This window comes from Bos grunniens, chromosome 13 (assembly GCF_055505025.1).
Source record: "Bos grunniens cultivar Pamir isolate PY7600 chromosome 13, Bosgru_T2T1.0, whole genome shotgun sequence".
NCBI classification, from domain to species: Eukaryota; Metazoa; Chordata; class Mammalia; order Artiodactyla; family Bovidae; genus Bos; species Bos grunniens.
Window position 1 is genome coordinate 27,423,768 of NC_141177.1, and position 72,089 is coordinate 27,495,856.

At 44.8% G+C, this 72,089-nt stretch overlaps 1 long non-coding RNA gene across 2 annotated transcripts; it reads left to right on the forward strand.

The window, feature by feature from the left end:
* Positions 1 to 46,061: 46,061 nt before the first annotated feature.
* On the forward strand, positions 46,062 to 56,233 carry LOC147360555 (uncharacterized). 2 transcript variants are annotated; one of them, XR_015138678.1, is made up of 4 exons: positions 46,062 to 46,253; positions 48,962 to 49,156; positions 54,014 to 54,093; positions 56,060 to 56,233. It is a non-coding gene; the product is annotated as an uncharacterized LOC147360555 (long non-coding RNA). The 2 variants fall into 2 exon arrangements; XR_015138677.1 differs by lacking the exons at positions 54,014 to 54,093; positions 56,060 to 56,233 and adding an exon at positions 51,579 to 53,485.
* The last annotated feature ends 15,856 nt before the right edge of the window (positions 56,234 to 72,089 follow it).

Sequence of the window (72,089 nt, forward strand, 5' to 3'; positions counted from 1 at the left end):
TACAGAAGAGAGTCATGGGGAAATGCGGCATGAATGGGGATTCAGAACTGCAGAAATCCACCACACAGCCTCTTGACATCCTCCATCTCACCCCCACATCTTCCATGCATGGCTTGACCCAGAAAACACATCTGAGAAAACAAATCAAACAAGTCCAGTTTGCAGGTGTTGCCCAAATATGGTCATTTGATTCTTTTTCCTTTGAAATCTAAGCAGCTTGGGGAGACAGCAGCACATTTGATTGACTAATTTCTACATTGTGCTGTGCTGAGTTGCTCAGCTGTGTCCGACTCTGTGCTACCCCGTGGACTGCAGTCCACCAGGCTCTATGGGATTCTGCAGGCAAGAATACTAGAGTGAGTTGCCATGCCCTTCTCCAGGGGATCTTCCCAACCCAGGGATCGAACCCAAGTCTCCCACATTGCAGGCAGATTCTTTACCATCTGAGCCACCAAGGAAGCCCAAGGATATTAGAGTGGGTAGCCTATTCCTTCTCCAGGGGATCTTCCTGACCCAGGAATCGAACGGGGGTCTCCCATATTGCAGGTGGATTCTTTACCAGCTGGCCTACCAAGGAAGCCCAATTTCTACATTAGGCATTCCCCAGTGGATTTTTTTTTAACCATTAATTTTTTTTAATACATGTATAATTGACATGTAAAAAGCTGTCATATTAAGTGTGCATGCGTACTCAGTCGCTCAGTCCTGTCCAGGAAGCAGCCTCGTGTTTCCAACCCCTCTCTAGGTGATGTCCCTGTCATTTCCCCCTACTGAAGTGGGGATGGAAACAAGAGGCTGCTTCCTGGACTCCAACTGGGAGGTTGGGATGGGATTGGATCAGAGGACTGGACAACAACAGGATGAAGCCTCTGAATGCAGGGTGGTGAGTTTGGCCTCTGTCTTTCAGTCCAGGAAACGAGGCCAGGCAAGGAAGGGTCAGAGAGCCTGGGTACAGGACAGCGAGAGAAGAGGAGAGGAAGATCGAAGAGGCCAGGCAGGTTGGGCAGCAGGGAAAGAGTGAACCACGACTCAAAAGTCACTAATTGCACACAAGAGCTGAGGAAAGAGTATTTCTCATATTTTGTTTGTCCTAAAAACAGACACACACAAGAGCCCTGTGCCTGTCACAAAATAGAGTATCGGTAAGGAAATGCATGTTGACTGAAGAAGGGATTTGGGGAGAACACCCTTAAGACAGTTGTGTGTGTTTAGAATCTTACAACACTGAACTGGAGTGAAGCACAAAATTCAGGCGAAGTGAAATTATGCAAGATTTCACTTTCCGTTAGTTTTTTTTTTTTTTTTAATTCATTTGATCTTAGAAGTGAGTAAAACTTCAAATATTTTGAAATGCTAAGTAATTGTTTTCCTTCAGTTTTCTTCCGTTAGTCCCTTCTAAAAAGCCTAGTTTGTATTTCAGCCTCAAAAAACAGGCTTATATTTTTAGTAGAATAAGAAGAATTGGCATCAGAAGTTTCTGCAGCTAAATGGCAGTAATGTCATATCTGGGAAAAAAAAAAAAAAAAAAGAAGCTGATGTATTGCAGGCTGCTCCAAGCACCCAGCAATTTTGATGCAAAATCCCTCTTTCTGTACTGATGAGCCCTCTTGACTAACAGTATAGTAACTGTGCATGTGTTTTCAGAGAACATCTTGCACCAGCTCCTTAAAATCGTTAGGAAAAATGGGAGAAAAATGTTCATTAAAGGTGATGAGGAAATTTAGATAAGACCTGAAACAGCCGGAATGAGAAAACAGCAAATCAAAGAGATCAAAGTTATGGCTGGCTGCTCTCGGCAGTGATGCTAGTGGAGGTGCCTGCTCAGGTAAGGGCTTAATTAGCGCTGTCAGTCACTCTAATTGCCTGCGATTAAAGGCCTGAGTCAGCAGGGCTATGAGCTTGCCCAGTGATGGGCGTCACCCATGAATTTGGAAGGGGAATCGGGGATCACGCCTCCTCAAGGGGCAAACGGCACAGTCGTCTATTTGAAGACATTTTCCATCAGCACCTATGTGGCCCATCTGCTGGTCTGCTTTCTCCGACAACAAGCACTTTGTTAAATCAGTATCAATTCACAAGCTGGAGGAAACGTCCAAGTAGCCTTTATTTGATTTCTGTGCTTCTGAGTCGGGGCCAAGGGTGTCAATTATCAATGAACAAAGCTCTAGGCATTGACTGCAAGTGTTGCGCCTTGTAATGGTACCAGGTCCTCGTGTCTCCCTTGGACATCTTCAGCATCCTGTCTTCACAGGCCAGGTCAACTTGTGCTTCTCAGATGGTTTCTGGGGAGGACTTCTATCTGGGTCCCCCCTCATTCGTTCTACATTTCCGGCCATGGTTGTTCCTTGGCCAAGAAACCCTGCCCCACCACCACTCCTCTTATCCCTACCCATCTCCTCTTTTCCAAGTCTAACCTTCTGATCCAAAGAGCTGACTCATTGTAAAAGACCCTGATGCTGGGAAAGATTGAGGGCAGGAGGAGAAGCGGATGACAGAGGACGAGATGGTTGGATGGCATCATTGACTCAACAGACATAAGTTTGAGCAAACTCCAGGAGAAAGAGAAGGACAGGGAGGTCTGGTGTGCTACATACTGCTGCTGCTGCTGCTAAGTCGCTTCAGTCGTGTCTGACTCTGTGCGACCCCAGAGATGGCAGCCCACCAGGCTCCCCCGTCCCTGGGATTCTCCAGGCAAGAACACTGGAGTAGGTTGTCATTTCCTTCTCCAATGCATGAAAGTGAAAAGTGAAAGTGAAGTCGTTCAGTCGTTCCTGACTCTTAGCGACCCCATGGACTGCAGCCTACCAGGCTCCTCTGTCCATGGATTTTCCAGGCAAGAGTACTGGAGTGGGGTGCCATTGCCTTCTTTGTGCTACATACTATGGGGTCACAAAGAGTCAAACACAACTGAGCGACTGAACAACAACAACAAAACCAAACTTGGTGGTGGGGGAGGGGTGTCTATCTCAAATCCTTTCAGGTAACGACCCCTCCTTCTCCCCACCCCAAGGAGACCCTCCCCTTCTCTGGCTTCCTGGGCACTGTCTCCAGCCCTCTACCCAGGGACAGTCTGCATCCTCCCCCAAAGACAACTATTGCTGCTTGTATCCTCTCTGGGGTTGCCATGCTATTTTTAAAACACTGTGATTTCAAAAATAGATTAAAATACAGAGTAGATGCTCAGTAAATGTTTATCTGGTCAAAGGAAGTAAGTGCTGCTGGATAGAAACAAAGGATCCAGGGAGGGAGGCTGCAGAGGAGCCCACTGCAGGGCAGCAGGGCAGTTTTCATCTGGATAGCTTGGCTAGGATACCAAATAAAGCAATAAAAATGCTAATCTTCCCAGCCCCGCCTTCTGCTTCAGGAGAGCCTGGGAGGCAGTGACAGCAATAAAGTAGGTGGAGAAGTTAAAGGGGAAAACATAAATTAGGTCATGAGAGGATAAAGAGACGGATTTTCAATAGGCTTCAACCTTCAGAGTTGGGAGGGCCTAAATTAAGTGGATCATACGAAATTCAATAAACAAGGATTGTAGAAGGCAGATGATTTATCCCATTATAATTTGAATTAAATTCAAGCATCAATAACACCCCTGACCCAAAGGTTATTAAGAGATGGCTAATAACATGAACCAAACCAGCACATCTGTGTATTATTGCTGGAAATTCAGGGTCGGGGAATTGATTGCCTGAGAGATGAATTTCATCCCTGGTGCTGTGGAGCAGGGCTCAGGAGGACAGGGCACAGTGGTGTCCCCCAGCCACCAGCCTGCAGCCCAGGACCCCTCATCTGTGACCAAGACAACCTGGATGATACCCTCAGCATGGAGAAAATCTAGACACGTTTCTTCCTAGCTGGAGGTTTCTCACCTCCCTTTGCTGACAGTGTTTACTTTAGAAAATTTGCAAGTATAAATTCTTTCTCTGACCCTTTGCAAATTTCCCCCTGGTGCCTTTCCTGTGTGACAACCCAGAGCCTATCTTTCTTGAGGAGGTGGGAGCCACCTCCTTGAAGTGCAGACAAAGGAGAGAGCACTGTGTCCCCAGACTCCACAGGAGAGATGTAGCCTGACTTCCACATCACAGAGAGAAACACTTGATGTACCACACACCCCGCTGGGTACCACCTGGATGGTGGCCCCCTGCACTTTTCACTGGCCCACCCAGGGCTTAAAACCCTCCCACTTTTGGTGTCAGTAGAGTTGAGCTCAGCCCTGACTGCACTAGTCTTGAGTAACACCTAGCTTCTCTGTTTAATTTTGGTGCCATTTGGACTTTGACATGTGTCTGTGGGCATCAGGGAAACCGTTTGCTCCAAGCCCAGACTGCTGCTCTCAGAAGCTCTCTTCTGCCTTGTGTATAAACTCGTGAGTGCTGGCCAGTTAATCCAGGCCTGTTGCTTCTATTTGTGTTAGATGATTCAGACTGTGTTCAGACATGGAAAACACACCAAATCAATCACAGAACCGGGCCCAGCAAATCTCTGAGAACTGCTTGACAGATACTGGTGTCCCTGTACACTCCCTTCCCCACTCTGGTCTAATTGTGAGCTCCCTGACAATGGCTGGGTATCTGTCACTTTCCTCATGGGGTTAGATTCAGGTACATCACACCAGTGTGCACTTGAGCGCCTTCATGCCCTTCATCCTTTCATCTTATAGGACTCCCAGGAAACACTGCTGTCCCTTCTTCACTGGTAAGGAGGCCAGACTCATACAGACTGAGGGCTTTGCCCAAGGTCACAGGCATGGACAGTGTCAGACCTGAGATGTGAACCCAGGCAGCCTGGCTCCCCAGACTGCAGGATTTCACAATGAAATATTCTTGCTGTTGTTGTTGTTCAATTGTTCAGTCACCTCTGACTCTTTGAGACCCCATGGACTACAGCATGCCAAGCTTCCTTGTCCTTCACCATCTCCTGGAGCTTGCTCAAACTCATTTCCATTGATTCAGTGATGCCATCCAACCATCACCTCTTCTGGCATCCTCTTCTTCTTTTGCCTCCCATCTTTCCCAGTGTCAGGGTCTTTTCCAACAAGTTGGCTCTTCACATCAGGTGGCCAAAGTATTGGAGATTCAGCTTCAGCATCAGTCCTTCCAATGAATATTCAGGGTTGATTTCCTATAGGATTGACTGGTTTGATCCCCCTGCAGTTCAAGGGACTCTCAAGAGTCTTCTCCAACACCACAGTTCAAAAGCATCAATTTTCTGGCATTCAGCCTTCTTTCTGGCCCAACTCTCACATCCATACATGACTACTGGAAAAACCAGACCTTTGACCAGACAGACCTTTGTCAGCAAAGAGACATCTCTGCTTTTTTTTTATATGCTATGTTTATCATAGCTTTTCTACCAAGAAATAAGTGTCTTTTAATTTCAGGGCTGCAGTCACCATCTTCCGTGATTTTGGAGCCCAAGAAAATAAAGTCTGTCATTATTTCTATTGTTTCCCCATTTGCCAAGAAGTGATGGGACCAAATGCCATGATGTTAGTTTTTTGAATGTTGAGTTTTAAGCCAGATTTTTCACTCTTCTCTTTCACTCTCATCAAGAGGCTCTTTAGTTCCTCTTCACTTTCTGCCATAAGGGTGTTGGAATCTGCATATCTGAGGTTATTGATATTTCTCTTGGAAATCTGAATTCCAGCTTGTGCTTCATCCAGCCGGGCATTTTGAATGGGCTTCCCTCTGGCTCAGACAAGGATTTCATTGTGTGGAGTAGGAATCCTGGAGGGAACGTAAACCCAGGGTGTCTTGTTGAATTCTGCAGGACTTCGGGACCCTGCTCTACTGTGCAACCCCAGGGGGACGGGGCCACTCCCTTCCAATGGAAGAGCATCAGTGAACCTTGGAACATCAAGGGCTCAGAGCTTCAGCAGCTAGGAGAGAACCAGGGCTGCACAAATATGGTGGCACCATTGGTCAATAGATACGAGGATGAAGCAGCAGCGACACCTGTAGAAGGAGTCTTGTTCGTGAGCACAGGTGAGTGCCCACCACCTGTGGACATCCAGGTATTCTTGCAGAGGAATGTTCTGGGACTAAAAGAGTAGAGGGGCCACTGAGTATGGCTTTCCTGTTGTCCTGGTCTCTCCTCCACCCAGTAGCCATTAAGGGCTACAATGCAACTCTACTGTCTCTTTATCAGCAATTTCACCTCTACCTGCTGAGAGTGGGATGCAGCCAAGGGAATTCTGGCTGTGCCTCCCACAGGTCAAATCAAAACCGCCACCTCCCTGGTGCTGCCTTTATAGGTACTGGGCGTGTGGGGTCTGCCGATAGAAGTCGAAATCTGTTGGGAGAATTGCACATCAGTCAGTGAAACTATTACCTGTTCATTTGATAAGAGAAAATTAAATTATTCAGCTCCCAATAAAACAGGCATCATCCCACCATAATAGTGGAGTAATTGTTTTACAATTAAGGCGTGCCCAGAATGTACATTACTGAGTCATTTTAATAATGTGTGCATTGAGTTGCTTATTTTTTTTCCCAAAGAGAGGCAATTCAAATAAGTAATTTAGTGGTAGAAGTAAACTATGAATTTAATTTATATGTTCATTAATTGTACAATTAAACAGAATACTAATTGACTGTAGAATTATAGCTAAATGGAACACTGCACCCAGACAATTAGTTCTCGTCCTGTTTTTCATCGTGAACATAATTTTTGGTGGTCTCATCCTACCCAATTAGGTTTTGTTTGGCTTTATTGGAGCATAAATCATTCTGCTAGCACAAGATTTAATCCCCCCAATACAGCTGGTGTGTTACTCCCAAAGGTTATCTCTTAAAAGAAAGGACATCAGGTTTCAGTGATCAGGATGGGCAGGAGATAAGCTGGGCTTTGATTTCCAGTGTGTTCTCCACAGAAGGACTGATGGAGGCAAAGCCATGGGTCAGAGGTGATAGCATCTTGGTTATGTCACCTGTATGTGGGAGGGGCTGGGAGTCTGGACAACCTGCTCACCATGTCTAAGGTTTTTACCTGGAATGGACATTTTTAAGCCACGGTCCCTTGGAGCACACATAGGCTACTGGCTCCAACAGGAGAGAGCCTGACAGGTAGGAAAAATTTGTACGCAGGAAACGTGGTGTCTTTTCATGGACATGAAGTGTCTGTGATAAACTCAGGGCCACTTCCCTTTCTGGGCTGCGCCATTGGGAGTTCTCACCTAGACTGATGTCATGAGCCAGAGGGTCTGGTTGTGATCCTTGGTTTATCCTGAGATTCATGCAGGCCGGCTGTGCTTTCCCCAGCTTCTCAGAAAGAAAAAAGGAAAAGGGAAGATGTGAAGTGGTGGCTCCCTAAAAACACAGGAATGTACCTTCTCCATGTGGATGGGAGGCCAGGGCAGAGCCCTGTGCATGCACCTCTGGAGGCACCAGGATCTCTCAGTTGTTTGGGGCAGCAGAGGGGCCCTCCCAGAGCTGTTTAAACTTCAGGGGCTTCTCTCTGGCACAGTCCCTGAACGTGGCAGAAAGTCAGACATGAAGCAGGCTATTATCAACATGTCTCCTTTACATAGAACATCTGTGGGACCAAGTTTGCTCAAGTCATTCCACAAACATCAGGTGCAGCTTAGACACTGTGATAGGTAATTCAGTTCAGTTCAGTTCAGTCACTCAGTCATGTCCGACTCTTTGCAACCCCATGAATCGCAGCACGCCAGGCCTCCCTGTCCATCACCAACTCCCGGAGTTCACTCAAACTCACGTCCATCGAGTCTGTGATGCCATCCAGCCATCTCATCCTCTGTCGTCCCCTTCTCCTCCTGCCCCAAATCCCTCCCAGCATCAGAGTCTTTTCCAATGAGTTAACTCTTCGCATGAGGTAATCGGGTACAGCATTAGACAAGGCAGACCCAAATACTGCCCATTGGCCCCATGGCTGAGACAACGGCCATAGGGAATGTGACCCAGGGTCATCTGGTGAGTATCCTTGGCCATCCTGACTCAGCTTCAGGGGAGTCCAAACAGTGGTCCTCGTATTGGCCTCCTGTGGCTACTGTAATGAACTACCACCAACTTAGCAGCTAAGACAGCACGAGCTAATCATCTGACAGCTCTGGGAGTTAGACGTGGTCTGGTCTAAGGTGGGTCTCCTGGGATAGGACAAGACCAAGGTGTAGGCAGCACTGGTTCCCTCTGGAGGCCCCTGGGGAGGCTTCCTTGGCTTCTCCTGCTTGAGAGGTGCCTATGTTTCTTGGCTCGTGGCCTCCTCCTCCATATTCAGAGTCAGCAGTGGTGTCATTCCCACCTCTTCTCTGTCCTCACAACTCCCATTCTGACCCTCCAGCCTCCCTTATTCACCTAAAGACCCTTGTGAGGGATATGGGTGCATCCAGGACACACTTTCAGCTCCAGATCTTTAATTGAATCGAGTCTGCGAAGTCCCTGTGGCTGTGTTGTGTAGCCTGGTTCCAGGGATTAGGGTGAGGACATTTCAGGTGGAGCTCTGCTCTTCCCACCACTCTTCCTATGGGGAGAAGGAGTGCAGTGGTGCCAGGTCTCAGTTTCTGGGGGAAATAGGTGTTCCTTCTAAGAGGGTTTAGAAATACCTGGTGTTAACTGTTCATCTCACCCTCCAGTATGCTCCCAGTGACACCGAAGTGAGATATGTGACATCCCCAGAAGTGACTGGAACGCTCAAAGGCAGAAATCCTTCCTGCCAGTTGAGAGGACTCAGGTGGAACCCGATTTTGTTTTATGTTTTTATTGCATCATTTAAACCATTGAAATGCAAATCCCCACAGAAACAAATTGGTACAGGTATGGAAGGTAGAAGGGTGGTCAACCAGCTGATTCCATTGTCCAGAGAAAGAGAAATGGCTCGGAACTTTATGCACTTTGGGGCTTCCCCAATGCCACAGTGGGTAAAGAATCTGCTTGCAATGCAGGAGACACAGGATATGTGGGTTTGATCCCTGAGTCAGGAAGATCCCCTGGAGAAGGGAATGGCAAGCTCTCACCAGTATTCTTACCAGGAGAATTCCATGGACAGAGGAGCCTGGCAGGCTACAGTCCATTGGGTCACAAAGGGTCAGACACGACTGAGCAACTAAGCATGGCGTGGCATGGCCTTATGCACTTTACCTTGAAAGTGTTTAGGTAATAGGACCTTAAACTAGAAAACCTCCATTGTTATTAGTTTACATGGAATAAATGATTGTACATGAGACATACATAATCAGAGAGCTGTCGGTGTTGGTTCCTAAGCATCGGAAACTGAACATTTAATACAAAAGAAAGCAAGCTTACATCTTAGGAGTCTTTGTCATATACACACACTCCCCAAACCTTACTTTCTCCCCCTCTTTGTTTTATTCCTAAATACTTCGCACCTTCTGATACTCGCCATAATTTACTTACTTGTTTGGTTTATCGTCTGTCTCCCCCATTAGATCAGGGACTTTGTGTTTTGTTCTCCCTTCCAAGAACTAGAAAAGTGACTGCTCTGTCAAAGGCAACCAATAAATATTTATAGAATGAATAAGTGATTTATACCATATGATCAGCATGCTGTATTTTGGTTAAGGGAAATGATCTCTCTATCATAGAATTAAGCCTGAGTTTTAACTGCTGTTTGGGAGATAAGATTTTTCTTAAGCGTTAGGTCAAGCCAAGATGCCTCAGGACTTTTCCAGGTTCCCAAGTCAGGCCGTGTTGCGGGGATGGGTCAGCGTCCTCACCTGACCCAGGCTTTCTCAGGTCCCCACTAAGAGATTCATGAAGGCACAGAGAAAAATGGAGAATTTGAGACACTCTTGCACAACGCTAATGAAGAATTTGAAGAGATAAGATGAGATGGTTAATTATAGATAAGAAAACCAGTGCAAGGAATCATAGCTATTTCTAAGGAAAATACCAGAATGACTGAAACAGAGTCAATTATCCATGACACAATCACAGAAAAATTGCTGGAAACGTGATAAATATCTCAGAGTACAGGAGGCAAATGTCCTCCATTTTCCAAGGGAAAATCAGTCAAAATGGACCAAAGTTAGACACATTTCAGCAAACATTTAAAATGATAAAATAAAGATAAACCCAAAGACTGGTCTTAGAAGGAAAATATATGCCTGCATGAAAACAAGCACAAACGTGTGTGGTCTGAGATCAATGCCACACTCCTGCCAGAAGGAAGTACAGCTGAGCTGTCATTTATTTTTAAAAAAGTGGAAAATCTAAGAACTTTACACCCAGGCATGGACTTTCCAGGCATGGGGTTGACACCTAGACAGTCTCTACATCCACCTGCTCATGAAATACAAACCCAGATACATTTTCTTGAAAGTGTGACAGAAACTGTCTACTTCAGTGACTGTAAGAGATGATTTAACAATGGAAGATCCTCTGAGAGCCTTTTTGAAGAAATGTATGATATAAGCACCTCCCAGTGACTCAGATGTGCCATGGAATCCAGTTGGATGGTTCTCATGCTAAGGTCTTGGGCACCTTCTCCACCCCGAAAGATTCAGGCTCTGTTCTGCTGTCTGGCCAGAGAACCACTCTTAACAGCCAATGAACCCTAATTTAAATTAAATAACTTTATCATAAATTACTACCTCTCATCTGGAGAGTTGAGCAAAATGCACCCAAATATGAAACTGATTGCCTCTGCCTACAGAAAGCTGGAAAAAAAAAAAAGCTTTCCAGGCTCTGTTCTCTTGCATTTTCTAGGTTTTTAAAAGAAAATGTCTTCCCAGTGAAAACAACCAAAAAAAAGCTTCACATAAAGAGAAGAGCCAAGTTTTATGGGTCACAGTGACCTGATACTACTAAATTCTAACATTCAGTTCTAATTGGAACAGAAAATCCTGTATTTTTATCTGGCTTTTACAAACCTCTTCAAATGTGAACTTCCAGATCTTCTCTGAAATTTCCCTTCTGTGTCACATTCGGTCAAATACATCTTTAATAAAAAGACTGAAAATGAGTTTTTAATCCAAGAGACTCCTGGAAACTTTGGAAGTTAATTTGTAGTTGAGAAAACAAACAAACAGATCAGGTTTGGGCTTGTCTGACTCTGCTGCCAGCTGACCTTGAAATTCAGTGTGGGTTGCTTACCTGCTCCGAGCCCTCCTTTCCTCATCTTTGAAATGGAGATGATTGTATCTGCTTCAAAACAGCTAAGACAGAAATAGCACAATGTGAGGAAAGGTCAGAGACCCTCCCTCTTGCTTGTAGGCTCTGGTGATGGTGGAAGAATTGTGGCGGATCTTCACGTGGGCATCTGTGAAACAGGTAACTCTTCATGCTCTGTTAACCTCACATTTCAGCAAAACCAGTAAGCCAGCAGTCTTTTGCGGGTCAGGAGACCCCGCCCTCAGGTTCAGGGATCCACTGGAAGCAGTGGATATGCACAGGAAAGCAGTCAGGAAAGCAGTGATATGCACAGTTATGGTTTATCACAACGTAGGGATGCAGGTAAAGATGAGTGGATGGAAGACAGTCACAGGGAAGCCTAGGAGAGGCCAGGTGTCAGTGGCCAGGTGTCAGCACCCAGGTGTGTTCCCCTAATAGAGTCACTGCGAGCATTTACTTTTCCCAGCAATGATGTCTGATAGAACTTCCCTAGTGGCTCAGCTGGTAAAGAACCTGCCTGCCAGTGTAAGATGGAGAAGACAATGGCACCCCACTCCAGTACTCTTGCCTGGAAAATCCCATGGATGGAGGAACCTGGTAGGCTGCAGTCCATGGGGTCACTAAAAGTCGGACACGACTGAGAGACTTCACTTTCATTTTTCACTTTCATGCATTGGAGAAGGAAATAGCCACCCACTCCAGTGTTCTTGCCTGAAGAATCCCAGGGATGGGAGAGCCTGGTGGGCTGCCGTCTATGGGGTTGCACAGAGTCAGACACGACTGACGTGACTTAGCAGCAGCAGCAGCCAGTGTAAGAGACGCAGATTCAATCCCTGGGTTGGGAAGAACCTTTGGTGAAGGAAATGGTAACCGACTCCAGTATTCTTGCCTGGGCAATCCTATGGATAGAGGAACCTGGAGGGCTACAGTCCATAGGGCTGCAAAGTGTTGGACACGACTGAGTGACTAATACTTTAAAATAAAATTACTTCATTGAGCTATAAATATTTGTGGCTTTGCAGGTCTCATGGTCTCAACTCAGGAAGAACAATAGCAGCTTTTGACAATGTGGAAACAAATGAAGGAGGCTGGGGTCCCGTACAACTTTCTTTATTTGCAGACACTGCAATGTGAATTGCAGAGCATTTTCACATGTCATGAAATATTACGATCCTTTTGGTTTCTTGACTGTGTTGATGCACAGGGTATATTAGGGAGTTTATGATACTATTCTGTATGAAACTATAATGGTGGATACAGGCCATTATGTATTATATTTGTCAAAACATATAGAACTATACAACTCAAAGACTGAACCTTAATGTAAATGGTGGACTTGGGTTAATGACAGTGCATCAGTCAGTGCTCACAGCTGTAGAAAATGAAGCACTAGTATGAGCTGTTAACAGGGAGAAGAAGTGTGTCCCTGGGCTTAGTGAGGAGGGAACAGGCATATAGAACTCTATATACTAGCTTCTCAGTGATTCTGGAAATCTAAAGTGAAAGTGTTAGTCACTCAGTCCTGTCTGACTCTTTGTAACCCCATGGACTGTAGCCCACCAGACTCCTCTGGCCATGGAATTCTACAGGCAAGCATAATGGAGTGGGTTTCCATTTCCTTCTCCAGGGGATCGTTCCAACCTGGGAATCTAACCTGGGTCTCCTGCATTGTGGGCAGATTCTTTACCATCTGAGCCACCAGGGAAGCCTCAGAACTATATGAAAAAATAAGGTCAAAAATGTTAAAAGCATTTGTAGTTCATTGGTCGTAGGATACCAGAGGGAGGTGGGGTTTGGCCCATGACATGTCATCGCCAACCCACAGGCAAGCAGGGGGATAAAGGTCACACATAATACCAGGACGTGGGCATGTAAACAACCTGAGACTCATACAGTGCACACTGTATGAAGCTGATGATTTTAGCTTCCGCTGAGCTGGGAGCAGCCACCATACATACTTGTTGTCGGCTTAAATAGCTGTATTATTTGTAGTGGAAACTTGGGAAAGTGGGCCTAAAGGGAAATAGAGATTTCTTCAGATATTGTGCTGCCTGTAATAAGCTGCTCACCCTCCTTTTTTCTTAAAGATGGAACAATCAATGCAGCATCCCTTTAAACATAATAATTAGCACAATTCATTTGGTAAACGAGTATTGAGCACCCACTGTGTGCTCGCTACCTGCCCAGGCTGCTGGAGCTGGTGGCAATTATGGCATGATGTCGAAAATGGCTGGACGGCATGTCCAAGTAAGAAAAAGAGCAAGTGGGGTCAGATTGATTTCATGAAACATTTGCTAATAAATGCATCCTGACGCTCCCCGGCATGGCTGCCCCGTGCCCACTGGACTTCCATCTGTGGCTGTTCCATCTTTTGTTGTTGCTGTTCAGTCAGTAAGTCATGTCTGACTGTTTGTGACCCCATGGACTGCAGCATACCAGGCTTCTCTGTCCTCCACTGTCTCCCAGAGTTTGTTCAAATTCATCTCCATTGAGTCAGTGATGCTGTCTAACCATTTTGTCTTCTGCTGCCCCCTTCTCCTCCTGCCCTCAGTCTTTCCCAGCCTCAGGGTCTTTTCCAATGAGTCAGCTCTTTGCATCAGGTGGTCAAAGTATTGGAGCTTCAGCATCAGTCTTTCCAATGAATATTCAGGACTGATTTCCTTTAGGATTGACTGGTTTGATCTCCTTGCAGTGCAAGTCTTCTCCAGCACCACAATTTGAAGGCATCAGTTCTTTGGTGCTCAGCTTTCTTTATGGTCCAACTTTCACATCCATACATGACTACTGGAAAAACCAAAGCTTTTACTGTATGGACCTTGGTCAGCAAAGTAATCTCTCTGCTTTATCTGTCTGCCTACATCAAATAATGAGAATGCATTTATCATCCTCCACTCGACAGGATATTCATTTACTGCCTCTAATATTCCTGTTACATCCTCCGAGGGCATGACCTAGTTCCTGCCTTAAAGGCAGCAATGAAGCAAGTTGCCCACAGGAGAGATAAGGACTGAGGCTCCCAACTCCCCACTTGGAGACAGTCAGCAGAAAGCCAGTTCCATCCTGAAATCTTGATTCCGGCATTCACATGATCCTCTCACTGGGATTCAGAGGAATCAGAGACCTAATTACAATTTCTACTCCCGTGTTGAGCATTTACTCCAATTACATGGTCAATAACTCATTGTATATGGATGTAAATGCTACTTGGGGACTCTCCATTTTTCCCCATTTCCGAGGCAGTGAGAACGGTGGTTTTGTCCACAGAGGCCCCTTCACTAGAGGCTTCTAACTGCTGGCTTAGTCCTCCTGTGGAAGCCAGGCCTTCAAGGGAAGAACAAGACAGCTTTAGCAGACGGCTAAGAGCAGAGGATCCCTGGTGGCTCAGATGGTAAAGAATCTGCCTGCAACGTAGGAGACCCAGATTCTATCCCTGAGTTGGGAAGATCCCCTGGAGAAGGGAATGGCAACCCACTCCAGTATTCTTGCCTGGAGAATTCCACAGACAGAGGAGCCTGGCAGGCTACGGTCTATGGGGTTGCTAGGAATTGGACACAACTGAGCAACTAACACTCTGAAAGCAGGGCATCCAGGTGAGACTGTGGGTTCCACCAGCATCCCCAGCTCCATGAACACACTTCCCATGCCTCGGTCTACCCCTCTGCAAAATGGGAATGACATCTGAAAAGTCCTTAGGGTGATGTTCAACATGAAATGTGCAATAAAGGAACAATCCATAAAGAGATCACAGCAGTGAAAGCTGTGTATCTCTAGAGCATGTTTGGGGAAAAGCATGTCTGAGAAAAGATGAGAGGCAGCTGCTCTCAGTGCCAACAGCAAGAATCTCAGAGCTGAAAGCAAAGCCAGGACTCTGGTCCTGTGTTTAATCACCACAGGTGCAGGAATGATCCTGCCTTCTGTTTACCCATCTCCTCAGGCCACGGTAATTTCAGTGTAGAGACTCACTGCCTCCTGGAAGATGAAGAAAATCCCCACCAAAGGGGTGTTGACTTAAAAAAATAATCACAACATAAAAGTTGAAAGTTATGTTTTATTTGGTGGGAATTTTTAGGACTCCAAGCCCGGAAGATAGCATCTCAAGTGACCTTGAAATAACTGCTCCAAGGAAGTTAGGGGGAGGAGCCAGGTTGAATAGAAGCTGTGCAACAAAGGGCAGGTAGTTTGAACATCAAAAGATTATTGTTAAAGAAAACCAGATATCCCAAGTTAAGGAATTTAGCGCGTTTCTACTTATGGGAAGATGCAAGAGTCTAGACTCACTGAAATCATTCCTTTCATGTGCATCTCAGCTCTCTTGGGCCATTGTCCTGCGTTGTTTTCACATCCTGAAATCCCTTGGGCTCACCATAGGGAGTGGCTGCAGTCTGATGGCTGTTAGATAACAGAATTCTTCTCCTTCCTGAGTGCCCTTAGAGCTCAGAAATTCATATTTGGAGGGCTAGAATCACTGATGACTGTGATATTCTTGTTTACTGATATAGCAGGAAATATTTCCTTTCTCAGGGGTGGGGGGGTGGGGGGGTCTGCTTCGTATGTACTCAGAAACACACATTCATTAAGAACCAGGCCACATGGCTGTGACAGCAGATTGGGGCACGTGGGCAGGTGGGCGCTCTATGTCTTGGGGAGGGTGTTTTTCCTCTGGGTGACCTGGAGCTCCAGGCCTGCAGCCTCCTTCCACCCCACTGAGTGGACATCACACCAGGATACTGCAGCCATGAACACAGCCTCTCTGAGACCCACTCTGGCTCCAGCACTGCTCAGCAGCCTCTCACCTGCTATGAGAAGTGAGACGTGAGATGTGTTCACATCTTAGGAGAGTGTGGCAGACAGCCCACAACTCTGCCTCGGGATGAGCTGGGAGGAACCTCTCCCACTTCCTCTTTACTTTCATCTACTTCAGAGTGAAGAGACTCCAAGGAGCATCACACATTGCCCTCAGAGGCTCCTCTGGATGCCTGGAATGGTTGGTGGGGTTCTCATTGGGTGTAGGGAAGATGAGCCTGCAACAGGTCTCCAAGCAGATGGATGCAGTGGACCATCAGTGGGTGCAGAGTGAGTCCCTGCTCTTTGAAGATTGTAACCGATTCAGCCAACATGTTGCTATCCAAGTCCACATTCTAAATGAGGGTGGGCTCAGGCTGCCCTTCAGGGTTGCAGAGAAGCTCACGAGGTCCCTGGGAAAGCGAGCATGCACAGAGGTCAGGGAACCCTCTCTGTTTCTCATCTTTGCTCCCACCGGCTATCACAGCCTTATCCGCCACTGAGCAGAAGGCAAAAAAAAAAAAAAAAAAAAAGATGGGGTTTGTTCCTACCTTTGAAAACATCACAGAGAGTCAAAGGAAATGTTTCCAGGCTGAACTACACATCACTGAGTAACACAAGCAATAGGAAAACACATCAAGACCGTCAGCCACGGCGTTTGAAGAGCAAATGTGGTCCATGTAGTGGATGAGTGTCAGCAAGTCCCCATCATTGAAAACAGGTGCCCCTTTTAACTGGAGGTCTAGCGAGGGTCAGGCGTGTGGAGATCTTGGAGAAGGGATACCCTCAGGGAAAAAAGGCAGAGAAATAATGATTTGAATTCTGACACCAATTCAGTGTCTGCAGACCAGTTAGCAGCCAGTGGGAGCGATAGCTTCATCCATCCTCAGTCGGCAGTGGGAACTCTAGTTCAGACACACATGTTGACCTTTACAATGGTTCAATGAGGTTTGAGAAAGCAGTTGTGACAGGGAACCAAGAGAGGACAGCAGAGATCAATGACGTCCTATTGAGGAATGGCATGGAACCGGTCAATTTCTCTTCCTCCCACCCTCCAGGCAATGACCACCAGTGGGAAGGATGAAACAGAGCTGGTACTTCCATGTCACTCCCAACAGGACTCAATCCTTGCTGTCCTATCTAGGCAGTCTTTGTGTTTTGAGGGTTTGCATTGCTAAGTCAGTCTAAACTGAGGAGGAGAGACGTGCTGCAAAAGGACAATAATACTAATGAAAGGGAGAGTCAAGTAGGCAGCCATAATAATAATGTGAGGGCAGTGGGGGGTGGGTCTCAGTTTTCTTATTTCTGCGGTCTCCTATGCATGAATGGAAGGCTCTCTTGGGTGTGACTGGATGTTGACAGAGCCCCGGATCCTTCTGCAAGGACTCGGGTGCCCCATACTTTGCCATCAACACAGCGATCCATGGAGCATCAGTTCAGAGCTGTCCCCAGATAGTGCTGCAGAAATTAGGTCCTAGTAGGTGCTTTGTGAGGAAGTCTCAGTGAACAAATGAACGATAAGCTTCTCCAGAAATATATTGTCAGGCATTGGCTACAAATCTGCTCTTTTCTTTTACAAACAATAAATCAAATGTCCTCTCCTCCCATAAGCTGCTTCAGTAAAGTCTGATTCTTTACAATCCTACGGACTGTAGCCCATCAGGCTCCTCTGTCCATGGGATTCTCCAGGCAAGAATACTGCGGTGGGTTACCATGCCCTTCTCCAGGAGATCTTCCCCACCCAGGGATTGAACTCCCATCTCTTATCTCTCCTGCAGGCAGGCAGGTTCTTTACCACTAGCGCCACCTGTGTGTGTGCTTAGTCATGTCGGACTCTTTGTGACCACATGGACTGCAGCCTGCCAGGCTCCTCTGTCCATGAAGATTCTCCAGGCAAGAATACTGGAGTGGGTTGACGTGTCTTTCTCCAGGGGGTCTTCCCAACCCAGGGATCGATCCCAGGTCTCCTGAATTGCAGGTGGATTCTTTACCATCTGAGCCTCCAGGGAAGCCCATGAATACTAGAGTGGGTAGCCTATCCCTTCTCCAGGGGATCTTCCCAATCCAGGACTAGAACTGGGGTCTCCTGTATTGCAGGTGTATTCTTTACCAGCTGAGCTACCAGGGAAGCACCATCTTGGAAGCTCCAAGTCAAATGTAGGTGATGCCATTGACTTACCTGTAGCTTCAGGCCTTAGAAGTGTCATTTGCATTCTTGCTGCTCTGTCACTGGCACCCACTTTTCCCTGCAAGCCTCACTAAATGTGTGACCAACCCCTGGATGAAAACTTGTGATCTAAGTTAAAATGTTCCTCTGCCAGACCTCATTTCTGTATAGATTTAGAGAACTTCCACTTCAGGGCTTCACTCCTGGGAATGGGGCCCCAGTGCCAGCAGACTCCGTGTCCCAGGGGAGCTTGTTAAGAGTGCAGAATCTCAGGTCCCACCGGACCTGCTAACCCTCAGACCCCTAGGTGGTTTTTGTGTTCCTTAAAACTGGAACCACCCTGCTGTCGCACAGAGAAGCCCAGTTGAGCCATGGGTGGCTTCTGGCTCAAATCATATCACTTCCAATCAAATGACCTCCATTTCAGCAACGAGACACCCAAGCTCAACAGTCCATGAGCCAACACGAGTTAGAAATCCATGGAAGCCAGTGATTCAATGAACAGCAAATCGTTGTCTGCAATCTCTCATTTTGGGGCACATCTTACAACACGCTCCCTCATTCTCTAATCCATGAACTGAAATGCCTCACAAAAAGCCCTCTAAGAAAATTTCAGGCTTCCCTAGTAGCCCAGTGGTAGAGAACCCACCTGCCGATATAGGAGACGCAATGAGGGTTTGATCCCTCGGTCAGGAACATCCCCTGATGGAGGGGATGGCAACCCGCTCCAGTATTCTTGCCTGGAGAATTCCACAGATAGAGGAGACTGGTGGGCTACAGTCCACGGGGCCGCAAAGAGACACAACTGAGCGACTAAACAATAAGAAGAAAGCTCCATTTTAACAGGGAGGAGATCAGAAAACCTGGGGCGAACGTAGCCAGGCTGTACAGTGCTCTCCTGCTGTCTCCTCCCCTGGCCTCCTTGCTGTCACTCTGATGTGAGCAGTGTTTTATTTAACATTTTGTCATCGCAAAATGCATTTATACTTTATTTATTGAGCGTCTCTCCTCCTGCGCTCTCTGCCTGCTAAAGAATGACGAAGGTGATACAATAGGGAAGCTGCTGCTGCTGCTGCTAAATCGCTTCAGTCGTGTCCAACTCTGTGCAACCCCGTAGATGGCAGCCCACCAGACTCCTCTGTCCCTGGGATTTTCCAGGCAAGAACACTGGAGTGGGTTGCCATTTCCTTCTCCAATGCATGCATGCATGCTAAGTCACTTCAGTCATGTCCGACTCTGTGTGACCCTACAGACAGCAGCCCACCAGGCTCCTCTGTCCTCGGGATTCTCTAGGCAAGAACACTGGAGTGGGTTGCCATTTCCTTCTCCCAGTAGGGAAGCAGAGGAAATGAATGAGGGGTAATGAGTTTTCACTTGACATCAGATGCATGGTTTTGTTTTACTCTCCTGATGTGTACTTGGTTAGGTGGCCGTTTAGAATTACCAGTAATATCAATACTTCCTACTAGGCCATTCAGGATGTGGAGCAACTTGGTGGTGATAGGTATGCTTCTGCATTTTATAATCAAAAGTGATAGAGTGCAGCTCAGCTGTTTGATTTGTGCTGATGTTTATTCCACCTACAGCCAAAACAAGAGAGATCTTTTTGAGAAAGAAAGGCACATTTTTATTCTTTATTGAAACATGTAATCGAGTTCTTTATATATCAGAGGGGCCTATTCATCTGTATTGAATGGTCATTGAGATGTTCTGTGTATTCAGAATTCACACAGCTCACTGCAAATGCAGGATGGACTCTGGCGATACCAAGTAAAACATAATGCTTTTTGGAACAACAGTTTCAACTGATTATAAAGTTGCAGGTTGTTTGGACATATTCATTTCTGAAAAGATGATTGACAGAAAGTCCAAAGGATTCCTTTGGATTGACATGAGTGTTTTAGATGTAACTGGAGGTTCAGACAGCATGAAGAGAGGGTCCGGAGCTATCAATTACCTGTTAAAGACAGACATGCACTTACTTTGAAGTAGGAAAGTGTATTCAATGTAAATTAACTTTAACATTCCAAGATGATGGTTCATGATTTATTTTCAAAATAGTGTATCTGTGAAAAATTAAGAGCCACAAGGATCCAATTATCTCAATGGCAGTCTCATTTACGTGGCACGACGCACTTAAAAAAAGTCGGGAGGGATGTTTAGTAAGGCTAAATTGGTGTTGCCTTGCTGGATCACAGCTTGAAGTCTATCTGAACGACGTGGATCTCATTAAACATCATCAACTTAAAATCGCTCAGATAATAAGAAAGATGAAGATGAAGATCAGCCCAATAGAAGCTTCCCTTTTGTTCATAAATGTACTTCCTCTTGGGAGCATCTCTGACATCCGCAAGCAAACAGCACTTTGCAAGACGAGCTGGAAAGGTAGGTGGGCTGGGAGCATCTTTCTGCCAAGACGCCCAGGTCTCTGGTGGCCCGATTGTGAGAGGGGAGTTCAGACCATCAACTCCCTTTGTCCTAGCGGCTGAAGTCCTGCCCGCTCGCTGATATTGATTTTGGAAAGGAGCTTTGAAATCGATCAATATCTGTTGGCAGCCGAAACCTTCAGATATTTGTTAAAGAAGCAGGCCGTCATGTTTCTGTGGGCAGAGAGGGTGGCCAGCGTTCAGGGTTACATGATTAAATAACGCCTGGTTTAGCTGCTGTCGGTAAGTGACAGGTCGACACAGAAGCGGGCACTTCCTGTGATTAATCTAAGCAGGAACAACCCACATTGACCTGTTCCTTTGGCACCCGCGTAAGGGAAGAATATTTGTCATTTGCTACTTTAGAAGCACTTTCTCCCTTCTAATGAGCTCTACAGACAGATGGGGGCGGTGGGGGAGCTCCGGTAAAATCCCGCCACAGAAGTGTAGGACCCTCGGAGCAAAGCAGAGCACAGCTCATCTCCCCAAGTGTTCTTCCTACACTCTGTAAGGGGTGCAGGAAACAAAATATCAAAGCCATTAGGCAACCATGGGCTGCAGCCTTTCACAGCAACCCAGAGAAACACAAAGACCATCGGTTCCCCACGAGCCTATGTCTTGGGGGTGCATATGTCTCTACAAATTTATTTAACTAGCTTCATCACCTAGTGGCACAAGAGATGCTGAATTCAGAGTGGGCATTAAAATGTATTTCTCTTGTAAGGAAGAATTCCTAAACAGGCCATTGTTTACCATTTCTTCTTCTATGGCCCACTTCAGGACACACTGAGAAAATACTGATACTCTGTAATTGGCCCTTCTGCAGCATATAGGTTTGCCAACCCATTCTGGGGTGATTTATGGTTGGGGAGGGGTATTCACAGATGCAAGGGAGGCAATTTAAGATACCCTAAATGCAACCAAGTCAAGTGAAAATACATCTGGGTTCAGGCGAAAAAAAAAAAGTTAAGATTCAAGAGACTCAAGGTAGGATACCCTAAAGTCATGGGGGTAACAGAACACTCAGATTTCATGTACAGCTTCTGTTGTTTGTTAAGACTTCTGGGCTCTCTGAAACACAGCCTAATGGAGAAAAGAGGGTTTGAATTATCTCCCATGTGTGATCTCTGTTCGGCCATGTCTCGGTTAACAGTGTGCCCTGAGTCTTAGACGACTTATCTCGGGAGAGAAATGATAACCCCCAACTTCAAGGACCCGTGTGTGGAGTGCATGAGATAGCAATGTGGTACCAGGGAGCAGCTGTGTAACAAAGAGTATCTGGAATGGTGTATTCCCCCAACAAGTATCTGTTTATTTACCACTGGCTGTGCTACACGTGGGGCTTCCCAAGTTGTGCTAGAGGTAAAGAACCTGCCTGCCAATGCAGCGGACACAAGGGGATGGGTTCAATCCCTGGGTTGGGAAGATCCCCTGTAGCAGGGCATGGTACCCCATTCCAGTATTCTTGCCTAGAGAATCTCCTGGACAGAGGAGCCTGGCGGGTTACAGTCTATAGGGTCACAAAGAGTTGGACATGACTGAAGCAACATAGCACACACATATGCTACACACACACAATGGATACACTGGTGTCTTCATCTCATTGTGTGTGTGTGTGTGTGTGTGTGTGTATATCCACTCTCAGAAACTCAGCGTCAGACGAGGCACCCAATAGACCAGTGGAGAACTTATCTTTCTTCTTGATCTTCTGATCCGGCATTGACTTTCTCTATGCAGGATCCCATGTGGTCTTATCTGGTTCTTGGGATGCATTCATCTGGAGTCAAGTCTGGATAATACATCCTTGGGGAAACCCCTAAGCAGATACAGGGTGGTTGTTATTCCTGGCATTCAGCAAATGCATCCAGCTCATCATTTTAAGGGCAGCCTCCCCTGTGAAAGTGTAGGCTCTCCCTGGCAAAGGCGATCCCTCCCAGGTTCAGAGCAGCCATCACAGTTTGAGCTGAACAGTTTACAAAGGGCTTTCACATGTGTGACTCAGATCAATTGCTTTCTGCCTGGGGGTCAATGACAAACTGCGTCAGGCATTTCAAAGCTTACCCTCACGATCAGCAAAACGTCTTCCTTCTCATTTATGACCAGGATGGAAGTCACGTGGGTCAGATTTTCATTTCTCACTAGGCCAGTGTCAGAGAGTCAACCAGTAGTTTTAGTGGAGGACAAGTAGAAGGGCACCTTGTAGGGGGACACGGGAAAGGCAGAGTCTCCAGGCATCAGTAGAAGGCAACCCTCTGAGAAGGATCCTTTCCCTGTGGTTTCCACATGAATGGACTGTGTATACCCTGTGACCTACTGAAGGACCTGTGAATGAAGTATCTTTCTTCACATGAAAGAGGCCCATTACCATCAGATGTCAGCCTCCCTGGTGGCTCAGTAGTAAATAACCTGTCTGCCAGTGCAGGAGATGTAAGAGACATGGGTTCAATCTCTGGGTTGGGAAGACCCCCTGGAGGAGGAAATAGCAACACACTCACTATTCTTGCCTGGGGAATCCTGTGGTCAGAGGAGCCTGGTGGGCTACAGTCCATGGGGTGGCAAAGAGTCAGACACACAGGTTTGCACACACCATCAGGTGTCAGGACAAGTTATAGGTCAGTGCCAGAAAAAATCCACTCATAGTTACTCTGCTTTCACTCTCAAAAACCCTTTTGAAAACATGCATTTTTAGCCATGATAAAGATTTCCATTTTCTTTTCGATGTTTGCAAGATCAGCACCAGTGGTGCTATAGATCAGATGTGTGTATCGTATGTGTGCGTCTATATTTGTGTACGTGTGTGTATGTCTATGTGTATATGTCTGTGTGTGTCTATATTTGTGTGTGTCTCTGTGTGTGTATGTCTATGAAAGTGAAAATCACACAGTGTGTCCAACTCTTTGCAAACCCATGGACTATGGAATTCTCCAGGCCAGAATACTGGAGTGGGGAGCCTTTCCCTTCTCCAGGGGATCTTCCCAACCCAGGAATCGAACCCAGGTCTCCCGCATTGCAGGTATACTCTTTACCAGCTGAGCCACAGGGAAGCCCCATGTATGTATGTGTGTGTCTATATTTATGTGTGTGTGTATATGTCTGTGTGTGTCTATATTTGTGTGTATGTCTGTGTGTGTCTATATTTGTGTGTATCTGTGTCTGTGTGTTTCTCCCAGCTCTCTGCTTTCTCAATCTGCCTTGCTCTCACCTGTCAAGTCTGCTGAAATGTTCTCCACTCAGATGTCTTACTCTGTCCACTGTCTATAGAAGCCCCAGTGCTGCACTGACCCCGCCCTGGTTTTCTCACATCCCATAGCCTCCTTCAGAGCACTTTTCAGGATTAGACTCTCCTCTGGCCCCAGGAGAAGGCAATGGCACCCCACTCCAGTACTCTTGCCTGGAGAATCCCATGGACAGAGGAGCCTGGTAGGCTGCAGGCCATGGGGTCACTAAGAGTCAGACATGACTGAGCGACTTCACTTTCACTTTTCACTTTCATGCATTGGAGAAGGAAATGGCAACCCACTCCAGTGTTCTTGCCTGAAGAATCCCAGGGACAGGGGAGCCTGGTGGGCTGCCATCTATGGGGTCGCACAGAGTCGGACACAACTGAAGCGACTTAGCAGCAGCAGCAACAGCTGCCTCCCCAAAGGCAGACATCCCATCACAGGTAGGAATCCCAGGAATTATCTCACCATCAGACCCCAGGCCCTGAGCAGCACGCCTGGTACTGCAGACACATGCCTGCCTCTGAAAGGACAGGAGGCAGGCAGAGAGGGAAGAGAGAACAGCCATGCCCATCTCTCATTCCTTCTGTTCCTGTCCTGAGGGGAAGGGAGGTCAGAAAAGCAGAGAAAATGCTGAAGGAATGGGAGTCAGGGTCACTGAGCAGCTGCCATGTGGCTGGTACACCCGTCAGGAGCCCCAAGGCCTGAGCAGCAGGCGTCATCCCCCCTCCCCCAAGTTCAGGGGTGAATTCCTGCTCAAGGCTGTTAAGCTGTTGTAAGTGGTCAAGTCAGGATTCAGCCTCCTGGCTTTGCCCAAGCTGACCACTCAGAGGGACCTGAGTTCTCTGGGAGGAAAAGAGCACCCGGGTGTGAGCACGAGTCTGAACAGGTGCACAGGTTCCTGGAAGGATCCTCCAGTTTCACCTTCCTTCCAGTGAGCTCCGAGCCTGGATGCTGTGTCCTCAAAGGCTGCAGAGAATGAGGGCTGGTCTTGCCAGGGTTCCTGACCCCACTCCTGTCCAGGGTCCACCTCATCTTCCCTGATCACCCCAGGAGCTCCTTGCGTGGAACCTGTCTCCCAGACCATGAGCACGGAAGGGTCTTTGTAACGACCATGGTAATTAAAATGGAGACGCGTTGCCACAGTATTTCTGCCTATTCTTTAATGAAAGAAACTCTAGTCTCTGTCTGTTTCTTGTTACCACAGTTATAATTACTTCTATGGCTTTGTGGAGAGTTTTCTGGAAGCATAGAGGCAAAAACTCTGTTTTCACGAAAGCTCTTCCTTTTAAATGAGGCTGTTGTTTCTTGTGGCCAGAATGCCACCCTAATGCCACCCTAATTGTCCTTTCTGGATTGAATGGCTCCCTATTAATTGCTGCACTTGTGTCTCTGCAGAAGGTACTTTCTTGGGCTGCCGACAAAGTGGCTGGTGTGCTGTCATTGGGCTCAGCTGGCTTTTAGCTCCATCCTGACCAATGTCCATGGAGCAGGGACTAAAAGAGCAATTTACATGCCTCACCTTGTAAAGGTCTCATGGTCATCTGATGAGACAGATACCATTGTTGCCCCCATTGCACAGATGCAAAAACCAAGGCCTAGAGACTGAACAACCAACCCAAAGACAGACAAGTAGTCAGTACAACTAAGAAGTATCTGAGAAAGGACTTGAGTGCGTCTGGTGTGTGGGTAAACCAGCTTGCTGGGGGAACAAAACAGGGAGGGGTGGGTTTTTGCACTTGCTAGCTTCCATATTCGGAGAAGGCGATGGCACCCCACTCCAGTACTCTTGCCTGGAAAATCCCATGGACGGAGGAGCCTGGTAGGCTGCAGTTCATGGGGTCACGAAGTCAGACACAACTGAGCGACTTCACTTTCACTTTTCACTTTCACTTTTCACTTTCATGCATTGGAGAAGGAAATGGCAACCCACTCCAGTGTTCTTGCCTGGAGAATCCCAGGGACGGGGGAGCCTGGTGGGCTGCCATCCAAGGGGTCGCACAGAGTCAGACACGATTGAAGCAACTTAGCAACAGCAGCAGCAGCAGCAGCAGCAGCTTCCATATTGTAAATAATCCCATCATTTGTAGTTATGGATGGTTTAATAGCTCACTTGCTGAATTCCTGAATACTTAACAACCTGCTCTTGCCGGGCAGGGTGTGTGAGCTTCACTCACCCGCATTACTGGGCCTGGGACACGGGCCCCTGGGTCCAGCTAAGGCTGGGGCCATGGGTTGGGGGATCTTTAGAACAGATGGGAACAACATCCACTTAGATATCTCTACATTCAGGGTGTAGGGAGAGAGGGCGGTGCCTCTCTGGATATCATCAGCAATACTATGCAGCTTATGAAATTTTCCAAAGTTCCTGAAAGGAAGTGAAGTCTAATTTTAAATCTAAAAGAGTCTGTAGGAGAGTCTCAAGAGTCAAGCCCCTCACAAGAAAGCTCTGCATCTTTCCAAAGGTAGGAAACACCTGACCTAAATCACCTTCTTAGCAGGACCCTTCTGTTTTCTCTATCATCTCTGGTTTGAACTGGGGCTTCACCACAGCATCTGTTTGCTTGACTCCATGAGGTCAGGGCAAGGTCTGTTTTGGAGGGCCTGGCTCATCAGGAGGCCCCTTCTCAGACCAGCCCCATGTTCCCCAACATCTCTTCCCAGAGGTTATTTAGATCCTAGTAATGCAATGCAGAACGGCCTCAGACCCCAACAGCATAGAGTGGCCCTATGCTCTAGTTCCCATGGAGAAACTGTAAACACAAACTGGAATTTCTTTTCCATCTCAAACACAGATTCCAATGTTTTAGTATTTTTTTTTTCTTTCTAGGTTGGTATAGAATGGGAACCTTCCAGACAACATTATCCTGTCCAGAGGAGGGGGTCTCATTGGCTCAGTCTAATCTAGACACAGCAGGTCAGGCCCAGGCCCCGAGTCTTGGCTCAAGGAAAAGCATCACTTTGGGGAGACAATGTTGCAGAAAATCTGGAAGGACCCACATGTCCTCCTGGGGGATAAGGCAGGTCAGAGATCATTCCTAAAAGCAATAGTCTCGGTCCCGGTTCTAGGGATGTTTGCACATCTCTGTGAATTCACTAAATACCATTTAGGTGTTCACTTCAATAGGTGAATTTCTTGGTATGTAAATGATATCTCAATAAATATGCCTTAAAAGGTACATGGCTGGGAAGGCCACTTCCCTCTTCTATAATGGTTGTATGCTACTTAAACTTGGGTTAAATGTTTTTTAAAAAATCAGAGCAAAACATATTCTTATAAGAAGGGATAGAATTAGCTTAGAACTTGAAACCTCAGACTTGGAGCCTTCAGGTCCAGGTGGATCCAGGTGTTATTAGGGCTCTCTTCCTCCCCACTGTGGCTCTCAGCTTTATCTACCCTGGCCTCATCCTGTGGCCGGGGAGCCAGGGAAGTGGACCACTGCCTAAGACAGTGCTTCTCGCTGGACAGCCATGCAGCTCCATTAGCGTGCCCTCCTCAGAGCTCACCACTGTGGCCAGCGTGAAATGCACTGATGGCTAGTCAGAAGGCCTCCCCGTCCCACAGCCAGGCCAAGACAGAGTGCCGTGGGCAATGAAGCCCAGCAGGGCTGTGTGGGTGGGCAGGGGTCGTTTCCCTAGACGAAAGCAAGGAGGGTGCAATTGCCATAAGACAGACAGACAGACTGAAAGCAGCAGTGAAAAAGCAGAGCTACCTGAGGTCATCTACACCATAGACCCCTGACCACATTGTCTGGTAGTCCCAGAAAGATGGTCTGTATATGCATCAGGTTTGGGCTGAACTCATAGCCCAGACCTGCCTCTAGTCTGGGTCAGCTAAACTGAGGTTGACCCACAGACACACCAGTGAGAAATGAAGGTTGGCTGCTGTGAACCGTCTGGGGCCCCTTCCTCTGTCTTCAGAGCCAGCAGCAGTGGGTGGAGTCCTTCTCACGGCTTATTACCCTGACCTCTCACAGATGCCGCCTTCTACTTTTCAATATTTGGCAATCTGTTTCCTCTAGAGATGCTGGGGATAAGGATGGGGTAGTTTGTTACACAGCAGCAGTGTGGCAATAACTGACCAATACACTCCCTTATTTTGTAGCACCAGGAATCAGTGTTTTCTCCCAACCAGGGAGCCCCACCCACAACAATGAAAAATGGGGTGAAATCCTTCACACAGCAGAACTAAGAAGACCTCCATTCATTGAAGCCATGTCTCAACTTTTAAGAACAGGCCTTGAACAGGCCGTGACAAAGACAGAGTTTATGCTTCTAAGTCACCTTTCCTGTTTCTACTACAGGCCTCTGAGCCCACCTGAACAGCAGAGCAGAACTGTTGTCCTTGGAATGACCTGGGTCCATAGCCACCTCTTACCTGTGGGGACCACACAGTGGTCTATCTCCCTCCACCATTCAGATCTTCACCTTCTCCAAGGTCAGCATTTATAGTGAATGGGATGCAGAAATCCCCAAGTCATGTCCCCCACCCCCCACATCTGTTTGGTAATTTATTTATAAGATTTCAGCTGTGCCCGGTGTCATATGTCCTTGGGGCCCTAGTGACTTCATCATGCGTGATTAAAACAGGACAAAGGAATCAAAGAGAAAGGTCAGGAGTCTTCGGGGGTGGGTGTAAGTTATCCTACATCCTTGGATGTCCTGTACGGACACTTCTGGATGGTGTTTCTTTTGTGTGTGTGTGTGAGTTATTCTTTCCATTTCGAGAGAGTTTTAGAGCTAAGAAAAGCTGCAAAGATAATTCAAAGTGTACTCATATACTCTTCACTTAGCTTTCCCTTAGGTTAATATCTTACACAGTTTTAATCAAAATTAAGAAAGCATTCTCACTGTTTTCCTACTAACTAGAGTCTGGATATTCTAACTCATGAACTTCATAGTTTTTCCCTTAACCCTCTTCCATTCCAGGATTCCACGTTGCGTTTGGCAATCATGTCTCCTTAGTCTCTTCCAGTTTGGCGCCACTTCTCTGTCTTTCCTCATCTTGAGTGACCTGGCACTTTCTCTGTCTCTCCTCATATTTTCTGACCTTGACACTTTGGAAGATATTGCTCAGTTATTTTGTAGAAAATACTGTATTTGGGGCTTGCTGATGTTTGCTCACGGTGAGACTGAGGTTGTGTGTTGTTGGGAGAAACACCCAGAAGCAGCATCCTCCCCCCGTGTGTCCTGTTGGGGTGCATGGTGTCCACGTGTCATCCCAGTGAGGCTGCCCTTGACCTGAGCCTGACACACCTGAGCCAGGTTCTCTCTGAAAACCTGCTACTTTTCCTTTTGATTGAATATTTGGGAGGGTGGCAATGCATACATCCTGTTTCTGCCAAGATTTTGAATAGCACAAGCAGTGCATGAAGATAAGTGGATAACTCTTCTGCTCCAGTCTGTAAATTCAACTGACTGTGGTTTAAGCCAAGGAAACTGAAGTCTGTCCCGTGTCACTCCACCTCTTTCCATCTCCTCCTAGCCCTCCTGTCCGACATCTCCTGGTTTACACGTCCAGCCTCCACCCCACCATTCTCCCTGCCAACCCTTTCCTTTCATCTCCCAAGAGCATTCTCGGGCGCCTGCGCCTTGGGTCAGCACCAGCCATATCCTGAGCAGGCTCATGTCAGGAAGCCATCAGTGCAGAAGCTGAATTCCAGCTTCAGGAAAACAGCTCCCGGAACAGAGTGATGTCCAGGTTTGGCATTTCAGGTCTCTAAGTCTGTCTTGTGCCCTACTCAGCACACAGGGTCCTCAGACCCTTGGCCTGGCAGCAACCCTTCCCTACCCTCCACCCAAGACATCCTTAGGTCGCTGCAGCTGCTCAGCACCACCTCGCCCGGTGAGGAGGAGGGTGAGTTTGCAGGGAGGCCATCAGAAGTTAGAAGAGAGCACCCTGGATTCTTCCCAAAGCCCCCAAACAGAGCCCTGGGCACCCCTGGTTTCCTGGTAAATGTCACACGCCTAGCGCTGGCTTCCTTGGCTGATCTGCTGTGACAAGCACAGTTGGCTGCTTGAGTTTCTCTCCTTCCTTTTTCAGCTGAAGTTAAGTTAAGGTCTCCAAACGGAGACATTGATCCAGGATTTCATTTTCCTCCTCTGCTGTTTCGGCTTTATGAGGACCCAAGTGGTTACTGCGGAAACTTTCGATGGGCCCAGCAGTCTGGCAAATTAAATCTTGCAGCCTTGGCAAATCCTGCCCTTGCGTCTCCACACAGTCCCCAGTCTTTTCTGTGGATTCATCTTTCTCTTCTGGGACGGGTATTCGTTTACCCCCATGGGTGCAGGTTAAATAATAAAAAGGCTGAAGACAAAACCAGCTCATATTATAGGCAACCTACTGCTGCTATTGCCTTTTCATTACAGTCCAGAGGAAACGGACCACTAAAGAAAAAAAAAAGCGTTCTGGAGGAAGGGGAAAAATAAAGGTGAAGAAGGAGAAGGCAGTTTGCAGGTGGGCAGCACTGACCTGCCATGAGATCACTCAGGGAGGCAAGAACATAGCAGACTTTCTGCCGTGGATGGGCGGCAGGCCTGGGTAAAGCACAGATCCCCATGACCCCGAGGACTGACGGGGCAGGCGGCCAGCCAACTGGCAGAGTTGATTTCCTGCAGGGGGACACATCCTTTTTCATTCACGTCGGCCTCACCGTTCTCAGTAGGGAGATAGAGCAGCAGCCTAAAAATAGCTGCTTGCACTGGCCTCATGGCCCCAGTCAAAGCTAGAGGCGTCTCTCCCGTGACACATTCCCGCCACCTTTGGCCCCGGGTGGAGCGGGGCTGGCCTCTTGCCAGGCTTGATGTGAGGAGGTTAAGCCGAGGGTCCAGCTGGAGCAGCTGGGTCAAAGACAGTCACAAATCTGGATTTCCAGGTCATGTGGGGTCAGGCCAGCCGTGTTTTTGTTTGTATTATTTAAATATATATATATATATATATTATTTTTTTTCATGTAAAAATATGGATTTCTGGTGAATTTAGAGAAACTAGGCCCCAGCTGCATGGAGCATCAAGGAGCTGAGCCAGCAGGTGAGTGGCTTCGTCTGGTGGGCCACCCTGCTCACGCCACCTGCCCTCCACTGTTGCCTGTCATCCTAAGGTGTGTCTGCTCTGTCCCCTGCAGATGCAGCTGAGGAAGCTGGTGACAGCTTGGTGGTGGCGTGACTCTCAGGGTGGACAGCCCAGCCCCCAACTCCAATGGCTGCCACCCGGGGGGCCCTGGTGGGGGAACACAGGGGAGGGCCGCTTCATCCAGGGCTAAGGGCGGTGACTTCATTGAGCGGTCAGGGACCTGCCAGTCCTCCCCCTGCTCAGAATGTGGGTGCCTGTCTGTGGGCAGTGGGTCCCTGCCCTTTGCATCCACAAGGCACTCCCACCTCCCTAGCAAGACGCTCACACACATTATTGTGTTATTGTAACTCACTGGATGGCCTGTCCTCCCCGCCACCCACCAGTCCCAAGAGACCAAGGCCAGCCTGTCCATACCCTTCCCAGGCTGAGCCCAGGGCCTGGTGCACATCAGACACTCAGGACCATTCATTTAATGAAGGAGCCAGAGACAGGCCGCACCTCCACCAGCCCCCAGCCCTGGGCATTTGATGGCAGCTTCTTGATAAAATCTGAACAAAATTTCAATGGCACCTAAGCCCTGCTGGCCGGTTTGTACTTTAGCAAGGGATGTCAGGGTCACACAGAAAAGTCACAGGTGCACCTGGGCCCCGGAGATGGCTGTGAGTGCTGGGCAAGCGGGTCCGTGTCCTGAGCAGTCATCCTGAACTTGGTGGGTGCAGTCAGAGCCTGTTTTATTGGATATCTTTTCATTCCTGCTCTACCAGTCAGAGCCAAGCCATCCCATCATGTTTCAGTCTCAAAAGTAAGAGAAGAAACACCAACATTCCCTTTCTTCAAAATTAGGACTTGGCCTTATTCAAGGAGAAGGCCATGATTATGGAAAAACCATTCATAAGTTTAAAAAAAATTAACAAAAGAAGCAATTGTCTGAGATTTGCAGTCCTTCCCACCCCACTAAGAGGAGGAATGGGGGGACATCTTTTCTGAAATAACCATTTCAAATGGGATTCAACCATTTTTACTTATAAGCAGGATGCAAAGTGACTTCAAGCCAGAAATACTTGGAAAATATGTTTGTGTTTGACCAAGTGATGATGAGTTTATAGATGAGGAGGGGCTGGGGAGTCTGTTGGAAGGTGACTGATGCTAAGTCTGTAGGGAAAAACAGAAAACTATAAACTGAAGGGAATCCTACACTCAGATGCATCTTTCTTTGTGCTTGAGATCCCCACAAGTGCCTCTCAGATGTCACTTCTTAGCCATCCAGATTGAAATGTGTAAAACAGCAAAATGTCAGCCACGACAGGGAAACAGCAAAGACTCAGGAGAAACAGGGCCTCAGTGACATCATAAAAGCACCTAGATCCAGCCATGCCTGAAGCATGTATGTCTAGTCACCAAGCTAAGATACTGAATTGGCTTTCTGTCCCTAAAAGTGCCAAGAGACAACAGGTATTAGTACCTTGAAGCGGAGTGTGGCAAGTGACAGTGTATAAAAGAGACTGAGGTGAGGCGGAGAGGGAGACAGTGATGTCTAAGAGCTGGGCCCTGGGTTATGCAGCCATGAAGAACTGAACACCCTGGGAAGCGGATACCAACTCCACGGGAGCTCATTGGCCATAGCCTTGGAAAACCCTGAACAGAGGACACAGAGAGGCCCTGCTCAGACCCCGACACTTTGAAGCTGTATTGTAATAAGTGTGCTTTGTTTCAGAGCTGTGTGCATGGTACTTTGTTAGATGAGAATAGGAAACTAATACAGGCTTCCCTAGTGGCTAAGCCAGTAAAAAAACTGCCTGGGATGTAGGAGACCCCCTGCAGCATGGGAGACCTGGGTTCGATCCCTGGGTTGGGAAGATCCCCTAAAGGAGGGAATGGCAACCCACTCCAGTGTTCGTGTCTGGAGAATTCCATGGGCAGAGGAGCCTGGTAGGCTATAGTCCTTGGGGTCTCTAAGAGCTGGACAGACTTAGCGACTAAACCACCACCACCACAGGAAACTAATACGGAGCGGGAAGGATCTGACGGGGGCAGAATGGCGGAACCCTCCCTGGCCCTAACGTAATCAGTCTTATTGTGCAGTTCAGACCTGACGCCGTGGGCTGGGAGGTGCTCGGAGAACCGCTGGCCCCAGGGTAAACCTCTCCAGGGAAACCGTCTGGACCACCTTCCACATCCGCCAATTTCATTCCTGCTCTGAGCACCAGCGGGTCCTTCACACACGAGCTGCTCAGCCTGTGTCCGGTGGAATTTATGAAACCTTCCCCATCCGAACCCCTTGTCCCCAACCTTGGCTCATGCCTGTTTCCCCCCTTGGCTCCCGGGGAACCTCGGCTCGGCTCTACCAGGAAGCCTCAACTCTCTCTAAAACAGTCATTAACTAGAGTGGATGCAACGTTCTAACACCCGTACTCAATTATGTTAAATTATACATCCCCACAAAATCTCTCCCTCACTGCATTATTTAAGGAGAAAGAGCTAAATAAAGAAGACCTCTATTTTTCATTCTTAATTCTCAGATAATTATAAATATACTGACTTTTTCCCCCTTTAATCATGGACTTTTATGGAGATGGTTGATTTTCTTTTTGGAGACTTGATTTTGATGGAAGCCCACAACTTGTAATAAAGCTCAGGCCTAGCACACTTCTCTGTGCGCTCACAAGAGTATCTCACCTGGGCATTTCTATAGCAACTATCACAGCCGAGGAAGAAGGGTTTGCTGCAAGAAACCCGTTTTAATTCTTGACCTAGCATGTCATCATGTGACCCCAACAAGTCTGAATAAGGGTGGCATCCGGGTAGGAAACCCCCTCATCATTTCACTCAGGAATTTGCAAGGGCTCGTGAATGAAATTGTAGCAAATTGAATTCAGTTTTCCCATTTACTTGCATTGTGCTTTCCCAAATGAGTGTCCAGAGGGGTTGAATGAGTGATTTTCCCCATCTCTGCTTCCCATCCTAATTGTGATAAACCAACAAGGCTGATGTTCACTATTCAAAATTCCTAATCAATTAATGTTTGCATGAAGTGCAGACCCCTTTAGTAATGCAAACTATCAGACAATATAGGGAAATAGCGTGACGTGCCTGAGAGTGCAGACTCAGGCACCCAGCACCATCATGGACAAGCTCTGTGACCTCAGACAAGTGACTCAATCTCTCTGTGCCTCAATTTTCCCATCTTCAATATGGGATCAGAGCAGTGCTTATGTTTTGTGCTTTACTAATATGTAAAGCACTCACAGTGGCGCTCAGCCTGTGATGAGTGTTACATTTAGTATCGTTATTGTCATTTGTTTTTATGAGATGGATTTCTTTGAACACCACAGATTTACTGATGATCTCATCCACTCATTCTTTCATTGATTCATTCATGCTGCAAGCATTACTTCTGTGCTCCCAGGTCAGTGAGCTCTTGTGACTTAGAGATTCATTTTCCAATCACTCTTCTCATCAGTGGGGAAGAGCTCAGACTCACTCCTCCAGCTTGAGCTGACACGTCTGCCGACACTGAGCTTCTCCAACCTGTTCCTACCAGTGACCAGAGACTACAGTTGTCAATCCCAGGCTCTGGATGCATCTGTAGAGAAAAAGTCACACAAATGAGGCCAGCGGGGAGAAAATAAGCTGGATGCACTGGTGTAGGCGTCTTCCCACCCACCAGCTTTCTTGGTACTTTGGAATCCTGGTAATTCCTGGGTTTTGTGAATCAAATGAGCAACAGATCAGGATTGCATGTTTCCTTCTGAGACCTTATTTCTGAGCATAGGTAAGTTTTCAGTGACCACTAGCCGGCACGTAGAGGGCATCCTGCATCTTCATCTCATCGGTTGTGCTAAATCTGCTTTAGCGGGGCAGAGATGAAGACAGACCGCTGCTAGGGTCATGCAGGTTAGCAGGGATGCATGGTTAAGATGACATTAAAGCCAGAAAAGATGTAACCAGCCATCCACCCAGGCAGCATCATTAATTTCTATCACACCACACTGCCTTCAGCCAGACACTGCTTCTTCTTCTTGTGGCAACAATTCTTCCATTTGAGAGGAAGGGATTATCTACGCCACAGCCACTCCATGCAGATAATCAAATTACGTGTTTTCTTTCTTCTTCAAATATAATCGGGGCAGTATCTGTCTATCCAAGATGAGACAAACGTGCCTGGCACCAGCCTCGAAGCAGAGGTGACCTCAGCAGTTCAGCAAGTACTTGAAGATGTCCATTAATTACCCCATCCATCCTGACCTGGCGTCCCCACACTCCAGAGAAATCACATTCAAAGGACACAGACTGAATGAGAGGAAGGCAAAAGTTTTTAAGAAGTCACTTTTAGACATATTGATAATATCTCTTTGTTGGGAAAAAACTTAATTAAAAAACAAAGAAAAAAAATCTATCATAGCATTTAGACCCCACTCCTAAATTTGTGATAACTGATGCAAGACGGTGGTTCTCAATCAGGTCAATTTACCCAGCTGGGGGATATCTGAATGTTTGGAGAGTCTGGCTGTTGCTGTTGAGTGGGTGGAGGCCAGGGATCCCTCACAACAGAGAATTGTTTCCCTGTCTGCAGTACTGAAGTCTAGAAACCCTGTTACCACAATATGCTACAATACCATAAGCTTATTTTTATGCAACATGAAAACATCACCTGCTAGACTATCTCATGATACATATGTTGAAGGTACATGTATGCTCAGTCAGGTCTGACTCTTTGCAACCCCTTGGACCATAGCATGCCAGGCTCCCCGTCCATGGGATTCTCAGGCAAGAATACTGGAGTGGGTTGCCATTTGCTCCTCCAGGGAATCTTCCTGACCCAGGGATGGAACCCATGTCCCCTGCTTGACAGGCAGATTCTTTACCACTGAGCCACCTGGGAAACCCTGGAAGTTGAAGAGAAACATTTAACAAAGTGACAGTCTGCTGGTGAGGACTTGAGTTATCACCCATCTCACTAAAAACCACTAAACATTTTTCTCTAAGCGATAAAGCTGCCCAAAATCCTCATTTTGTGCCATAAAAGTAATTATCATTATTGTAAATATAGACATAAGTATTTATTGAGCAGTTGTTACTGTCCACAAAATGGGGGTGTCTGCATCGCCATGGGGACTAATGCCAGAAGGCATGTGAAGGGCTCGGTGCGGGAGGGGTCCAGACAACGGGTGGTGCCGGCCAACAGCAAGTGCCCGATAAACACCAGGTGGCTCTGGGCGCTTGCGGTGTGACCAAGACTGCTCATCAGGGCTCCAGGACTTGGAAGGTCATCCAGCCGGATGGTTGCAAAGCGGAAGCTTGAGCCATGATTCTTCCCACCTCAACTCTGATCCACAGACAGATGGATCAGCAGTCAGCATGGACCCTGGGGGATCCAGAGTGAAGGTGGAGCAGGCCTGGTGGCAGTGTCTGTTACGTCAGCCTGTTTGGGGTGATACTGGTTTCCCAGCCATGTGGTTGCTCCTCCATGGGGGCACAGACCATGCTTACTCACCCAGAGGTAAGGGGCACAGACCATGCTTACTCACCCAGAGGTAAGTTCCTCTCTGGCTCGAAGGCCCCAGAGGCCTTCTGGGGAAAGGCAGACCTTCTGCTCTTTTGAGAGACTCAGTCCTGCTTCACTTCCTGGATCTTCCTTGGAAAGTCGGCATGACTTTGTGCCCTCTTGGTCCAGACTCCTGCAGGGAAGAGGGGTCAGGGTACAGACGTGGAACCAGGGTCACCCCATGACCAACTTCAGGGTCCCTGTTCCCCGTCTGTGAGGCTGTGCTTCATCTATCCCAAGCCTCCACTACCTGCCCCTTTGAGCAATCAAATCCCATGGCTAGAAGCCCTTGCTTCTCCCCAGTCTCCTGAAGGGGCTGAGAGACTGGGGAGGAGATGACTCAGGGAGAGAGGTGATGTCACACCATTTCCTGGTCTGGACAGCACCTGCTGAGGTCAGAGTGGTTCTCCCCACTGCAGGCAGGAGAGCTGAGCTGCAGAGAGGTTAAGTAGGTGTCAAGGGTCCTTGAACTCCTTAGTGAGAAACCAGAATTTGATCTAGACTATTTGACAACAGAGCCCAAACCCTGAGTTGCTGGTCAGTGCTGGTCAAGGATGCTGGATTCGGGCAAACCCTCAGCTACTTCCTAGACCATGTGGGATTGACAGGGCAGCCTGTGCTCTTTGCAGATGACAACAGTCTGTGAGGGTCACATGGAACATCTCAGGGACAGGGCTCAGCCCAGGGCTGGGCACATAGCAAGCATGGAGGGAGAGTGGCCCTGTGACCACGACAGCTGGTCCAGGCATCCAGTGACATCGGCCATCCAGAACCTCGACGTGCAAAGGACAACAACCCCAGTCCAGCTGTGAAAGCAGCTCTCCCAGGAAATGGGCAGAACCGAGCCATTTTTCGGTATAGGCGAGATGCTCCTCTATAAATGTCACCCCACTTCCAGGAGATTGTACAAACATGCCCCAGATTGCCTGCCCTAATGCGTTTATGCAGTCTTCCCCGGAATGGTGTTAAACAACACAACCTCCATTTCATACCTGAAGTGCGATTCTTCAGCCTTTTAGCTCGACCACGGTTGTGAAAACTGGGGCATGTTATCTGGCTACCCATAGAAAGAGCCCAAACATCCTTTTCCACACGTGGTGAATTCCTGTGTAATGTAATAACAGGGTGACCTAAAGCAGCCTCATTTCTTTAATCTTTCTAATTAACTAGCATATAGAGTTTTACCTAAATACGCCAGAAAAAAATGCAGTAATGACAGATACGGTAGGCAATTAACAACACCGAGGTCTCAGAAAGCTGATTGGAAAGCTGTAAGCGCTTTTGCTATTTCTCCTTTCTTAAAATAGACTCTGGCCACATAGAGGGAAGGAGAACGTATAAACCAAAGTCAAGGCTGCCTGGCTCTGTGCATTCTTGTTAGTCTCTCACTATGAGATTCATGATCTTCACTCCCACCGATGAGATGAAGACTTTAGGTAAAGGACAAAGTGTGTGCGTGCTAAGTCGCTTCAGTTGAGTCCAAGTCTTTGTGACCCTATAGACTATAGCCTACCAGTCTCCTCCGTCCATGGGATTCTCCAGGCAAGAATATTGGAGTGGGTTGCCATGCCCTCCTCCAGGGGATCTTCCCAACCCAGTCTTTTATGTCTCCTGCATTGGCAGGCAGGTTCTTTACCACTAGCACCTCCTGGGAAGCCCTAATGATATGTGTGATGGATAGATGAACCCTCTGGTTCCCAGCACAAAGGCCATCACATGGTTGAAGTGTCCTGGGTCAGAGAGTCAAATGAATGAAGTTCTGACCTCATCATCCACTTGGGTATAGGGGACTTGAACAGGGCACTCAATCTGTCTCAACCTTGGTTCCCCATCTGTGAAGTGGGGACAATGGAATGGACCCTTCAGTGCCCTGGAGAGAATTACTCCAGTGAATGGCTCCAGTACGTCACCATACATGCCTTCTAAGCACAGCTGGCTTCCCATCTTTGTTAAAGGTAATGTCCCTTCTCTGTCCCGGGGTAGAAAGGGGAGGGAGAAGATGAAGAAATCCTAATACATATTTTTAAAGATTAACTTTATTTATTTTCGGCTGTGCTGGGTCTTCCTTACTGCACGTGGGCTTTCTGTAGTTGCTGGGAGTGGGGGCTACTCTAGTTGTGGCTCACAGGCTCTAGAGCACAGACTCAATGGTTGTGGCTTAATTGCTCTGCGAGCTGTGGGATCTTCCCAGACCAGGGATCAAACCCACGTCTCCAGCACCAGCAGGTGAATTCTTTACCACTGAGCCACCAGGAAGCCCAAATCCTAATATTTTAACTCAGAGGCTGGGCTCCTGGCTTCCTGATTTCTGTTTCTGGGTGAGGCTTTAAGGAAGAATTTTCCCTTTCAGAGGTAAATGCCCATTCTCATTTTCACTTGGTCCACTTTTTTCCCTCTTTACTATTGAAAATATTAATTCTAGCTTTTACTTCGCAAGAAGAAAGGCTATTGCTGTTACAATGATTTAAATGGTAACTCCATTCTCTAACTTGTGTGCTGCTCTGGCTTTGATATGAAGGATGGAAACATTCACAGGGTTTGATTACAGCCCTGGGCAGGCTCCTGAGTGATTCTTCTTTGCTCTTATTTCTATTGCTTTGCAGTAGCAGCAGGTGAATTGGGGGAACGGATAAGGAAAAACAAATATGGGTAAATAAAGGCAGGATAAAAGCACCCAGGGGAGAATAAAGGTTATTTACACTGTGCCTTTTTTATTTTAGTAGGCCATAAGAAAAAAAAAGAAAAGCTGCACTTGAAAAAATAGATTTGGAGCCTCAAACATCTATGGCGAAATAGAAAGTATATGAAATATTAAAAACTAACATTATCCCTTGATTGTGTTTGCCATGTCCAGGGTGTACCATGCTCTCGTGACTGTGATCTTATTTTTCTTCTAAATGTTTCTGTGTGGTCAGTGTCATTAACTCTTTCATGGATGACAAATCTGAAACTTAGAGATGAAAGCATTTTCTCTCCACAGCCAGGTAGCAGTGCTGGCTGGAAACCAGACATTTTCACTCAAAGCCAGTGTCTTTTTAAAGACCCACGGCTGCTCTGCAAATGCCAGACCAATCATTCACACTGCAAGATTTTAAGACATGCCTTAGGTCAGGGTCCTGTCTTAGAGGGACACATAAGATCAAAAAGGTGTGTACCTTCCCCTGGAGGAAGGAGAACATAGCTTCTCTGGGATTACATAAATATGGCATCTCTGAAAACTTAGTCAGATCAGCTTTTCCTTATTCTTGGTTCCTCAGCCTTGACACTCTTCATAACTGGCTGATTTGGGGCTGGATGACTCTGCTGTGCACTGTGGAATTCTGGCAGCATCTCTGGTCTTTGCACATGAGATAACAGTAGTGTCCCCCTGTTGTGACGATTGAGAATGTCTCCAGACCTCATCACCTGCCCCCTTGGTGGCAAAACGGTTCCAGTTGGGAAACCCTCCCCTTATCTCTAGTGAAGATACAACTTGCGATTACATGTTACTCCTTTTACTATTTAATTGTTTTTTAATGAAACATTGAGAACTTCCTTGCAATCTCTTGAGTCTTCACTCCAAATCTGAAGGAAAAGGAAAACACAAAACTTACAAAATTGGCATGCCAAAAGCAAATAACCATGATGCCATATGGGTTTATGTCTGGGTGCAGAATTTTTACAAACATATTTCTGATTCAAATGTTCAAAAATATCTGCCTAATGATATGTAATCTCAGAGTAAACACTTCATTTTTCTTCTAAATGAGCATTCAGTTTATAGAAATGGAAAACTAATGTATTTTTCTCCTGCCAGAAACAATCTCCATGGTGTTGGGAGACCTTTGCTGATTACTTCTGAGCTACCTGATGTTTACATTATTCAAACCAGAAGTACCAAAATGATGGGCAGAAGGATTATCTTGGATTTGATTCCTCGTCTGGATTTAAAATCCAGTTTCACATCTAATCATAAAATGAAAGAGAGGCATCTTGATAAAATGGAGGACTGATTGTAGATATCTTGTGCCATGAACCAAATTTTTGCTGAAAGAAACAAAAGGAAACCTACAGCAGCACTGAAAAGGGAAACTTAGGGCCAAACTGATGAAGACTTTCTGCTGTATACAGTGCAAGGGACCATAAAGAGAGGTGGACCATAAAGAAGACTGAGCACTAAAGAATCGATGCTTTTGGACTGTGGTGTTGGAGAAGACTCTTGAGAGTCCCTTGGACTGCAAGGAGATCCAACCAGTCTATCCTAAAGAAATCAACTCTGACTATTTTTGTGGAAGGACTGATGCTGAAGCTCAAGCTCAAGCTCCAAAACTTTGGCCACCTGATGCGAAGAGTCAACTCATTGGAAAAGACCCTGATGCTGGGAAAGGTTGAAGGCAAAAGGTGAAGGGGGCTGCCGAGGTTGAGATGGTTAGATAGCATCATCGACTCAAGGGGCATGAGTTTGAGCAAACTCTGGGAAAGAGTACAGGACAGAGGAGCCTGGCATGCTGCAGTCTATGGGGTTGTAAAGAGTCGGACATGACTAAGTGACTGGACAACAACAGTGCACAGGGAACCATGTAAGTGAAACTGAGAGCTGGACCACAGCCCAGTGTCTAGAGACACAGAGCCTGGGTAGTGAAAAGAGGTGTGTGCGCCTGATGAAATTACAGGAGATCCAGCACTTTACTGATGCCTGAGCTGAAGCACAGCGTTGCCTCAGAAACACTGGCCGTTCCACAGGGAGGTTCTGTGGGGTCTGCAGATGTTCAGGACAGGCTGTCTGGATGGTTGGAGGTCAGCCTCCAAATTGAAGGAGAGGAGAGCTGGGTCCTCACATGGCTCCAGAGCAGTCTCCAAGGAGCCTGAATCAGTGCTCATGGACCAGGAGTGAAGCCCCAACACACAGAAACCAGGACGTGAAAAGCTGCCTCTGAAAGAACATCATCTGTAAAACCAGAGAGGCAGTGGCACCTTAGACAGTTTTCTTGTTCAGCAGCCTCTCTAGCTTCTGGATATTTTAGCAAGAGATCAGGAAGCAGAACCCAGTAGAATCCAGGATGAGAGTGAAAAAATGAGAAATTCAACTCTCAACACTGTTAGGGGGAAAATGTCCGAGATGGGGAGAGACCATCCCTTGCTGTACAGCGTCCTGATACATAAAATGAGTACCCTGTGTCTGAGTTTTAAACACCGTTCTCAACTCTGTTATGGAAATTCCAACTCACGCAATAGTTGACTGGCTGATAGATTGATTTGCCTATTCTGAAAAGTCAAGAAAGGTGACTAAAAACAGAGAAATAAGGAAGATCTGTAAGTTGAGGCTATTTAAGAATAATATTTATGACAAAATAATAGTCATTTAACCTTACATGTCAGGCTTTGGGCTAAATATTTTATCTCTTTTAAAAAAAATAATTTTGTTTATTCATTTGTTTTTGGCTGGGCTGTGTCTTTGTTGCTGTGCAGGCTTTTCTCTAAGTCGCAGAGAGCAGGGACTACTCTCTAGATGTGGTGTGCGGGCTTCTCATCGCTGTGGCTTCTCTTGTCGCAGACAGAGCACAGGCTCCAGGGCACACAGGCTTCAGTAGTTGTGGTGCCTGGGCTCAGTTGCTCCACAGGATGTGGGATCTTCCCAAATCAGGGGTCGAACCCATGCCTTCTGCATTGGCAGGCGGATTCTTGACCACTGAGCTACCAGAGAAGCCCTATCTCTTTTAGTAGAATCCTACCTCATGCTAGCTGTGAAAACTCAACTCTCTGGGGTGCACTAAGTTGATTTTTTTGCTATCTGTGAGGACTTGCTTTGTGTCTTAGAATATACACAGGGTGCTTGGAAAGAAAGTATTTAATTGTTGGGTTCATGGGTCTAGTTTCCACTAATTGACACCCGTCTGTATCCTTTTCATTTATTGTCTTTTCTATCACTTATGGAAACCTGCATTGCTTTTCTCATCAACATTGCTGATTTGTCATCCTCTCAGTTTTCTGTCTATATTATTTTTTAATTCATTTTGAAGTTATGCTGTCTGGGGCTACAAGTTCAGGATCGTGTGTGTATGGTGTTTCTGGTGAATCACATTTCTCAAGATGTTATAACCTTTCATCCCTAATAACCTCTTTTACCCCAAAGCCCATTGTGTCAGATTTATGCTACCTTAGTCTTTTTCTTTTGAATAGTCTTTGTATGGTGTATGTTTTTAAATCCTTTTACTTTGAATTTTGGGGGTCCTTACATTTTAAATTTATCTTTGTAAAGATAAATTGGTTGGATTTTTTAATGCAGTCTGAAAATTGCTTACTTGACTAAACAATATAATCTATATTTAATTATTGTGGTTTTTGAAATATTTGGGTAAGTTTATATGATCATAATGTCTTGATGACTTTCCTCCTTCCTATGGTGTTTGATGGACTAATCTTCATTTTCCTTTTGATTTTTAACCTTTCATCAGATTTGCCTTCTATTTCTATTCTTTTATTAGTAACCCTTAAAGATTTAACATTAGATATTTAACCTTCAAAGTCTACAATTACTTAATGTGTATATTACCCTTTCAAAGAGCATATAGACCTCAGAACTCTTTAACTCTGATCATTCCTTCCTAAACCTCCAATGTTCTTATTATTGGCATTTAATTTCCACCTTCTTCATAAGCCACCCAAATTAGACAATTTCCCAGAATGCACTACAGGGATTTATAGAGATGAAAAAAGAAGAGGCAGACGTTATGAGACCAGTAGGGTAAATTGAGTAGGTTCAAAAATACATCCAGTAGGATTTTCAGCTAGGGCAATAAAGAGATTGCAGGAGAGGCAATAATCAGAGCATGTGCTTCAGAAATTTCCAGAGTCAAAGAACAAGAATCTACACACTGACAGGCTCATAAATAATATAAATGTCAATTAATCGTATTGTTCGGAGACAGCAGGATGCCAAAGAAACTAAGGAAATCTCAAAAGCAATCATAGCGAAAATATTTTAAAAGAAATAACAATTAGGTACTACATGTTTTTCATCAAGCACACGATAAGCTAGAAGACAAAGAAAGCTTCCAATTGTGAAATCATAAGTTTCTATCAATGTGTACCCAGATACACCTTTGTTTGAAGATGAGGGTGGATAAAGAACTTTTCAGACATAAAGAAACTACCAGTTTTACATTTGCAGATCCTCACTGAAGGAATGATGGAAGGATTAAATCCTTCAGCATAATCTCTGTATCACTATGGTTACAAATTACCCCTGACATCTCAACACCTTAAAAAAATGTTTCTTTTTCTTGCCCTGATTGCACTGGCTGGTATAAAACCAATGATATTCATTTTTCTGCTGACATGCCATCTACTGTGGATAGAGCTGCTCTCACAGTTCATGGAAAGGAAAGTCAAACAAACAATTTCCAGATAAATACCCTCCACCTCTTTACACTTGCACGAGAAGACAGTGTGTTCATAGGTTTAGTGATGCATTTTTTAATAATATAAAATATTGAGAGCGATTTTTAAAAAATAATAAGGAAATGTATACAAATTCTGGTCTGCAATGGAATACTGCAGAGCAGACATCAGCAAGCTCCCTATGGCCACAAAGTCTTCCATACATACCTTCTATCCTTGAACAGAAAGTTTGCCAACCTTTGCTTTAGAGACTGAAGCGATTTGGTATAAATATTGATCCATCTAAAAAACATCAAAAGCATAAGGTGGTGTGGGAGAAAAAGCAAACTTCAAATGGTTATAAACAATCTGATACACTTTATTTTAGTTACAAATAAAACATACAAACTACATGTGATGGATACATACATACATGCTGCTGTGTCGCTTCAGTTGTGTCCGACTCTGTGTGACCCCATAGACGGCAGCCCACCAGGTTCTGCCGTCCCTGGGATTCTCCAGGCAAGAACACTGGAGTGGGTTGCCATTTCCTTCTCCAATGCATGACAATGAAAAGTGATTGTCATGTCACTTTGAAAAGTGAAAGTGATGTCGCTCAGTCATGTCCGACTCTTCGGGACCCCATGGACTGCAGCCCACCAGGCTCCTCCGTCCATGGGATTTCCCAGGCAAGAGTACTGGAGTGGGGTGCCATTGCCTTCTCCAACATACATATATAAAAAATAGAAAAAGAAGCATAGGGAGGAAACTGTCTTTAAACATCAGGACCCTGGTTACTCCTAGAGAGAGAAGGAAAATAAATGACAGGGGGAGAGTGGGCTTGTTAGTAACATCTTATCAACATTTCTTGTCCTTCCAAATCTGAATGTGCAGGGAGGTTAAAACTCTAGGTCTTAGTGCATTGGAGCTACTCCACAATAGAGAATTTTAAAATTACACACACAAAAAACCAGTAATGAAAGAGGAAATGCCCCAGAGGGAAAGCAGGCAATAAAATCATATGGGTGTGGGAGAAAAGTATATCCTGATTAATGCTGCTGCTGCTGCTAAGTTACTTCAGTCGTGTCCGACTCAGTGCAACCCCATAGACGGCAGCCCACGAGGCCCCGCCTCCCTGGGATTCTCCAGGCGAGAACACTGGAGTGGGTTGCCATTTCCTTCTCCAATGCATGAAAGTGAAAAGTGAAAGTGAAGTCGCTCAGTCGTGTCCGCCTCTTAGTGACCCCATGGACTGCAGCCTACCAGGCTCCTCTGTCCATGGGATTTCCCAGGCAAGAGTACTGGAGTGGGGTGCCATTGCATTCTCCGATCCTGATTAATAATCAATGACAAATTAATTTTTAAGAGGAGTATCATTTGCCTGGGTGAAGGCACCCTTGAAGTTAATACCTCTAAGTGTCAAGGACATGGGAACACAGCAACCACAACACTCTGTGTGCCCATTGTGTGACATAATGTTCATCTTCGGGACCCTCACTGCCCCACCCGACCCTACCACACATCCAGACTGTAAATTCTTCATGGGCAAGAGCCACGTCTCTTTCTGTCTTTGAATATCTAGCACTTGTCACTGTATCTATGCAGATTGGCTATTTTTCATACCTGTTTTGAAATAAAGACAAGATTCTGTGTTCTCTGTGTTGGGCTTAAAATATTGATTTTGAAAAATGTCAGCTGTGCAGAAAAAAAATACCAACCATCTGGTGCTTTTCATCCCCAAAGTTTAGAACTCTGGTGAACTCTCAAAGCAGGCAGGCTTGAGTAGAAGAATAGAAATAAGATCTTCACTCCCAACATGGGAGCAAGTGTTAGGAGACATTTGAATGGCAAACGGGTCAATCAGGGTATAATTGCCTCTGATAGACACTCCAGAAATCAGAAACATTCTTTACCTAGAGCTGAGTGCCACTTGAAAAGATGACAGCCTTTCCTGCCTTTGAAAACATCAAAGACAATCAAAGCATCAACTTCCAACCTGATCCTCAAGATCGAACGCCCAGCAGACGAGGCAGGAATGAAGACAGCAGCCTCGCCAGGAGAAAAACTCCGTTACAGACTTAAATGTGAGTCACAGAGGAAGCAGAGCCCACTGCACTTCAGCAAGACCCTTGGCCAGGCAGCCAACTGGTCCAACCTTGCCTGGATGTCAGCAATCCTGAGTTCAGACAGGACAGTGTCAGGTGGTTGGTAGCCAAGGGGGTCATCTCTGTGGGCTAGAGGGGCATCAAAGAAATGTCCCCACCTGTCTGTGCTTCCCCTAAAACTCCCCTTGGGATAACTTTAAACTTTCCAATGAAATGCAAAGAGTAGCTAGGAGAGGTAACACCTGACTTCGGATCAAACATTAACACCTAATCTGAATTAACCTCAGTGGTTTCTTGGCCCAGAGCAGAGTTGAAAAGAAGTGGAACTATCAAGAAAGAACTTTTTTTTTTTTTTATCTCTAGTTAGAACTTGTCATCACTTTTAAGGGTGGGTTTTGAAAGTTTCTTTTGTAGATAAATGCCTATTTGATTCTCAGAAATTAAGCTATTGGACTTAGTCTTACAGTTTGGCTTTTAAACTGTTGTCTGGTAAGAAAATTTAACATTGCCATTTAGAGAAAAATTTGTTAATGTGTTTGTAATTTTATTTTAAGGTAATTGTGGATCCACATACAATTGTAGGAAATTGTAATGTAAGAGATTCTGCATACCCTTTGTCCAGATTTCCCTAGTTGTAACTAGGAGAAAAACATCTTTTTCCTCTATCTATCTTGGGTTCCTTGGCTGGGATGCTGCAAATTAGAACAATACAAGACAGATTAACAAGAGAAAAACAAACAGAAGCTTATTAACATGTGCACGGCACATACCCAGGGGAGTAATCAGTGGAAAGTAACTCTAAAAGGTGGTTAGAATTGGGTTTCTATAACATCTTAACAACAGAATACACTTTGTAAAGAAGTGTCAAGACAAAGGAAAAAGGAATTTGAATTTCTAAGAGCAGAAAATTGTAGGAAAATATTAATAAATATACGGCTTCCCAGGTGGCGCTAGTGATAAAGAGTCAATTAGATGATGTAAGAGACACGGGTTCAATCCCTGGGTCAGGAAGAGCCCCTGGAGGAGGGTATGGCAACCCATTCCAGTATTCTTTACTGTAGAATCCCATGGACAGAGGAGCCTAGAGGGCTGCGGTCCAAAGGGTCACAAAGAGTTGGACATGACTGTAATGACTTAGCATGCATGCATGCATTAATAAATATATAAGAGAACCAGTGGAAGAAAAGATATATATGCTAATGCTGGTTATGCACATTCCCCTGCTGCCATCTCTGGGCAGACAATAGTCTCGAGTGGCCTCTGGTCATTGTTTTCTGTCCTTCCTAGATGATGGGGGGTGCATCTTGATAAATGTATGTCCTGCTTTTAGGCAAATAGAAGAGGACAGAGAGCCTTTATTGTATCTGCTGCTTCTCAGCTGCCTTCAATTCAAAATAATCTCTTTACCAAAGTGGCATGTTTTGGAGTGCCGTATTCTGCTACCCTTCAGTAACATCTTGCAAAATATAGTAAACTCACTGTCAAAATGGAGGCATTGACACAGTCAAAATTCAGAACATTTCCATCAGCACAAAATTCTCTCCTTCATCCTTTCAAACCTTCTCCCCTTCTTTCTATCCCCAGAAACAACCAGTTCCATTTCCATTTCTAATCACTGTTGTCTCAAGAACCTTGTATAAATAGAATATGGAGTCTTATCTCTTGGCATTGACTTTTTTTCGCTTAATTCCCTCGAGCTTTCTCTTAATTCTTGTGTGCGCATCCATGTGAATGGACCTCATTTGTTTAATTATTTATCCACTGAAAGGCATCTCGATTGTTTCCACTTTGGGGATGATATATGTAAAGCTGTTATGAACACTCATGCACAGGATTTTATATGCATATGAGCGTTCATTTTCCTGGGGAAAATATTCAAGACTGCAGTTGCTGGGGTGTACGGTAGTTGCATAGTCGGTTTTATGAGAAATTACCAAATATTTTTCCTGAGTGGCTGCACCATTTTACATTCCCACAAACAATATTTGTGTGCCAAGGTATTTTAAAGGATTGTAAGCTTCATGCTCACTAGCCTAGGGGGACCTATCCTCAGGTGGCAGGTCATAATATGGAAAACAAACCAAAAAAAAATTATATAGTTTACTATTTTGATTCTGAAAGTGCATCAGGCAAGTTAGATGGTTATTTTGTATTTAAGCCTAGGAGAAAACCAAGTTGAAATTATATTTATGGAAAAGTATAATTGAGTGGAAAAACATATCAGCCTGTGTTTCTCAGGCAACAATGCTTCTAATAAGCTATTTCTTTTGAACATATGGTCATACCATTAGTACTACTGTGCCTACACGCTCTCCAGGGAGGAAAGTAAATCTGGAATATTGGGTGAGAAAACCTTAACCAATAAAAGGTTAATTGAGTGATGAGAAGTAGTCAGCCATTAAAGCCTGGAAAGTTCCTTAGATAGTCAGACTGAAGTGAAGGGTCACCATGAGGCGCCTATATGTCTGTCGGGGAAGGGCACCACACGTGGGTGGGAAGGGAATGGAGGCAGAAGGAACTTTAACCCCGGCACGGGGGATGCGGGATGCGGGATTCGAGGATAGCCGGGGTGGAGAATTAGCACCTCCGTGTCCCTTGAGGCAAAAACTAAACCACAACAAAAACCTTTCTCAGAAATCACATTTTTTCAAATTCCATTTGAAATAATGAGTTGTTGGCTTTCTGTTTGTTTTTTTAAAAGAGAAAATAATACCCTAACTAACTAGCATAAAGGGGAAAGAATTTAGTGACATTTCCCATATCTTTAGGGTCTTTGGAGTGTGTTGCTAAGAAAACCCAACATACAAAGAGATCAGAAGCATGAACACCTGGGTTTCGTATGATGGATCTGGGAACTGTGTTGCAGAAATGTGAATCCAATCAAATCTCAGTGCAGACTTCAGTCCACTGTTTAAAAGCACAGATGTGGAACGATGCCCGTTAAACCCATTTCCTATGGAAATAGCACCTCCAGTGGAGTCTGGTGTTCATGAGTGGCTGCTGCTTCAAATGCTGGTGGAGAGAGGCAGGGGGTGTCCTCTGGAGATCCCTAGGGGGTGTCCCCAGAACCTGAGGACACCTGGAACCCTGAGGCCTTTGTACAGGAAGGGATGGAGACACAAAATCAATTAGATCTGTGGAAACCATTCCAGAAATCGCGAAAACCTATTAAACCTCTTGAACTCTACCTTCCGCAGGTGGAGAAGGGAGAGCTACAGACTCATGCTTTGGAATTAAACGGACCTGGAAGGGAATCTTGTTCCTGCCACAGACCACACTGCGGAGTCTGAGAGGTGCTGAGTGGGTCACTCATGTCACCCTGAGGAGCTTCCATTGGCTCACCTGGAAATGAGGACCCTCCTACCCACTCATGGGGCCATCCTGCAGATCAGGTAAAGTCACCACCATGAACCATGTCGGCTGAGGCATGTCTTATGTGCTGTTGTTACATTGGTGGTGTAGGGTTGCTGGCTTGTTGTTGGAGTTTGACTGTTGTTGGTGGGTCTACAATCATGTTTTCTTTAAGATTAATTTATTGACTCAACCGGTATTTGTGGAAAGCCCATTAGGCACCAGGCAGGGTTCTCGGGGCTTGTAGACACAGCATCCAGGTCTGAGAAGCCCAGGTTTCCAGGGAGCTGACATTCTGGAAGAGGGGAACCATGCAAGCACACAGGCATGATAGATGCTTAGAAGAAAAAAATAGGTGGGGCCAAGGGCTAGAGCATGAGTGTATGGGTGGAGAAGGATGCTGTGGGTGCTCACGGTTGGTCAGGAATTGCCTCTGTGACAAGATGGGGTTTAAGTGGAGACCCGGAACCAGAGAGGTTCCGGAGGGGATAGTCAGCTCTGATGTGATGGCCAAACACACTTTATTGAAACACTTCCTGGTGTGAGTTCTTGATTATTCCTATTGACTTGATTGTATCCAAGGCTGATCTGGAAAAAGTTTCTAATGTGTTTCAGGCATGCTATATGGACTCTGTTTGTTTAGAGGGCATCAGACTGTCTCTCCAGGACCTTTGGGTGTGGTTTCTACCTGGGCATCACTCAGGTGCCCAGGCATCTGGTGTCCAAGGCCCACACCAACCCACAGGCGAGCTCCACATCACCTCTGGTCCTTGTCTACCCATCTGTCTCCTCCAAGTAGACCACAGGCTGCAGAATGGGGGGTGTGCCCATCGTTTTTCCTGAAATGTCTAATGTAGCATTTATTTCAGGGGAGAACCTTTCTCAACCAAAGTTAAGAGAATCACTGAGGTAAAAGGAAAACTATTTCCAAAGGAATAATTTTAGTTCAACTTCAAAAATGCATATACTGAAATTTTTAGGCAGTATATCCACAATAACAGACTTTTTTCTAAGACTGTTGAGCTAGACAAAATGGAATTCCACCCTAACTAGTTCAGGAAAAGGGAGGAAGGTTGTTTAAAGATCAGACAGTCTCCAGTCAAGCCCCACGGACTGGCAGTGGAAGATCAGGAAGTCCCCACTGCACACCCCATGGCCCCAGGGTCCCCCTCTCTGCTTCCTTCTTGACTTCTCCCTCTGCCATAAGATCCTGTAGGTGTGTGGTACTGGCTGGCCAGGGAGGTGGCCCAAGCGCTGAAGCTCTGTGACCAGCCTCTTTAAGCCTCCTTGGTCTCACCTTCCCAATTTTCTGTCCAGGAGGCAGACTTTGGCTGGTGCAGAGTCTGGTGTCTTCCCTGGGCCTCTCAGCTGTGGGCACAGGGTGGAGTCTACAGCCCCTAGATTTGCATTTATCCATGTCAGCAGCAGATTTTTTAATGCACTGCTTCTACCAGTGAGTTCTGTGCTGGCAGGGCTGATGCTAAAAGCAGAGTTACCCACCATGCCTCTTGTGGTTGCTGTTGAGTCCCTAAGCCATGTCCACCCCTGCAACCCCTTGGACTGCCTCACACCAGGCTTCCCTGTCCTTCACTATCTCCCAGAGTTTGTGCAAACTCATGTCCATTGAGTTTGGGATGCCATCCAACCATCTCATCCATGGTCGCCCCCTTTTCCTCCTGCCCTCAATCTTTCCCGGCATCAGTGTCTTTTCCAATGAGTCAGCTCTGAGCATCAGATGGCCAATGTACCTTGAGGGTAAAGGCTTGATCTGCATTCCTTAAGTGTTGATTTAATATTGAACATGTGAGAGAAATGATGATTGGTGTGTCTCCTATAAAGGGGAAATTTTATGAGAAATTTAAAGCATGTTTTTGTTAACAAAGGCCCATTCTGCAGTTACACTGGCCTGATCCTTCTTTCCCCTCTGGATTTCTGCAAAACAGCTAACCCTAATCAGGTGAGTGGGTGTGTCCATTCACCGAGCGTACTTTTCTTATCCATTTAGTGGAGGTATTACTACGACTCCTAATAGTGGTAATAATAGGAAGATTTACTTCATATGGCTCTTGTGAGGATTAAGGGAAATAGGTGAACAGAGTGATCAGCAGGGTATCTAGAAAAGCTTTCAACCCCAAATATGCAGATGCTGCAGGTTTTATAAACACTGATCAGCATCACCACCATTGTCATCCTCATCTTCATGAACTTCACCATCACCGTCACCAACAGCAGAAGCTGTGACACCAGTGCAACCATGGTTCCCATCTTCGCTCCCGCCAGTTGATAGACGGGTGCGGGGCCATCATTTGTGGCTTTCTGATACAGACAAAAGGATTCCACACACTCTATTTCTATTATTTGAGAGGCAATATGAGGAAAGAACAAGCTGAACACAAATCATTTGGGAAAAAAGTTTGATTTATGCCTGCAGTGACATAGTCACTTTTCAACTCTGTTCATTAGCTTGTGGATTCTCTTGTACCCTCGGCTCTTAAGACACAGTTCTGAGCCCAGCGAAGGTTTCAGCTCACCTTGGAAATGAAATGTGAGGCATGATCAAGATGAAAGACAGTTTGCAAGACACCTGAGCATGGAAATTGTCTGCAATTTAGCCATTCTTCATTCTCTGTGATTGGAAGCACTGGCCCACTTACAAATGACAATCGAATAAAGAGTTTTAAACGAGCATTTTCTAGAATGTTGATTTACTGGGGGAGGAAAAAAAAATGTTGTATGCTGCCAAATGATTGCAGCACCCGTAAAATGGTAAGGTCATTTTTTTTTACTGCAGAAATGTCACAGTGAGATTTTTTAAATAGATTCCTGGTGCACTTTTAATAATGTTGAGGTTAAAGATAAGGGGGAAAAAAGTACTTAACAGTGAAAGGGAAGCAAAAATATTGATGTTTACTGTGGATTTGGAGAGTAGCCTTTTATTTAATCAGTGTAATAACATATAACCTTGTATCCTGTGAATATTTTTGTAATTGTTTCATTTGTAATTAATAACCGTCGGCTCCACAGCTCCAGGCTGATGATCCCTGCTCTTTCCTGTTGAAAATCATAAAACCAGTCCCTGGAGAAACTGGAAGGAGGGGAAACAGGGAGAATGTGGGGCCTGGCAAGTACTCAGAGTAAACATCTCAGAGTCAGGTCTGCAGTGGACACTTCTCAGAGGATTCACTCAAGACCCCCTCTCTTAGACTGATGCCCACGATTCAAAGCCTGCCATGGTCAGGGTTGTTCTAAGTAACCCAGACCCAGCCATTTGTCCCTAGAATTAGTGCTGGGAAAAGGGCCAAAGAGATGGGCATAGACTATATTATGAGCTATGTCCCTAGGAGTTGAATTTATGAAATACTTGGATGGTGGAGTATCCCTTACAGATGTCGCCAGTTGGTTCTCCTCCTCCAGCCACCCTGTCCCCCAGCAGAGGACAGAAGTTCCGCTTCTGATGGATGAATGATAAAGAGCATCTCTGCGGTCTTAATCTGTACATTTTTAGTTACTAGTGAGTCTGCATCTTTTTCTGTGTCTACTGCTCTAGATTTCCTCTTCTATGGACTGTCTGTTTTCCATCGGTTGTTTGTTTTGTTCTTCTTCTGACTCTTAGTACCTTTCTCTTCATACTCAGATATTTCTCCCCCATCATTTAACAAACTATTAGCACATAATTCCAGAATGTGTCTGTCTTTGTTTTACTTAAGGTATTTTACATTTGACAGATACTTTAAATTTAAATGTAATGAAATGTGGTAGCATTTGTTTTGGTGGTGGTCTGTGCCTTTTTAGTCCAAATCAAGAAATTTGTCTCCATTCAAAATCATTAAATAGGCTGCTACCATTTACCTAACGGGATTGCTTTGTTTTGCTTGAAATGGTTTCACTTCACATTTAAGTTTATAGTCAACTTTGAATTGACGTTTGGGTGTGATGAAAAGTAAGGATGTAATAGTCCATTTGTCAGCCAGGAAGGTGAAGATGCTGGTGCCATTTATGTTAATAGAATGCCCATCACTTCTCCCCAACTTATACAGGGCACTCCATCTCATGCCACTGCCCCTATGACTGTTTTTATACCTGGACTTCCTATTTTGTTCCAGTGGCTAGTTTGTTTGACCCTGAACTAATTCCTCCATGGGTTTTTATTTTTACTTAATAAATAATGAGGAGGGAATTTTGCCTTGACCTTGGCTGTAATCATTTCAAAACAGTCTGTATTTGCTTGGGGTTTTATTGTGTTAAGGGTATTTGCTTTTATTCCTAATTTGCCTGTTTTTTAAAAACTCATCTTTGTATATTGAATTATATTACCTATATCTGTTGATATGACTGTTTTTTAAAAATGTGCTACTAAGTTGAATTGAATTCTTATGTTCCTTTATATTAAAACAACAAATGGTAGATGAACACCTGTCTTATGATTCATAGAGTGTACGTGTGGGGGCATGTGTATGTCCACGCTCTTACGTACCAGCATTCAGTTTGCTGATATTTGATCTTGGATTCTGTATCTATGCTCAGAACAAGAGAATATATTTCTAGTCAATGCTATAAATAATTCCATCTTCTCCTTTCGATTCCATTGTGTTTGGAATTTGATTGTGGAGTGGGGATGATTGACTGAATATGAAAATTTTTGTCTTTTCAAAGAGGTTATGATGTTTCAATAGGAATACAGTGAGGTTTCCTGAGACTTATTTCTACCCTTATTTTTTCAGTTAGTTTTCTTTGCCATGCATGACCAGTTTGTGGGGGAGCTGGGGTGTGTCACTCCGGGTGGTGCCCGCTGCAATCACAGTGGGTGGCTCACCTTGACACAGGAGCCAGTCTGTGCCCAGGGCCATTTCTGCTAAGAAGGCTCACATCTGTTTCTGTAAATGTCCATCAAACCCTAGGACTGACCAGCAGCTTAAAGGGAGGCAGGTGTCCTCTTGAAGCTCACAATGAAATGTACACACTCCAAGTTGAGCAGATGGTAAGTACATTGCAGACTCAGATTTTCAGGCAGGATTTTCAAACACTGTACAAAGGAAAAAATAAATCACCAACAAAACCTATTAAAATTTCCTTAGAAAACACAGCTAAAGTGAAGTCAAATATCTAAAAGAGAAGATGGTCTCAGCAACTCTTATCTCAACACTGACTAGCCTTCTGGCAATCATAAAAGTTCTTAGCAATTCCTCAGCCTTGATCAGTTAGTAGCGGGAGGCTTATTGTGGCAATATCCTTCAAACAGGGCATTAATTTTATTTTATTTAAAGTTCAGTCCTAGAAGATACATAAGAGACATGGTGAAGTTAGGTGTGGAAAAAGAAGTTCAGGGTCTGGACACTTTGAGCAAAAGATGTGCTCTAAAATAAGAACATTGGTTTGTCTAATGTAATTTTTAAAATGGTTCTAAGGATAAAAAAAAAAAATGGTCTAGTTGGAAAACATTCCAAGTAACATATTTTAGGCCAACATTACTCATTTTTATGTGCATTTTGGCAGGATCTTTTTTTACAAAAAAATATTATTCCATTTCTTCGTAATCACATCCTATGACTACAAGCCAACTGAGAAAATGATCAAAGGGGAATTAAGATATTTCCGGGGAGAATCAAGTCTCACTGAAGTCTTAACAGTAGCACCTAACTTTATAGTGCATACTCTGATAAGAATGCTGATCTTGTCTTGGGACTTACAGATGGCTGAATGCTGCTGCTGCAGCTGCTGCTAAGTCGCTTCAGTCATGTCCGACTCTGTGCGACCCCATAGAGGGTAGCCTACTAGGCTCCCCTGTCCCTGGGATTCTCCAGGCAAGAACACTGGAGTGGGTTGCCATTTTCTTCTCCAATGCATGAAAGTGAAAAGTGAAAGTGAAGTCGCTCAGTCATGTCTGACTCTTAGCGACCCCATGGACTGCAGCCCACCAGGCTCCTCCGTCCATGGGATTTTCCAGGCAAGAGTACTGGAGTGGGGTGCCATTGCCTTCTCCAAGATGGCTGAATGATGTCCCCCAAAAGATCCACAGTGTGACCCCTGGGACCTGTGGATATTGCCTTATTTGGAAAAGGGGTCTTTGCAGACATAATTCAGTTAATACTCCCGAGGTGAGGTCATCCTGGATTGTCTGAGTGGGCCCCCGATCCAGTGACAAATGTCCTTATAGAAGAGAAGAGAAGATGTGGACCCAGACAGGAGAAGGGGAGACCATGTGAAGAGAGGGGCAGAGACTAGAGTGAGGTAGCCACAAGCCAAGGACACCTGGATCCCCAGCCCCTGGGTGTTGTACAGAGAGGTGCTCTAGATCCTGCCGAAGGAGCACAACCCTGCTGGTGGCTGAACTGCAGTCCTCTGCCCTCTTGAAAAGTGAGAGAGCACGTGCCTGGTTCTGTTGTCTGAGGCCAACAAGTTCTTGTGACCTATTATGGCAGCTGCAGGTCACTAATACAGCTTCCACCCTGTTCCATATTATTACCCAGGGTGATCTGGAGCCAGGAAGAACAATGAGAACTTTAGTTCATAGATCCTGAGAAAAAAAAAAAAAATCCAAGCCTACAATCTGAATTGTTGGGGTGGCTTTGCCAAGGAGATTTAGTAAGGACATGTAGAATTATAATCCAAAGCCAGCACAACAAAACCACACAAGCACAGGGCATGTAACCATGAAAACCTCTGAGGGTGACTTTAAAGCAAAGGTGATGCATATTTGAGAAAGGGTTTGCACAAAGGCTAACATGACCCTAAGGGACTTTGATATGAAAACAGATTCTAGAACCAGGGACACCTGCCCAGTCCTGACCCCACTTGCAACACCCTGCCCAGTTGTCATGGCTGCTATTCAAGATAGACATGTGAATGTGGACAGAAAATCTATGGCAAACCTAGACAGCGTATTAAAAAGCAGAGACATTACTTTGCCAACAAAGGTCCGCATAGTCAAAGCTATGGTTTTCCAGTTTTAGGTACAGTTGTGAGACCTGGACCATAAAGAAGGCTGAGTGCCAAAGAATTGATGCTTTCGAACTATGACTCTTGAGAGTCCCTTGGACAGCAAGGAAATCAAACCAGTCAATCGTAAAGGAAAGCAACTCTGAATATTCATTGGAAGGACAGATGCTGAAGCTGAAGCCCAGGTGACTTCCTCACCTGGGACCATCCTGACCTCCATCCACAGCCCTTGAGAAAGTACTGTTTCCCTTTTCATCTCTCTAGAACATCTGTCCTAAGTGTGTATGTGCCTTGGTTCCCCTTGTCCCCTGTACTTTCCTGTCTCCATCACCAACAGACATCACCAGGGCCCAAACCAAATGCCAATTTTCCGTGAATTTCCCCCCGATGTCACCCTCCAGCCTAAACCAAGAACTATTAGGCTTCTTTAAAAAATATATAATTTATTTGTTTGTTTTTGACTGTGCTGGGTCTTTGTTGCAGTGTACAGGCTTCTCACTGCAGTGACTTCTCTTGTGGAGCATAGGCTCTAGGGTCCATGGACCTCAGTAGATGCAGCTCCCGGGCTCTGAGCACAGGCTCAATAGTTGTGGCATTTGGGCTTAGTTGCCCTGAGATACGCGGGATCTTCCAAAACCAGGGATCAAGCCCGTGTCCTCTGCATTGGTAAGTGCATTCTTTACCACTGAGCCACCAGGGAAACCCAAGAAGTATGAGTTTTCCATTCCTTTGGCTTCATGGCATTGATTAAAGGAATGAGCCAGTGAAGAATAAACGAATGGAGTGATTTGCTTTTGTGATATATGGAGACTCCTGACTGTGTTTCAACTCCACAGTTAAATTTGAGTAGTCAATATGTGTTGTAGACTGCAGAACGTACACATGTTTTAAAATATCGAAGATTTGCCAATTCAAGTAATCTCCCTCTGAAGCAAAATGACAGCTAGCTCTCAACTTAAAATCCTCAAACACAATACCTGCTTGTCTATAATAGCAAGAGGGAAGAAGGACCGTCTCTGTGGAACCTAGGCAGTTGTCTTTGCATCTCTGAGGGCCAGTCATCAACCAGCAGAATTCTGGGGGACACCTACATGATACCCCCACAGTAACATCCCCACTTCATTCTGAATATACTTAAGGCAGATTTCACAGCTCAGGAAACTGTGCTAGTGATATTTCTCTCACAAACAATATTAGTTTCTAGAAAAATGGCATCAGCAGAAGAAGGACACATACTGGACTGCTTTTTCTCAATGCATGTGGATTTTTATGTCCAACACTAAATAGAGGCTGATGGAAATACAAATTGCAAAACAGAATACAACACCACCTCTTTTCCTGATAAGAGATTGCATTGTAAGCATTTTTAGACCCTATGCCTCTGTAAGCATAGAAACCAGTGCTTGAGCTCTGGTTCAGTGATGACAATGGTGTTCTCTTTCCCACCCTCTCCTCCTGGAAGGTAAAGGTGATGAATGAATGGCCAAAGAGATCATACAGTAAGCTCTTTTGATTGGAGTATCCCTCGAGCTAAACGTGAGCTCAGGACAGCACAATGGAGGGTATTGATGACTAGTTTTATGACTCATTTGGGCAGATCCATGAAGTCAACTACTTTGTATGGTGGCATTTCATCACGCTGCCTTTGATCCAGCCTGACTGGCTCATTGATCAGCATTCGCCAAGGAAAGCAAGTGAAACAGTCTGGGACCCAAAACTGCTGACCATTGTATCTGGACTTCTCAAAGGGTGTGTCCCACAGTGTGTGTGTGACTCCCTTGGGCTGGCTTAATTATCCTGCCATTTGATAAGGTCGAGCAGTTCAATAGAAAGTGGGAAAAAATCCACTTATTAGGCAGAATCTGTAATTCTTCGCTTCTTGTACGACTCATCTGGAACGGCCTCCCCACACACCCTCCCTTTTTATTGAAGAATCTGAACATTGAATCTAGATGTACGTTCATGCATCATTTGCTCGGCTTGGAGAAGTCAATTAAATTAAAGTCTCTAGCTGAAATATATATATATATATATATATATATATATATATATATATATAATAGCTCTTCTGTACACACACACATACATTAGCTCTTCCTTTTGATTTTTTTAGCTTAACTCAATAGAATTATATTTTGGTACAGTTTCATTGAGGTACTGTAGGGCTATGAAGGAGAGGAACAATTTGCAAGTAGCAAATGCTGTGTGATTCCAAGCACACACATAATTGGAAAATTAGGTGCAAATAAAATATTTTTGCAAATTATGTATTTTTGCACGATGTGCTCTCTTTCATTCTCATGCAGATGCATAATTGATAGAGTTTTGTGTTCTCTCCACTACTGACTTCTGGAGGCTGCCCGAGGGTGGCTTTTCCTTCTCAGAAACCCAATGCAGTGAGACGCCCGGTGACACTTCCACCTTCGGAATGCAAAGTAGTTAATGCCAAGGGAGAAGCTTCTTTTCCAGGAAAAGAAGTCAGAGCAGGCAGGAAGCAGTTTCCTCCAGTGAGGGACTCTGGAAATTTCTTACCATCCCTGCCCATTTAGTTGGAAGGTGGAAGAGAAACACAGAGCAGGGTATCAGGGCTGGTGACTTGTTTCTTTAAATAAACATTGTTATTTTATGCTAAGAGATTTAGATTTGCAGGGGGGAAAAAAGGAAGATGGTGCATAGAGTTTCCTATGTTCCACACCTAGTTTCCTCTATTATTTTTAAATATTTTATTGAGATGTAATTCACACACCACACAATTCACCCATACTAAACACACAGTCCAATGGTTTCTAATGTATTTAGAATTGTGCAACCCTTACCACAATCAAGGAGAAGGCAATGGCACCCCACTCCAGTACTCTTGCCTGGAAAATTCCATGGATGGAGGACCCTGGTAGGCTGCAGTCCATGGGGTCACTAAGAGTCAAACACAACTGAGCGACTTCACTCTCACTTTTCACTTTCATGCATTGGAGAAGGAAATGGCAACCCACTCCAGTGTTCTTGCCTGGAGCATCCCAGGGACGGGGGAGCCTGGTGGGCTGCTGTCTATGGGGTTGCACAGAGTTGGACACGACTGACGTGATTTAGCAGCAGCAGCAGCAGCAGCACAATCAATAGCAGACCTTTTCATGACTGCTGAAAGCCCCCTACTTGTAATATCAGTCATTCCCTTTTGCTCCCGACCCCCACCCCAGCCCTAGGCAACTACTGATCTGCTTTCTGTCACTATAGATTTGCCTGCTCTGGACTTTTTCTATAAATGGGGTCGTATAGCATATGATTATTGTAACTGTCTTCTCTCACTTATCATAATGTCTTCAAGGTTCAACCATATTTCTTCCTGGAGAATTGATTGCTTTATCATCATATATTGCTTGTATTTATCCCTAATGACCTTCCTACTCTGAACTCTGCTTTTTCTGACGTTAATGTAGCTGTTTCAAATGTCTTTTGTGTTAGCAGACATCTCTTTCTCCATCTCTTAACTTCAAACATACCTGGGTATTTAACTCTATAGTAGGTATCAATTAGACAATATGTAGTTTGGTCTTGGTTTTAATTTTTTTAATACCCTCTAATAATCTTTTCCTTTTAATTAGTGCATTTGTATTTAAAAGAGCTAATGTAGTGTACTCCCATTCTACCATATTTGAATGTGTTTTCTGTTCATTGTCATTGTTCTGCATTTCTTTACATCCCCTTCATTTTTCTTTCTTCTCTGGTTAAATTGAGAATTTTATATGGTTATGTTTTATCTGGTCTCTTAGAAAATCAGTTATACTTCTATTTAAAATTCTTTCAAAGATATTTAAAGGATTTACCATATATGTACTTAACTAATCTATATCCACCTTCACGTAACACTGTACTATATATATCTTCTAGTACAAAATTCCCAATTTTCCCCTCACACACCTCATAGGACTGCTGTTATTTATTTCACTATCCATATGCTGTGATCACCCAATATTTTTGTTACTAGTATTAATTTAATGTTTAATTTAAATGCAGTTTTCTGCTAGGTCAATTTAGTATAAGAAATATTTTATCTTCATTTATATTTTCTCTGAAGTTCTTCCATTCAGTATGTAATCTGAGTTTTGATTCTGTATCAGTTTCTTTTTCCTGAAGGATTTCTTCTACCATTTCAAGTAGGGAAGGTCTGTTGGCAATGAATTCCCATAGTTTTTGTTTTTCTGAGAAAGTGTTTCTACTTCACTTTTGAAGGATAATTTTGCTGGATATAGAATTCTAGGTGTGTAGGTGTTTTCTGTCAACCTTTAAACTACTTCATGACATTCTTATTTCTTACATGCTCTCTCATGAGAAATCCACTGTAAAATCTATCCTTACTCCTCTAGGGAGTAAAACCATTTTCCTTTGCTTCTTTAGGTTTTCTCCTTACTTTCGATTTTCTACCATTTGAATTCATTATGCATAGGTGCATTCTGGAGTGGGTAGCCCTTCCCTTCTCCAAGGGATCTTCCCAACCCAGGGATCAGACCCAGGTCTCTTGCATTGCAGGTGGATTCTCTACCAGCTGAGCTACCAGGGAAGCCAAAGAATACTGGAGTATGTAGCTTATCCCTTCTCCAGCAGATCTTCCCAATCCAAGAATTGAACCAGGGTCTACTGCATTGCCAGCAGATTCTTTACCAGCTGAGCTACAAGGTAAGCCCCCATGCATAGGTGTATATTTGTTGATAATTACTGTGCTTGGTGTTGTCTGAGCTTTCTGGATCTGTTTTGGTATCCTGTAATTCATTTTGGAAATTTCTCAATTATTAGTACTTCAGCATTTCTTCTGATCAGTTCTCACTTTCTTCTCCTTGTGGTTTTTCAAATATTCACATTTATACCTTTTGAAATTATCCCAGTGATCTTAGCTATTCCATCTAAGTCCGGGAAGTTTTCTTCTGACATGTCTTCAAGCTCACTGACTCCTTCCTCCACTTCTCCAGTCTGTTTCTGAGCCCTTCAAAGGCATTCTTTTTTTCTGTATTTTGGGGTTCTATCATTTTACTTAGAGATTTTTTTCAGTTTCCATCTCTCTGCTTACATTACCCGTCTATCACTGCATGTTGTCTATTTTGTCCAGCAGATCCCTTGACATATTAGGTATCACACATGTGTGTGTATGAGCTCAGTTGTGTCCGATTCTTTGTGACCCTATGGACTGTAGCCTGCCAGGCTCCTCTGTCCATGGAATTCTTCAGGCAAGAATACTTGGAAAAATAAAACATTTGGAAATGACACAAACTATCTATTCCCTTATTAGAGACTCACTCTAGATATTAGTCTCAGTTCAGTTCAGTTCAGTCGCTCAGTCATATCCAACTCTTTGTGACCCCATGAACCGCAGCACGCCAGGCCTCCCTGTCCATCACCAGCTCACGGAGTCCACCCAAACCCATGTCTGTTGGGTGGTGATGCCATCCAACTATCTCATCATCTGTCATCCCCTTCTCCTCCTGCATTAACTGATTGAATGTTGAATTAATTTTAGAATTCTACATTAAAGAAACTAGTTCCAATCTGTCCAATAAAAAGATTCCTAAACTTATTTAAGGATAAAGCCATTTGTGAACATTTGTTAATACTACCTAAATCTTGCTTTCCCTGAGATATGCTTTGGTAAATAATACCATAATCTAAAATGTGTTTCTCTACTTATGTTATTCTTTTCTAGATTTCTTTAGACTATATATGTTTATTTTGATCATAGGTTATAAACATTTGCTTGATAGTTATTATGAAATTCCATATGTAATTTTCCAGGAGATCTTAGGTGTTCACTAAGCCTCTTATTTGTGTATTTTAGTTATTATTTTTAAAATCTTAGGTGCCCTAAAAAAAGTGTAGGACATCTTTACCTAGTCAACATGTCTGGAGGCTCTAGTTCTCAGAGAAAACAAATGCCCATCAAATGACCCTTCATTCTTTCTTACACCAGAAAGCATCAGACACCTATGTTGTGCCAAATAGAGTTGAATTCTCTGTTCCAGCAGAGGCAACAGAAAGTCTTTTCTCTGATGATGCTTATATTCCAAATATACACCTGTGAGGCACTGGCTCCTTCCTGAGAGGCACACAAACTTTTGCTGTTCCCTTATTTTAAGGCCTGTGAGTCATAATGAAGATATCAGGAGAAAGCTTAACAACCCTAATCTTTGCTTCCAACAAGTTGCATTTAAATCAGGGAAAACAAAATATACACCTCAGAGCACTAATCCCATAGATTGTTAATGTATGTAATCCAAAGCCCGTTTGAAGATCAAACACTCCATAGCACTTTGTATTTAAAGGAGTTAAACCTCCTTTCTTACTGAAGACTCTCTTGCCTTCTTTCTTTTGCCGTTGGGTCCTGAGTGAGTTTGTGTGTGTGTGTGTGACTGGTGGGGCAGTCACAGAGTTTCCCAAACTTGTTTCTCAGGAAGTATCTCATGAATGTGGTGTTTCATAATTCACATTTGGGGGAGTGCTCTCCTATTCCCTATCTGCATAAGAAGTGCCAGTGTACCCAGATAAGACATTTGTAAGTATGCTGATTTTAGATGCCTAGAAACTAAGGAAGAAGAAAGGAATCTCAGTGGGAAAAATGTCAAAGTAAGAATTCTGATTCAAAGCTGGCAGATGCTTTTTACAGAGTCAAAAAAAAGTAAATCAGAAAGGGAAAATTCCAGCCCTCAAGCTGAAAACAAGCTGAAACAAATGAACCTAATTTTATATCAAAGTAGTAACATAATAACACAGAGAAAAATTATTCCGTGTAATCTCTGAAAACAGCAACCTGAATCTAAATCCTTGGTGATTATAATTCTAAGGATAAAAAGAACTATAGAGAAACCGTAACATTCACTCTGTTTTTTTTTTTAATAATAATTTTGACATCATAATTTTGACACCATTTAATGTACCTTTTAGAATAAACAAGTAACTTAATATTACTAGTGCAAACGTATACAAATATATATACATATATATGAAATTTAAAAAGACAAGAAAATAAATTCTGTGATGCTGAATTGAAATAGAAAATGAACACACACATCCTATTTCTCTCCAGTGAGAGGGTTTAGAAGCAGTATCTTGGGGCCAAAACTCAGATCTTGTTTTATAAATACCACTTTTTAGAAGGCAGTAAGGTTCAAAGACATATTATCATGTGTCAAAAGCAATTCTATTGGTTAAATGTGGGATATTTGAGCTTCCCCTCAAACATATTTTTATTGCAAAATATAGAACATAAAATATGAGTCCATCAAGTTATTAAAATACAGAACAAAGTGCTAAGTTGCTTCAGTTGTATCTGACTGTTTGCAAGCCCATGGACTATAGCCCACAAGCCTCCTCTGTCCAAGGGATTCTCCAGGCAAAAACACTGGAGTGAGTTGCCACACCCTCCTCCAGGGGATCTTCCCAACCCAGGGACTGATCCCATGTATCCTGCATCTCCTGCATTGGCAGGCAGGTTCCTTACCATTGAGCCACCTGGGAAGGAGCACCAAGCCGTCAGCTCCCCCAGGACTGCTTTAGGTTCAGGGAGCCATCTGGCTCAAGGTTATGCTCTAAGGGTGACAGGAGGGCTGAGTGGGGCGGGGCTGTAAAGGTCTAGGCACATCAGCCCAGTGGGGGCAGTTGGGCAGCTCCTAATTCTGAAAGACAGGGCTGGCCCCAAAGCCCCTCCATGTTAGACAAGGCTTCATCAACCTTTGCCCTGAGTGATTTAACATCTTCCTCTGCCCACCCCTGTCCGCCCCTTCCCTTTGCAGGTATCTATCTCCAAAGAGGATCCTGCACCCCAAAACCCATCTCAGCATTAGGTTGTGAGGACCCCAAATCATGACATGAAAAAAGAAAAAAAGAATGCTGCTATTCAAAGTGACAACTGCAACCACTCCTTACCCTGAAAATTGGAGCCTAATGGGAAAGAACTAAGCATTTACCCAGAACTAGTTTATCCTCAGTTAGTAAGAAAAACTCCTCTTTACAGAGAAGTGGCAGGAGCTAGATGAGGAAGCAATGGTGGAATTAGGGAACTTCGTATTTGCAGCGCCCCCACCAACATGTCATTGACCCAGGAATGTCAGGATGCCTATGATAATTAGAAAGAAGCTTCTCAGGGAAAGGATTTTGCTCAGTCCCTAAGTACATGCCCAAACGTTCCCTGTTACTTGTGAACAAGGAATACACATTCACGTGGATAAACCTTGAGGCCACATGCTCAACCAAGCAGCGAAAGTTACCATGACTGTCAGGAGGACAGGCCTCTAGTCTACACTTCCTAATGGAAATCAGTAAGAAGTAAACAGCATCACCGTGAAGCATTCTTGTTGAAAAAACATTCAGTCTAAAGTTAATCAATACTTTACACCTAGCTGGTAAATTACAGGGAATCCAGGGATAAAGGATTAAGTGTCCCAACAAGAATGCAATCAAATATTCCACAATTTGGGACCTTCTGTAAGCTATCTGACATCGTATCAGAAAAATCATTACTGAATAATGCAGTGAAGAGCTGGGGAGGGGAGCTTTAGAACAAAGGTGGGAAATTAAACAGATTCCAGTGTGTAAATGCTGACTGGTTCCTGAAAAGTGGAAAGCTGGCCTGCAACACCAACTCCCCATAAAGTTATAGCCATAGAACACCATGTTCACCATGCAGGTACCTGCCAATGGTATGGTTTTCATCTTTATGGCCTCTTCTGTCCAGGGAAGTGGCTGGCATTCAAGATGTCTTTTTTAAATTAATTTATTTTTAATTGGAGGATAATTGCTTTACAATGTTGTGTTGGTTTCTGCCATACCTCAATATGAATCAGACACAGGTATACATAAGGCCCCTCCCTCTTGAACCTCCTTCCCACCTTCCACCCCATCCCACTCTTCTGGGTTGTCACAAAGCACTGGGTCGAGCTCCCCAGGTTATACAGCAAATTCCTAGTGTATGTGTTTCAGTGCTAATCTCTCAATTTGTCCCACCCTCTCCTTCCCCCACTGTGTTCCCAAGTCTGTTCTCTATGCCTGTGTCTCTATTGCTTCCCTGCAAATAGGCTCATCAACGCAATCTTTCAAGATTCCATGTATATGATATTTGTTTTTCTCTTTCTGACTTACTTCAGTCAGTATGATAGACTCTAGGTACATCCACCTCATTATAACTGATTCAAATGTGTTCCTTTAAATGGATGAGTAATATGCCATCGTATATATGTACTACAACTTCTTTATCCATTCATCTGTCCACAGACGTCTAAGTTGCTTCCACATCCTGGCTATCGTAAATAGTGCTGCAAAGAACATTGGTGTACATGTGTCCTTTAGAATTGTGGTTTTCTCAGGATATTTGCCCACTAGAGGGATTGCTGTGTCAAATGGTAGTTTTATTGCTAGTTTTTTAAGATATTGAAATTACAGATTTCTTAATGGACGTTTGCCACCACAGCATGCCCAGTTCAGTCAGTTCAGTTCAGTTGTTCAGTCATGTCCAACTCTTTGTGACCCCATTGGACTGCAGCACACCAGGCCTCCCTGTCCATCGCCAACTTCTGGAGTTTACTCAAACTCATGTCCATTGAGTCGATGATGCCATCCAACCATCTCGTCCTCTGCTGTCCCCTTCTTCTCCTACCTTCAATCTTTCTCAGCATCAGGGTCTTTTCAAATGAGTCAGTTCTTTGCATCAGGTGGCCAAAGTATTGGAGTTTCAGCTTCAGCATCAGTCCTTAGTCCTGAATATTCCAGACTAATTTCCTTTAGGATGGACTGGTTGGATCTTCCTGCAGCCCAAGGGACTGTCAAATGTCTTCTCCAACACCACAGTTCAAAAGCATCAATTCTTCGGTGCTCAGCTTTCTTTATAGTCCAACTCTCTTATCCATACATGACTACTGGAAACACAATAGCTTTGATTAGACAGACCTTTGTTGGCAAAGTAATATCTCTACTTTTTAATATGCTGTCTAGGGTGGTCATAACTTATCTTCCAAGGAGTAAGTGTCTTTTAATTTCATGGCTGCAATCACCATCTGCAGTGATTTTGGAGCCAAAACAATAAAGTCTGTCACTTTTTTCAATGTTTCCCCATCTATTTGCCATGAAGTCATGGGATCAGAGGCCATGATCTTAGTTTTCTGAATGTTGAGCTTTAAGCAAACTTTTTCACTCTCCTCTTTCACTTTCATCAAGAGGCTCTTTAGTTATTCTTCATGTTCTGCCAGAAGGATGGTGTCATCTGCATATCTGAGATTATTGATATTTCTCCCAGAAATCTTGATTCCAGCTTGTGCTTCATTCAGCCAAACATTTCTCATGATGTACTCTGCATGTAAGTTAAATAAGCAGGGTGACAATATGTAGCCTTGACATACTCTTTTTCCTATTTGGAATCAGTCTGTTGTTCCATGTCCAGTTCTAACTGTTGCTTCCTGACCTGCATATAGATTTCTCAGGAGGCAGGTCAGGTGGTCTGGTATTCCCATCCCTTTAAGAATTTTCCACAGTTTGTTGTGATCCACACAGTCAAAGGCTTTGGCATAGTCAGTAAAGCAGAAATAGATGTTCTTCTGGAACTCTCTTACTTTTTCAATAATCCAACAGATGTAGTTTGCCTACTGAATCCTTTTTCCCCTTGGAGGGAAAAGAGATGTCTGTGTTCCTTTGCTAAACTGACCATCACACACTCACAATCCTTAGCTTTGGGAAAAGGGAGACACAAATCCAACCCCAAGGATGATGTCCACTCACACCTGGGCATGCTAGACTCACAGTAATTGAATGGGCTGGTCACATGACCTAACATGACCTGCTGCTGCTGCTAAGTCGCTTCAGTCATGTCCAACTCTGTGCGACCCCATAGGTGGCAGGCCACTAGGCTCCTCTGTCCCTAGGGAGCCCTTTTTTTTTTTTAACTGCTGGGGAAGAGTTTTTATTAAAATTTAGTAAATGTGAAGGCTGTTAGCCTGGAGCTGCTCTGACCATCTGCACCTCAACAAGAGGGTGTCCTGCCAGAGAAAAGTGCAGGAAGAGCCAGAGAAGGGAAAGACAAGAGAGGGACATCATTTGGGCTTCCAGAGCCAACCATTTTTGCCACTAGATCCAACCATAACTGAAGGCGGTCCTCAGGACTTTCCAGAAAAAGGAGGCAGTAAATTCCCTACTTGGCTATAGCCTATTGGATTGTGTTTCTTACTTGAGCAACTCTGACAGCACTGAATAGAATACATGTAACAGTTAAAAATATGAGCAAATTTAGGTGTAAGTGTGTGGGAATCTTTTTTAAAAACTTAGTAGGCAAAAAGATGTGATATTTTATTTTTAAATTTTAATTATGAAACATTTCAAATAAGCATGAAAAGTACAGAAGATAATAGAGCAGATCACTCTTGCACCCACCTCGGAACAGACATTAACATTTTGTCCTATTTGCTTCCAATAAATGCAAGGGAGGAAAGAGTATATGATGTCCTATCCATCCTGTCTCCCAGGCACCACGTCCTTTTCCCTCAAAGCAACCAGGATCAACAGTTCTCACCGTGTGCTCTCAGTTCAGTTCACACCATGTACTCTCAGTTCAGTTCAGTTCAGTTGCTCAGTTGTGTCCGAGTCTTTGCGACCCCATGAATCACAGCACGCCAGGCCTCCCTGTCCATCACCAACTCCCGGAGTTGACTCAGACTCATGTCCATCGAGTCAGTGATGCCATCCAGCCATCTCATCCTCTGTCGTCCCCTTCTCCTCCTGCCCCCAATCCCTCCCAGCATCAGAGTCTTTTCCAATGAGTCAACTCTTCACATGAGGTAGCCAAAGTACTGGAGTTTCAGAGACATGCAAATGCAGACTCTAGGAATACATCTGCTCACAGATAATAGAGTTCACAAACACTGACTCATCTTTGGCTTTTCCCACCAAATATGCATTGGAGATTGTTTCATATCAGAATATATAGGGCTTCCCTATTCCTCTAAGAGCTGTGAAAGGTTCCATGGAAGCAGACCTATTGATTTATGTTTAAATCCTGTTCAATATTTCACCATAGTGCAGGATACCATGGATGACCTTGTGCGTAAGTCATTTCACACAGATGGAGCTCTGTTTTAGCCCACGTTTCTAGGAGTGAGGAATCTAAGTCAAAGGTTTTGTATCATTGTAATTTTGATAGATTTGCCAAGTGTCCAACATAGAGGTCATACCAATTTGTGCTCCCACTGGTAATATATGAAAGAATCTAATCCACAAATTCTGGTCAAGTTTGGGTTATCACATTTTTGCCAACAGAGCCACTTAAAAATGTCATTTCAAGGTTGTTTGAAGTTTGTATTTCATGTTGAGTATCATTTTATACATTTAAGAGCCACTTGTGTGTTTCATTTTCTGTGAACTCCCTGTATTGTGTGCCCATTTTTGCACTGTACTTCTTTTGTCAACTGAACAAAATTATGTATTGTTCTATCTGCCATTTTTCTCTCTCTTTCATTTTTTAAGAAATGGCCTTTAGTGACATAAATAGCAAGTATGTTCCACAATTTCCCACTTGTCTTTTTACTTTTCATAATTTTTATCATGCAGAATTAAAAAAAAATTATTTTCATGTAGTCAAGTGTATCCATCTATTTTAAATTTTTGTGCCCTTTTAGAAAAGTTTGTGAGATGAATTGTATCCTCTTAAGCAGTACTTTGGCCACCTCATGCGAAGAGTTGACTCATTGGAAAAGACTCTGATGCTGGAAGGGATTGGGGGCAGGAGGAGAAGGGGACGACAGAGGAGATGGCTGGATGGCCTCACTGACTTGATGGATGTGAGTCTGAGTGAACTCCGGGAGTTGGTGATGGTCAGGGAGGCCTGGCGTGCTGCGATTCATGGGGTCGCAAAGAGTCGGACACAACTGAGGGACTGAACTGAACTGAACTGAAGCTTCATATGATGAAGGCTTGAGCCCCCAGAACTTCAGAATGGGGCTGTATTTGGGGGTGGGCATCTTCAAAAAGGTCATTAAGGTAAAATGGGGTGATATGAATGGTTTTGTATTTCATATGACTGGTGTCCTTATGAGAAGAGGAGATTAGGACCCAGAAAGACCCAGATGGAAGACCACGTGGAGATGCAGAGAGAAGATAGCCATCTGCAAGCTGAGGAGAGAAGCCTGGGAAGGAACTTGCCCTCGTGGTCCTCTGAGGAAACCAACCCTGCTGACCCCTTGATTGTGGACTTTCAGCATCCAGAAGGGGAGGAAAGAAGCGCCACTCCGTCTGTGGCCCTGCCTCGTGACAGCCAGGTTGACTTATATGAGGGAGGTTTCTCACAACAGGATGTCTTAAAAAGCAAAGTGTCCCGTGTATCTTCTAGACTTGCAGATTATCTTATTGTTAATTTTTAAAGTGTATTTCTTCCCTTCCAAATCTTCTTCAGTGGATAAAGCCTGTCTCAGCAGATGGTACTTCTTCTCAAAGAAGGGCCGGGAGAGGAGATGCCAGCACTCATTGCAAATGAATCTCACTGAGTGCACAACTCCCAGCCCATTCTCACCATCTGCTCAGAGAGTACTGACCCCAGACAGGAGGCATGGGGACAGCAGCTACCATGAGCATCAGTTTGGCCCAAAAGAAAATAAAATGGGTTGGAGATCTGGTTGTTCAGTTTCACATCATAAAAATATGTCCATTAATGATCATCTCTCAGACATGGCAAAAGAAGTCTTCTTCAGAGTCTGTTCAGCAGCATGTGTGCAGCATCCTAGGGCCATGGACCATCCCCAGACCCACCCTGCAGGCCAAGCACCAGTCATGATGCTCAATGACTTCTCATCACACCATATGCAAGTGGTCCCCAGGGAGAGAGCATGTTGGAAAAACTCAGCTTGAAGAGAATTGTGGAGACAGCCCCGGCTTATGTGGTACTGATTTGTTTTCTAATCAAGCTCCTGGGTTGAATATTTATTCACTTTGTCCTGCTCATAAACTCATCATGTAGCTCTTAAGCACAGGGAAATGTCCCTGTTCATTGAGAGTTGATACTGAAAGTATTTGATAAAAGAGCCAATTTGTTCTTTTTCCCATTGGATATAGATTTGAGCTCACAGAAAGTCACTGCTGAAGTAGCTGGTCATTCATCAAAGGGTTTAGATCTAATGGGCCTTTGAAGCACTAGTGTAAACATGTGGGAATGACGTGATGAAGGAGCAGTGTTGCTTCAGAGTGCCATGGGGCTCTTAGGGCTATCAACAGTGTTTACGTCTTAAATAGTTCACAGGAAGTTCTTTCACCATCTCCCTTTGCTCCTCTCCCCACAGTTAGACCATAAGTAGGACCAGTCGGAATTGGACAAAGCATAGTTGTTGTGTTTGGTGTGCAGTGTTGCCGGAGCAGGGTGCAAGAAGACCTATTTCACTTTCTAGGCCGAATACTTGTGGTAAGATGGACAGGACTGTCCTCTGTGCACTGGCTACCCTAGCATCCTTCCTTGTGCCGACAGATCACTGGAGCACGATGATGTTTCTGGACTCATTTCAAATCTATCCTTCCAAGGTGCTACAGGCACAAAGGTTATTAATTAACCTTGGGCACTAGAGGACTGATTCCACATGGCAAGACCTCTCTCTGGCTCACCACTGAATAGCCAGCATCTAACAGAATTCCTAGCACAAAGTAGGACTCAATATATCAGTATTTAATGAATAAAGGAACATGCTTTAAATGGTAGATTAAGTGAAGGCTAACCCTCAAATTAGGGCAGCTAGAAAAAGCATCAGATCAGATCAGTCAGATCAGTCGCTCAGTCGTGTCCGACTCCTTGTGACCCCATGAATCGAAGCATGCCAGGCCTCCCTGTCCATCACCAACTCCCGGAGTTCACTGAGACTCACATCCATCGAGTCAGCGATGCCATCCAGCCATCTCACCCTCTGTCGTCCCCTTCTCCTCCTGCCCCCCAATCCCTCCCAGCATCAGAGTCTTTTCCAATGAGTCAACTCTTCGCATGAGGTGGCCAAAGTACTGGAGTTTCAGCTTCAGCATCATTCCTTCCAAAGAAATCCCAGGGCTGATCTCCTTCAGAATGGACTGGTTGGATCTCCTTGCAGTCCAAGGGACTCTCAAGAGTCTTCTCCAACATCACAGTTCAAAAGCATCAATTCTTCAGTGCTCAGCCTTCTTCACAGTCCAACTCTCACACCCATACATGACCACAGGAAAAACCATAGCCTTGACTAGACGAACCTTTGTTGGCAAAGTAATGTCTCTGCTTTTGAATATGCTATCTAGGTTGGTCATAACTTCCCTTCCAAGGAGTAAGCGTCTTTTAATTTCATACAGCATATTAAAACATCTCTAAGAGGACAGCAGAAAGCTAACAAGATAGTGAGGAATTAGTGGGATAAGATGAAGGAAAGTCAGCTGAAATTAAGAGCTGCTTTTTGTCTAAGTTCAACTGAAATAAGCTAGACATCAGCTGGTCACTATAACTTTTGCAGACCTAATAGTCTCAGTTATTGAACTTGGATTGAGGTGATCCCAAACATAAAATGAATCAAACAGGACCTAAGTCATTTACAAACAATTGTAAATGTACAGTGTCTGGCACACAGTATAAAATTACCAGGCGTCTTGAGATGGCAAGGCAGCATGTACAAAAGGCAGGAGACACAGAATATAGAAACAAATGCACAGCAGATCCAGAAATGAGAGTCACTGAATTAAAAAAAGAAAAAAAAACAACTAAGACTATCATGTTCAAGGAGTTAGAAGCCATTGAGAATTTCTACAAAGAACCTGCAAATTTTTAAAAAAGAGTCAATTGGAAATTACAGAAAAATGCTTAAAATTTTAGAAGAAGTCAATGAATGGAACATAGATTGGACACTGAAAGAATCAGAGAAGTGAGAGATGTCAATGTCAATCGTGGTCATTGACTGACAAATCATGGGAAGAATAGAATCAGGTGGGAGACACTCTGGGGTGCTGAAAGGAAGAGCATGCATGCAATCAGGATCCCAGAAGAGTGGAGAGAGGAAAGTGGAACGAAGCAACATTACATTGGCTGGG